At 53.2% G+C, this 70424-nt stretch overlaps 1 protein-coding gene across 2 annotated transcripts; it reads right to left on the reverse strand.

The window, feature by feature from the left end:
- Positions 1 to 8734: 8734 nt before the first annotated feature.
- Positions 8735 to 46931, reverse strand: RUNX3 (RUNX family transcription factor 3). Of its 2 annotated transcripts, XM_071576924.1 has the most exons (5): positions 46387 to 46931; positions 45178 to 45334; positions 40580 to 40684; positions 23163 to 23327; positions 8735 to 11807 (listed from the first exon to the last, which is right to left on the reverse strand). In XM_071576924.1, exons 1-5 carry the CDS (start codon positions 46645 to 46647, stop codon positions 11284 to 11286), a joined length of 1212 nt encoding a protein of 403 aa, XP_071433025.1. In that variant the 5' UTR covers positions 46648 to 46931; the 3' UTR covers positions 8735 to 11283. The 2 variants fall into 2 exon arrangements, with proteins under 2 accessions (XP_071433025.1, XP_071433026.1); XM_071576925.1 differs by lacking the exon at positions 23163 to 23327.
- Between the last annotated feature and the right edge of the window lie 23493 nt (positions 46932 to 70424).

Below are 70424 nucleotides of genomic sequence, written 5' to 3' on the forward strand. Positions count from 1 at the left end.
CCCTGATGCTCCTTTGGCTTTCCCACCCCCTCCAAGTCCTCCTCACCACAGTTAAAGGGGTGCCTGAGGAGGGCAGGAGGCACCCGAGGTCCCTTTGTTGAGCCGCAGAGCAACGGGGCTCTCTCTGGCCCTGATGCCCCAGTGCTTGATGGCCTTTCTGAGGTGGCAACTGGCATGGAGGGGCTGAAATTTCCTCCTGCTTGGTCCAGACCCAAAAGGCCTGGCTGAAATTTTTAATTTGTTAATTTTTTATTATTATTGCTTTTACTCTGTTTGCATTTATTTGGCTTTCCAGACAAGCTTTGGGCAGCGGGGCCACTGGCCTTTGGAGGAAATGCAGCAGGACACCCCATGCCTGGGTTTTCCTGCTGGACGTGGCTCTGGCCAGTCCAGACCCCCCAGTGCCTCACCTGGGGCTTCGGGCTCTGCTTCCTTCCAGCCACTCATTTTTCATCTCCAGAGCTGAACTTCTTAATACTTTTGTTGGCAAAAGCAAAAACAAAAAAAAAGGGGGAAAAAATTAATCCAGTAAAAACAGCTGATTCAGATCCTCCATATCTTGATGTGGCAGAAAGAAATTAGTTGCTGCACGTGGGCTGAGGGAGGTTGTTTGTCCAGGAGAACGGGGACAGGGAGCAGCTTCCTTCCCTTAATTCCTTTCTTTTTTAAATTTTATTTAAATGAAATCTCCCTGCTTGCTGCATTCAGCAGCCAGATGGTGCTGGGGAAACATGTTGGGACACTGTGCCAGTGGCTGCTGCTCCCCCAGAGCATCGTTTGCCCCAATTCCTCCCTCCTGCGCCCCCAGGAAGCCTTGGGTGGGCTGGGGGTCCTCAGCCCCTTCACTCTGAGGGCCCAGAGCAGCCAATACCAACAGTTCCAGTGGTTTTGGAAGAGCTTGGCAGCATCTGAGTGGTGGATGGAGAGGAAATTAGAGGATTATTTGTAATATATATTAATGCAATTCAATATAATATAATACAAATAATATATAATAGAATGCAATATACTATAACATAAAATAACAGGTTGCAGCCTCACTGTTCCACAGGGATGTTGACACCAGCAGAAGGGGAAGGTGGAGCCCAGGAAGGACCCCTGGCACTGGTGGAATCCTCCCTCTCCCTGGGCATGGGAGATGTTCAAGCCCAGCACCCCATAAACTGCCATTATTACCCTGTTTTTGTGTTTCAGAAACCAAGAGTAAAAACCCCTTTGCAGGTCTGTAGTGAGAGCCTTGCAGGGCTCCTGCAGCTGGTGCAGCTGAATGTGCCTGCCAGAGCCAGTCCATGGGCATGGACACCAAGTCACTGGTGAAGCTGGAGATCTCCAGTCCCTTCTGGTGGGCAGGGAGAGGCTGAGTTTGAGCCTGACTTACAGCCCTTTCCCTCAGGCCTGATTCCTGTTCCCCTCTAAGGCCATCCAAGCACCTCCCTGATGCCAGAGCAGAGGTTTGTTCCCTGTCTGGGGACACTGGTCCCTTCTGGAGCAGCCCTGAGCTCTCCACGGGCCCAGCCACCCTCTGAGGGGAGCAAAGAGTTAAACTTCATTCCATCCACCTGTATATTTTCCCAAGCCTTCCGATAGCAATCAAGAATGCAGGAAATGGTGTATTTAAGGGGTCTGAATTTGCCAAAACTGTGCCACAAGTCAAACTTAGAAAGCAAAGTTTATTTGTAAAGTTGCAGAAGGCTGAAGTATCTCCTGTGAAGGGGTAAAGCTCTTTAAACCTGTCCCAGGTTTTTTTTCAGCCTCTGCCTTTTAAAACGATTGGTCTCGGGAATAGGGAGAGGATTCATCAAGAGGGGCTTGGGTTTAATCTAATAAGTGTTTTTTTTCCCCCGTAGGCAAGTGCTGGAGCTCATCAAGGCACAGATCAACCCACTGGGTTATAGAGGAACCTTTGACAGCTGACTGGGCTAATTTCAGCTTGTTTGGAGCCACAGCAGGGACCCGACAGGGCTCAGCAATGCCCCAGCTGGGGCTCTGCAGCTCCAGGGGCTCAGCACCATCCGAATAGGTGTGTAACTCTGCTGGGTGGTGGGATGCAGGGGGGGATGCTGTGGGGGTCCTTGTGTGGCCTTGGACCATGGAATCGCTGATAAATCCAGGCTGGGAGTGCTGCAGGTGCTGCCTTGGCACCTGTGGTGGCACTCAGTCACCACAGAGTAGGTGGCCCTTTGCTGGGTGGTGACTAATGAGTTGTAATTGAGCTGAGGCTTTAACACCCAGCAGCAGGTGAGCTGGCACACGGGGAGGGAGCTGAGAGAGGGGTGAAACGGTGTGCCTGGTGCCAGGGGCACTGCTCAGCCAGCCAGACCAGTCCAACCAGCACCAGGGCTGGGCTGGCACCTCCTCCCCAGCCCGACACCCCCCTGAGGTGCATGGAAGGGGTTGGGTCTGGTTTTTCCCTGTGAGGAGAAGCACAAAGCCACCTGAAATGCCAGCCCAGGTGCAGGTTGCATGGGGAAGGAGAAGCTGACTGGAGGGTGACACTGGGGGGTGACAGGGCCTGGCCACAGCTGAAAAGGCAGAAAAAAGTCAGGAATAAAACCCTCTGCAGAGAACAGTGTGGATGGCTGAGCCCTGGGGACACCAGGCACAGTGGGGTGGGAATGGACCCTGGCTCCAGAGGGGGCAGGTGCAGCAGCTCCTTGGGCACTGATGGCACCAAGGGGAGTTGGGTGTGATGGGAAGGGGCATTTCCCCCCAGTTCTCTCCATCTGAGTCCTGCCCTTTAAAACTCACCCTCAGAAATGCAAAGGCCAGAAACCTTCTTTACACTCACTAAAATAATTAAATTAAATTAAATTAAATTAAAAGGCTGATGCCATGTAAAAGGGGATTTAGAAAAGCAGGAGCAGGGATGGAACACAGCAATAAAATCATCCCTTTGGCAAAGACAAAGATCTCCACGAAGCCAGTGATGACTTAGAGGGTTGGAAATGCTCCCTGATGAAGGTGCTCAGGGAGGTGTGTGGGTGCCTGGCTGTGCTGACTGACCTACCTGACTTCCTCTCCATGGAATAAAATAAATCACTAAATCTGCCCTTTAAGAAAATTCCTGCAGCATTTTCCACACATTTCTTTTCCCCCTATGTGGATTATCTCCTCTGCTTCCAAAGCCACAAGAAAATACCATCGTATTTTTCAACCCAAACCTCAAGGTAAGTGAAGGAAAGGGTTTGGATCTGCATCCAGCCCCCACTTCTGTCAGGGGTAAAACTCGAGCACAGTTCTCTGCTGATATAAGATAGAAAGGTGGAGAACACTTTTTACATGTTCTGAAAACATTCCATCATCTATAGGAATCAAAGCCCCATTGAAAGCGACAGAACCCCTCACATTCAAGGGTTTTAATGAGAACCAAATCTTTTTTCAGGCTCTGTGTTTTTTTTGCAGGAATTTCCAGGGGAATACAACTGGAGCAGAGGGTGGACATGGGGAACTTGGCTGGAGTTCCTCCTGCCCCAATAGGGCTTTGACTGTGGGGTTTTTAAATGGTTTAAAGAGAATATGGCCTCGTATTTTCTGGACTTGTTAAAGTGCTTTCTATTGCCCTGGATCAGCACAGAGTTATTTTTCATTGGAAAATGAATGATGGAGCAGGGGCAAGAGGGGAGATGGAGGTCTTGGGCACTTGCCAGGAGGGGAGGGGTCCCAAGGTCGGGCTGCCAGGCAGGAAAGCAAAGCCCAAATTCAGGGCTTAATCTTTAATGCTGTGGGGACGGGCAAACCGAGTGCCTTCTGTACCAGGGGAAACATCCCAGGTGATGAGAATGACCCTGGGAGCAGAAACCTCTGCACACCCTCCTTGGAAGGCAGCAGGGGTTACACCCTCCTAAAATATTCTGCATAAACCCCCAGTTTCCCTGGGTCAGCTGAAAGGCTGCTGTTAACACACCTTTTGGGTTTGCTTTTCTTTTTCCCAGTTGCTTTTAGTCTCCCTCCAATGGAAGGAAGTTCTCACCAGGGGTGAGGATGCTGCTGAGGAAGGTTGGCAGAGTCTCCAGTGCCCCCAGCCCAGTGCAAGGACCTTCCCTTGGGTCTCTCCCTCAGCAACCAGTGCCTGAAAGCTCCTGGAATCGCTCCATGTTCAGCAGGTCCCCCGTGGGGCACAGGGAGAGGGTGAGGTGCTGTTGCCCACCCAGGCAGGGACAGTGGTGGCTTGGTGGGTCCTGGACCACCCACGAGGGAGGGTTCAGGGAGCCCTCAAGGGTCCTGGTGGCAGCAGGAGCAGCCTGGGGACCCCCAGCTTTCACAGCAACATTTAATCCCCTCGTTAACATCCCCCATTAGAACAATTCATTCTTTCACTCCAGCTTAAACACCCAACTTTACAGCTCATTTCATTTATGACTGAGAAATGAAATTACTGTATCGATTTCATGGCAGACAGTGAAAAAAACTGGGTGTTCCTGGTCGTAATAAACCCACCGACTGCAAAGACAAACAGCAAACCCTGCCAAGGGCAGGGGGCTGCAACCACCCCAGGGACCCACTGGATCAGCACCCAGAGTGGCACCTCCGGGTTCTCTCTCTGGAGACAAACCCAGATCTGCTGTTGACACCTTCCTCTTCATTTAAAAAATTTCTCTGTATGTGTTTGCAGGCACTTGGGGGCTTTGCAAGTCGCTGGGATGGAAAGGAAATACCCTCCCTGGTAGCCCTGGTGTGAAATATCCCTCCTGGAGCAGGGCCAGAGCCCAGGAGGGGCTGAGGAAGGGGCTCCCGGCACCACTGCGAGGGCATCACCAGGGCTCTGAGCAGGGATGGAGAGCCCGCCCTGATCCCTGCCCGTCCCCGCGCTGGGCACCGCAGTGTGGGCAGAGCCAGGACTGGGGGGATCCAGCCCCGAGATTTCCTTGCCCCCAAACTTCCCTGCATGGTGGGGCTGTGGCAGCGCTGTGCCAGGGGCAGGGGGCAGGGCAGCACCCTGGCGCTCCCACCACTCTGCTGACCACTTTGCTGCCCTGATTCCATTCACGGAATGGTTTAGTTGCCCACCCAAGGCCCCAGGGTGTGTTCCCGGGCCGAGCCGGGCTGGAGGCGCTCGGTGCTGCCTGCCAGGAACCGGGAGCTCCTTACCCAGGAGAGCAGCACCTGTGCCATGCCCTGCCTGAGCCCGGGGGCTGGAGCGGTGCGGGGACACTCCCAAACCAGCCCCCTCCGTGCCAGAGCGGGGCAGCCCGGGGGGAGCAGCGGGTCCCTGCGGGGCTGGAGGTGCCCGAGTGGGGCTGGCAGGAGGGGCGGCTGTCCCGGGTGTCCCGGCTGTCCCCGGCTGTCCCTGGTGCCGCCAGCCCCGCGTGCCCGCCCCGCTGGCACTGCCCACGCACAGGTGTTTCTTTGCCCGCGGCGCTCACCTGGGGATGTGCCCGAGCGGCCCCGCACACACGGGGAGCACCCTCGGCTGCCCTGCCCGCCCCTCCCGCACTAATTAAAGCTCCTATCAGCCCATCTCATGCAATCCCAGGGTTAATGAGGCCTCGCCCTCCCGCCTGCCCTGCCCCGGCGCTTTGAAGTGGAGCTGCTCTCGCGGCCCGAGTCTGACAGCGCGGGGTGCGCAGGGACCCGACAGCCCGTCCTAACAGCGTTTTTAGCCTCTGTGGGTTAAGCCAAAAATAAAGACTCACATGAGCCTATTTTAATTTAAACTCTTCTGATCTCCTGGCCCAGCCCAACCCCTGTGCAAGAAAACACCTTCCCTGCATCCCAACCTGCTGCTGCTGGGACTGAACAGTTACAGGGACACTTGGTTTGCATGGAGTAAATAAAGTGCTGAATGTGATTGAACTGCAGAACAGCTCTCCAGGTGTTTCTTGGGGCAGTCAGCACTGTGAGAAGCAAAAGGTCTCCCTTTTGTGCATCTCTGAGAATTAAATGGAGAGAAAAAACCCCAAGAAAATCCTATATATAAAATATACATGCAAAAATATAAAAATATATATCTCCCCCAAGGCGTGAGGTCCCACTGAGTGAGTGGATGTGAATGACGTGCAACCAAACACTTTCCCAGACACCCTAATGAATTTTCCATGTTTTCCATCATTTAGCTTCTAAATAGGCAGTATTCACAAAAACACCCACCCCAACCCAACAAACCCCCCATCCTTTCCAGCAGGAGGCCCTGCAGAAGGATTAACCCTCCACAGATGCCCACGGAGATGGTGCCAAAGTGAGAATCTCACACTGGACCAGGAGATGGGTGTCCCTGTTTGTGGGTTCAGGGGGTTGTGGGAGTGCAGGATGGGTGCTCTCCACCCCTCTTGGCCATTTGGCCCCATTTCAGAGGAACAGGATTTCATTCCTATTTCAGAGGAACAGGATTGGGCCTTCCTGATGTTGATTGCTCGTTTGTGCAAGGTTCGTTAAGGGTTTGATGAGGACAAGGGATGGTGAGGCCAAGGCAAGAGCCAGAATCCTTCTATATTCTCTGTAGCCTCCAAACTTTTGCAAGTTAAAAGAGTATTTACTAAGGCAGTTTGGACACTCCAGAGTCATTAAAACAGAGGCTGGGGTTTAGTTTGCTGTGGAATGAGAATGTAGTAAGATTTTACTGAGACTTTTGTTAGCTCTGATCTCAAAGGAAATAGTCTTCATTTTTCCTAGGAGATTTTTTAGCCCAAACTCCAGGCATTTTAATATCTGAATGCTCAAAAAATAGTCTTCCAAGCTCCAGTGATTTTTTTCCCCTTTCAGTTTGCTGTTGCAAAAGAAAACCCAAACATTCCTGCTCTGAGTGCCCCAAGTTGTTGCTTCCAGCCCTGTGTTCAGCATTCCCCTGGAACAGTGGGGGCCCTGGGGTACCTGTGAGCTTTTGGGAGAGGCTGGTGCACCCCACTGCCCACACTGCCATGCTGGGGACCAGCTTTCACATTCAAATTCATTAAATTGGTGCAAAACTTGTGTATAAGCAAGACATGGTGGCAGCACATTGGATGCTGTGCATGGTAGGTGGGCCATATAAAAACATCACCCAAATAATAACGCCCATATGAAAATAATGCCCATATAAAAATAATACCTATATAAAAAATAACACCCATCTGGCCCTCAGGTGTTGGGTATATTTAACCCCATCACCTCCCTGGGCCCCCCAGCTGGATTTTAGCTGCTCCTGTGTCCCCTCTGTGCTGGTTTGGTCCAGCCCCTCCTGCTCCAGCCACATTCTCCCCCCTCTGGCATCACCCCATCCACATCAGCCCCAAACCCCCTTGTTTTGGGGCTGGCACCCCACTGACCCCCTGGATTCCATGGGTGGCCCAGGGTGTGTCAGTACACAAGGCCCTTGTTATTCCCACTCTTTTTCTTTTGCCTTTCCTTCTTCTCTCTTCCCATTGCAGCTTTAACTGAGGCTGCAAGAAAAGCCCAGCTCAATTTGGAACAGAAAGTTCCTGTAAATAACAGCTACACCTCGGGGTGTTTCCTCTCCCAGTAGCTGTGAAGAAAAGGCAGTTATGTCTTGGGTTTGCCTTGGAACAATTTCCGCTGGCCAGGGCTCTGGAGCCAGGGCTGAGCATTTATTGTGGTTTGCTTTGGGCTTTTCCTAATTCCCCCCCCCCCCCTTTTTTTCCCTCTTTCCACTCCAACACTGCTGTGGGCTGTGCTCACAGAGATGCTGCACAGAGGAGGCAGAGCAGTGGCTCCAGCACGTCCTCCCTGCTCTGGGCACGGCGCTGGCATCGCCCTGGCACTCCTGCCCGGGATCATGAATAACTCCAGTGCTGAGTGACTCGGCTCCTCTGGAGCCACAGCCTGCAGTGCCTTGGCATCACATCCCATTGGAGCCTGGGGTGTTTCACTGCTGCCTTTTCACTCATTTGGGTTCTGGAGGCGAGTGGTGAGTGCTAAAGGGTTTGGACTTGGCCCGCCTGGGAGTTTGGGTCCTGCTGAAGATTCGTGCTGGAGCTTCTGTGGCTCGGGAAGGGGCCCAGCGATGACAGGCCGAGGGCAGGGGGGGATGCTGGGCTGGGGTCAGGGATCACCTTGCCAGGTCTACCCCGTGCAGGGTTAGTGCTCCAGACCCACCTTGGAGAAGGATAAAGAGGTTTTCTCAGAGCTTGGGTCCCCCCACCCCACCCCACCCCAGCACATCCCTGCCTGCCTTCCTCTCTGGACACCCTTGTGGTGCCACCTTGGGCTAAACTGTGGCTGAAACCAGCCACGAGTACCCTCCAAACACCAGATCTGGGCACTGTGGGGTTTAAAGAGGTGCCAAAATTAGACCCTGGAGAAAGAGCAGTGTGAGGAACCTCCCTCTGCACCAGGGCACAGACCTGCTCCCCCCAGGAGAAGTGAGCAGGCAGAAGGCATCGGGCAGACTTGGAACCGTATGTTTATTATTCCACATGGAAAGTCATCAACATGATTACACAGAGACCTGGCTCTTTAATCACGTACATTGGATAAGAACATCAACACCATAGTGAAAAGCAGACCTGCCCCTGTGCCATGGCATGCCAAGTCCCACCCGCTCCCAGTGGAGCCCGACTGCTCCTGTGGAGCCAGAGACTCCTCCAGCCACAGCTCCTTCCAACGACTTCAACAGGAGCAGACCCTCCTCCTGCTGCCCCTCTGCCCCCACTCCCCAGTGACAAGTGCTACAGGTTAAAAAGTTGGGCTACATATTAAATATAGGGCATTACCTTCAAGTAGGGCTGGTAGTTTACACAAATAACCACATTTTTTGGCATCACTAGCTTTTTTTTTAATGTCCATCATAAGACACCATTAATAAAACCAACAACTTCAGCCTTCTTTATTACAAAGATCTTTGTTCCCATCTCCCTAGTCTGGTGTTATTTTACCCTGCACATACAAGTATTAGAAGCATTATTAAGAATCGTATCCTTCAACACAATTAAGAATTATATTATTATAACAAATAAGACCAAAAATTAGATTTTATAGTTAAATATTCTGTGAGCCAGACAAAGGGGTTTTCCTGTACAAGCGATTGTGCATTTTTTAAAAAAGCAAATTATAGTGCAAAGCAAAAAACATTGGCCTGTCTCGTGACCATTTGCATACAATAGAGGTGCATCTATTTACACCTTCACATGACAATATGTCATAAAACCAACATTGTTGCCATTCTTATTATTTTCTCTCTTTAAATTCATTACTAACAGTCTTAAATTAATCTAGTACTACAAATGCCTTGTTTCCTTTGTGCTTTCAATCAGTGGATGACAAGTGTAAATGCATCAAACACAGGCTGCCGTGGTCCAGTTCTGGAGCCGGCGGGTGCTGAGCGGTGCCCGCTGGCACCAAGGCAGGTGAAGGCTGCAGTTTTGCTGGGGTAAGGCTTATTATTATTATTATTGTTACTATTATTGTTATTTAAAGGAGTTGTTCTTGAACTCATGAGTGGTCATTGCAGCTTTCACACTGAGCCAGTACGTGCTGCCCCAGTCTCACCATGGTAGTGCAATTGCAACGCTCTGTGCCCTGACCGAGGGCTGAGAAGCTGCCAGCTGAGACCTGGGGGTGGGCAAAGTGCTGGGATGGTGTGACTGATGTGAGGCAGCTCTGGCATTGGAATTGCCTTCTGTTCATAGAAAAAAACAAGCCCCAAAAGCTCAGTTACTGGTGGCACTGGAGGCTGGGACTGTCCGTGTCCCGCTGCTGCAGGAGGCTCTGGAGGGCAGTGGGTACCAGAGTTACACACCCTCAGCCCTGCCAGGATGGGGAATCCTGAAACCAGCCCTAATTCCCATGCCAGCAGAAAGCCCAGCTGGCCTGCAGGAGGTGACAAACCCTTGCACTGTGCATCAGGGACAAACCACTGACCTGGCCTTGCCAGAGCCCATACGGCCTCTCAGGCTGCCTCTGACTCCCACCATGGCCCTCCTTGGTTGCACCCATGAGGGTGTCCATGAGCCCTGGCTCCTCTAAATGCCACCAGATGCAACCAGTTATTCATGGGCTGATGGTACCCTTAATGCCCCTTCTTCACCTTATTCATCTACAGCAAGATCCCCATGCTCTGGGTCACTTGAGGGGAAGGAAAGGAAAGGAAAGGGTGAGGGGATGTAAAAGACTAGATAAGATCCCTTCACAATATTCCCACCACCAAGAGCAGAAACTGCTCCTGCCTCCAAATCTCAGTTAGAGCTTTCAATATGTACTGACAAGAGTAAGTCAAAATAAAAAGTCATGTTAAACCCCTCTGGGTGAAAACATGGGAAAGAATCATAACAGAGCCATGATGCTTTGTCACCAGCTGCATGTGTTGCCACTCAGAGAGGATGAAAGCAGACCCAGAGAGCAGTGATAAGGCCATGCCAAAGGCTCCCAAGTCCCTTTTGCAGCTTAAGTGCTTGGAAGGGAATCTCATCCACCTTGGATTGTCCTGAATGCCACCTTGACTTCAGTCACCATCACTGAGATTTGCTAAGAGGAGCAAAGAACTGAGTGGTGAGGTCAGCACAAAAGAGCAAACAAACAAAACAAAACAAAACACCTTGCATTAAAAGTACACCTTGTATGTAAACATAGAGAAAAGGGGCTGGTCAGGCACAGGATCAGCCACGTTACTGTTTTAACAATGACGACAATGACAAAAAATGAACAAGCAACCTCTGTCATCAACAGCAAATAATAATAGTATTAATAACAATCCCATCACAGCTCTTGTTCACGTGGCTGGTGCCGGCTCAGCCCCGCTGTGCCCGATCCCCGCGGCTGTGCTGGAAACCCAATGGCTCTGGCATCAATTCTGGAGCTCTTTCGTGGTCAGGGACCCTGCACCAGTGGGGAGGAAAGGAAAAGAGACAATGGGATTTTTTTCTTTTCTTTCTCTTTTTTTTTTTTTCAGTTCAGTCTTCCTGCAGTGGCAGAAAGATGGTTTGGGCAACTCCCTGGTCTTTTCTCTTCTCTGAACCATTTTGCAGAGGAAGGGTGAGATTCTCCTCGCTCTTTGTGTGGGAAGAGGTGTGAGTGAGATGACTGAGAAGTGTTCTGCAAGAAACAAACATCTGATTCCACACATCCTTTGTTTTTCCCTATGTACAATGCACATACTTAAAACATACAAAAGGAACCACATCAAGTGACAAATTCAAGCCTCGTGGATGTTCATCTTGAAATGTAATGCAGGTCCTGGTCCATCTTCACTTGATGTTTGCCCATGTTTGCATGCAGAGGATCCTGGTTTGCTTTTGGTTTGGGAGACTTTGGTTTACCTTTTCCCAAGGCATCACTTTGCTCTGGTCACTACCCAAAGGAGCAACGTAACAGCTGCTGATTGAGTTAGAGCCATTGGTGCACAGTTGAGCTGTCCTAGTAGGGTCTCCAGACTGACTCATCCATCCTCCCAGTAGTCGTCATGGCAGTCGGGGAGTTGCTGTGGCTCCCGTCCGCATCCACGCCGTCGCTCTGGCTGCCCAGGGTGGGGTTCATCAGGTTGTTCCCTGCCGAGGCGCTGGTGCAGGACGAGAGCATGCGGGTGGGCGAGCGCTCCCCGCCCGCCACCATGGAGAACTGGTAGGAGCCCGAGGACGTGCCGTAGTACAGGTGGTAGGGAGAGGGGTTGGCCTGGAAGGGTCCGCTCTGGTTCTGCGTGGAGCCGGGGTAGGGGGGCGGCAGGTAGGTGTGGTGGAAGCGCGTGGTGGTGGGCATGCTGGTCATGCTGATGCCCCCGATGCCCGTGGCCGAGGGCGAGGCGGTGTAGGGGAAGGCGGCGGACATGGCGCCGGGGTAGTGCATCCGCGGGTCGGAGAACCGCGTCTCGGTGAGCGCCGGCAGTGCCGGGAAGGAGCGGTCGAACTGCCGCGGGTCGGAGAAGGGGCTCAGGTCCGACGTGCCTGGCGGGGGCAGGAAGAAAGGGGGTGGTTAGAGCACTGTCCTTGAGGCTCGTGGAGTTTGTCCTATAGCCCAGGCCATCCCCTTCCCAAGGAATTCAAGTCAGAAGGAAAAGCATCTCTTGGACCTCTCAGGGAAGAGAGCCGGGAAACTGAAATAAAAAAGTAAAGAAAATCCTACACTCATTTGTTTAAATTGTTCCCATTTCCTGTTCTAAAATTTGTTGTTTCCTATCCAAGAAGGGACACGACTAAGCTGACTTCTCTAGGGGTCTATTCATCTCCAGCAGATTAAAAAAACACAGCCCATAAACACAGCAAAAAGCTGTTTAGCCATTACATCAGCTGTGTAGTAAATAAATGGCTGCAGGCCCCAGACAGCCGGGCCCTGGGATCCTCCGTGGTGTACACACACACACGGCTGGGCAGGAAAGGCTGGAGCCCAGAGCAGCCTGCTAAGCCTTCTTGTGGGTGGCCTGTTCGTGCTGATACCATCAGGGCAGGGAGCTGATAAACACACAACTGCAAACTCCCAAGCTAGAGAGCCACAGTATCCCCATGGTTGAGTTCTCTGTGTATTTTTCTCCTTCCAAGAGGATAAAGAGAGTGAGAAATTCAGGCTTTCTTCTGCTGGGGGAAGGGAGAGTTGGAGCAGCCCAGTGGGGCTGTTACCCCCTTTTCTAAACACAAAAGGGATCACAGTCATCTTGGAACTGGAGAGGGACCTTTGCTCAGTGCCCTTAGATTGTGTCTTCCTACAGGAAGCCCAGCTTAGAGGTGGGAGTCCACACCAGATCCTTTGAGGACCTCAAGGTGTTCCTGTGATTCTCTCACCTATCCCAAGACTGGTGCCATTCCTTACAAAGGCCAGACACCTCTTTGTGCATCAAGACAGAGAGTAAAAAGATTTGCTCTCCAAGGAAGCAGCAAAGCCTCTGTACATGAGACCTCCACAGCCCAGGCCAAGTTCCAGCACTGGCTGTGCAGAGGACATGTCTAGAAACACTGTGACTGCACATTCCTCAGCCTTGTAACATCCCTTGTGAGATGTAATCTCCCTGAAGAGCAATTCTAGCCCAAAGCTCCTGCACTGAGCTCAAAGCCTTGCCCAGCTGGACGTGGCTCTCCATCCTTTCTGATTATTCCCAAGACCCCTATTCTTCCCTTGCTAAGGCCTTTCAGCTGTGCTGGTGCAATCTGGCCCCAGTGACTTTTTCTGGTCACATCAGCTGGATTTTGAATCACTCAGAGCAAGAGAATGTGAGGTGAGTACTCTAAACATGCTTGTTGGGTTTAGATATGCACATACATACAAACTCATATTCATAGGATTATCTGCTCTGCATGCACAGGGATGTGTGTTTTTAATATTTATTGCAATGAAGCATTTTAACTTCTCAGGCGTGGTGTTCCAGGCCCTGAAGCATTTCCCCAGGAGAAAGCACTTCAGTTAATCCCTTCCAGCCACCTGGTGACAAGGGCACGCTCTGGAGGAGCAGGTGAGGAGGGATCTGATCCCAGCCCTCTTCCTAATCCCAGGTGAGTCCCTCAGTCAGGGCCATGGAAGGAGCAGGGGCGGAGGTTCCTCCTTGCCCTGAGCTCTGCTGTGGGCACTGGGCAGTGCCTGCTTCCCACACGGGCTCCAGGAGGGGAGAGCACCTGCTCTGTGAGCGTGGCTGTGGCTTTGGGCAAGATAAGAGAGGAGCAGCCCGAAGCTGTCCCGAACCACCCTGCACACACCGGGGCTGGCAAAGCTGCATGTGGCAGCGGCTGCCAGGCCAGGCCATGGGGCTGTCCCTGTGCCACGCTGTGTGCGGTGGCAGCGGCTGCCAGGCCAGGCCATGGGGCTGTCCCTGTGCCACGCTGTGTGCGGTGGCAGCGGCTGCCAGGCCAGGCCATGGGGCTGTCCCTGTGCCACGCTGTGTGCGGTGGCAGCGGCTGCCAGGCCAGGCCATGGGGCTGTCCCTGTGCCACGCTGTGTGCGGTGGCAGCGGCTGCCAGGCCAGGCCATGGGGCTGTCCCTGTGCCACGCTGTGTGCGGTGGCAGCGCTCGGGCTGGCTGGGAACACACAGTGCTGTGAAAGCTGCTCACAACTGCCCAGGCCAACCTGATCTTACACCTCAGTGGGACGCTCTGCCCCATCCCAAGGCCACGCGGCTGCAACGGCGGCACCAAACACAGTCAGGCATTGGAGGTTTGGAGACAGATCTGCAAGAAGCTCGACCAGGCGGGGCCTTACGGCGGCGGTGCGGCCGCCAGGGGGGGCACCGACGGCACAGCCCCGGACAGGCCCCGCACAGCCCCCGCACCGCCCGCACCGGCGGGTCCCACCAGCGCCCCGCTCCTGCCCCACACAAACGCCCCTCCATCTCCGGCACGGCCCCGCCGATTCCCCCCCATCCGCCTCCTCCGCCTCACGGCTGCCCCTCCCATCCCGGCTGCCTCACCTCAGGCTGCCCCTCCATCCCATCACCTTCCCTTCCCTTCTGTTCCTCCACCTCAGCACCCTCAGCTCAGAGCTGGCCCAGCATCTCGGCTGCTCCACCTTAGGGTGGCTCTTCCAGCTCAGCCCTCGCCTCAGGGTCTCCCATCCTGACCCTCACCTCAGGGTTCCCTTCATTGTGTCCCATTCACCTCAGAGTTCCCCTCCACCCTGGCCCATTCACCTCATGGCTGCCCCTCCATCCTGGCTCCATTTCCTCAGGCTGTCCCTCCATCCCCTCAGACTGCCCCTTCCATCCCGGCTCCATCCTCTCACAGCTGCCCCTCTATCCCGGCTCCATCCCCTCAGGGCTGCCATGGACCCACACAGGTTCAGCCACACAGCCCTGTCCCCCTGCCCGGGCTGGGGCATCGTCCCCCCTGCCCTGTGCCCATGGACATCCCCCTGGAGCATCCTCAGCAAGGTCCAGATAAAACCCCGCCATGAACTCCCCATAACAACCCAGCTCAGCAGCAAACACCCCCTGGCACACCCAGCCAGAACCAAACAGCAACCTGGAGCAAGCAACACGCTGACCAAATGCTGGGGAGGAGGAGTGGGTGAAGCTGCACCCTCAGACCGACATTCCCTTAGGAATCACAGCTAAAAATAGGCTTTAAAACCCTAACTCACTGCCCCTTCTCTGGTGCATCTCACACACATCTGCTCCATAGAGCTGCCTCCAGGATTTCCTATGGTTTCCTCACTCACTCCCCATCCAGCCCCCATTTGCTTTTTTGGACCCTGGCAATCTGAGCTTGAGTATTTCAGTTGTCCAGTTGCCAATCAAAATATTTGAAGGAAATGTTTATTTTCTTCTCAAAATCACACCAGCTGCTGCACTAACTGAATAAGCCCATTTAGCTGTAAGAATTTAACCATTGTAAGAGTGAATTGAGTCCCCCAACTACTCCAAAATCTGACCCAATCTATCAGCGGAAATGTCAATGTTTTGGATGGGAGTTTGGGGAAGTGTGGAATGTGTATTAAATAAAAGCCATGTAAAGGTCAAAGCCCTGATTAGCAATGCCACTGTCTCCTCCTTAGGGCTGAGCTGCCCAGGGGACCTCGGGGGTCGGGACACACCCTGTGATTTAATTGTGCAGCTGCAATTTGCACCTTTGGAGGACCCCGAGATCCTCCTGCACGTGGAGCTGGGTAAGAAACAGGCTTTGAAAGCTGCTCAGCCACCTTCCAGATAGAACAACGGCACCCCAGTGACACAGCAACTTTCTCTCCACCTTGGACATAATATGGGTCCTTCCTTGGGTGGGGGTAAGGAGATAAATGTGAAGAGATGCCCCTGAGCCTGCGTGTGGTGGGGCCAAACCTCAGCTGGTTCATGGGGGTAAGGGCTGGTCATGAGTGTGGAGGTGGAGAGGCTGGTTCATGAGGCTGCCGACCACAAATGTTCCTCTGGGTGTGTTCAGCCGCCTCCCTCAAGGCCATACTGGGTTTGGGAGCTGCCTTGGATGGAGTGGAACTGGTCCCTGGGCCCTTGCTAGGTCAGGAGGGGTGTATCTCCTCTGGAGTTCCCTGGAAACCTTTGAGGAGATGAGGCCCTGCAAAAGGTCTTATGGATGGCTGTGCATCCTTCCCAGTGCAACAGTGGGTGCTTCCACCACCTCCTCACCCAGGAAAACATCTGTTCTGCCTGGAGAGAGGAAAGGGCAGCAGAAGCAGCATCAGGACCTCTTCAATGCTGCACTTGGGAAGGGCTGTGAGTGACACCTAAAGAACCAGCTCGCCCAGAGCATGTGTCAGAGCACAGCGCCGGGGCCCAGAGTACAGGAGGAGATTATCAGATCATCTGGGGCTGGGCAGCGACGTGTGGAACCTGAGCAGCTCCACGGCACCCAAGATATCACCCTCTGATCCCCATCTTAGAGATGTGGTGAAAAGGCAGTGGCTGAGGAATCCAGTCAGCAACAAACTTAACCTTGTGTGTATATTACACAATACACACACACATACTCATAGTGTGTGATACATACAGAGATTAAAGGAAATTCAAAGGGAACTCGACAGTGTGGCATTCTCCAAGGGGATAGAATAGAAAATATCTTCAGCATGGCCATATATCACCATTTGAATTCCACACAATTCCTTGCAAACTTGTCATGAAAAATCTACCCAGCAGAAAACTCCCTCCTTTCCTGTCTTAAGCCATGATGACTGATGACAGTGTAAACACTAATGATACTTCATGCTTCTGTATATAACAGGCATGCATGTGTGAGAGACAGAGCAGGGACAGACATTCTAGCTCTGTATACACCTTTGGCTGTCTTTTCTCTACTAATTTCTGTGATATTTGTACCTCTAAGATATCTTTTAGCATTTTTCTGACACCTCTTCTTCTGTGCTTCCTTCCCCTGATCACAATGGCTCCATCTGGGAGCATGGAGAGGTAGGTGGCCAAGGAAGGAGACAATCTGTACAGGAGTGTGTACGAGCTGCATTTGATGTGTGAAGCCTCAGCTCATCTGTGGAGAAGGCGCCGCTCTCCTCCCCACCCACGCAGGCAGGCACTCTCTCACGCCTCTGTCACGTATGCTAACAAGTTCACTTGTTCCAAGTCAGAGCCAACTAAGAATGAAAACGGCCCCTTCCTCCCACCCCACACAAAATAGAGCAAAATATATTTTGGGGGTGGAGGGGAGGTGTTGAAAAAAAAGGAGGGTGTGAACAGCATCCGTTGTTACACACCCATGGAGGAGCACTGTTCTGTACCTGACAGAGTCAGATCACAAACGGGGTGCAAGGACTTCCTTTGCAGAGCTTGAAAAAAGAAAAACCAAACCCAAACCAAAACACAACACATGCGTCCTTATCACAGCATCACCAGGCACCACCTCAAGGTTGCCAAGCACGTTTGTGGCTCAGTTTTCCATGTGCTGCCATGCAGACACACACGCAGCCCCCAAACCTACCCCAGGGATAGCACAGGGCTCTGCTCCTGTGTCCTCTCACAGCACTTTCAATCCCATGCCAGACATGTTGGGCGGCAGCCTCCTGGTCTCTGCAGGCAGGGCAGGGAAATTCCCAGGTATTCCCAGCTCAGTGAATCATGCACCGCATCTCAAGGCCCTCTGCAAACCCTTCCAGGTCCACTGGGATGCTCCCAGCTATTTGTTGGACTCATCCTGCCCTGCTGAGGAGGACTCTGCTTCTAACTTCGTCTGGCTTTACCCAGGGCCAGTCCAGCCCATCTCCTGTGCCAGCACTGTCCTCCATAGCTCACACCAGCTCCTCTCCCTCCCCGTGTTTACCCCCTCGATGTATTTACACAGAGCAATCAGCTCTGCTCCCAGCCTGCCTTTTGCTAGACTAAACAAGCCCAGCTCTTGCTGCTTCCTCTCCCGGCACAGCCTCTCTCTGCCTTCCCCCATCCCCGAGCCCTCTGCCCACATCCCCTGTCCTGCACCAGGCTCAGCTCCTGCCACTCCATCCCAAAAGCTCCTGAATGACCTAACGGTGCTACCTGGAGCAGCTGGGTGGGCTGGAGGGAACACTCCCCTGACTGCAGGCACTGCCTCTGGCCTGCTGCACTTTGCTCTTTACCTGTATTCAAAGGGGATTAAAAAAAATTAACAAACCCTGACTACATAAAAGGAAGCTGCTGGATTTACAACCCAGCCTGCAGCCAGACCACCTTGCTTGCCGAGCAGGTTTGGATCAGGCTGATCTGCCATGGGAACCCACTGCTGGGGAGGCTGAGGGTGGTGGGACTGGGGCTCCAGCCCCGTCTCTGCTGGGGCTGCACTGCAATGCCCCCGCAATGTGGGCACTGCCCTCCTGCAGCGGGACTGTGGCTGGGGCTCCCCTGCACTCTGGAGCCCCCAGCACACTGGAAATCCCGAGGAAAGGCAGGATGGCACCGCCTGGAGCCCGAGGCAAACTCAGCTGAGCTCCTGCGAGCTCATCTGCTGTTCTGCAGGACCTGCAGCCCCCAAGGCGGCTGGGAGAGGGCACAGCTGCTCTGGGCTCACTCGGGGAAGCTCCTGCCCAGCACTGCTCTGCGGTTCATCTTGGACAGTTACACACCAAACTCATCTCAGGGACATCGCAAACAGAAATCAGAGGAGCAGAAAAGCAGTTTAAAGATAGACACAGAAGCCTGAAGGCAGGCAGGAAACCCATCTTGAGCATATTCCTTCCTTTGAGGCTGAAGCTGAATCCCACAGTATGTTTTCTTCCCACTAATGCTTGCCCAGCTTCCTTTGGAAACAATTTAGCCTCTGCCCATGGTAGAATGTTTTTATCCATTAAGAAACGGATATTTTAAAGAAACCATAAGTCAATCTGGACAGGGATTAGGAAGCAGCAATTCAGTGTATTTGCTGGGCTCATAATTCAAGACTTAACCTCAGAGCAGCCACGTTGCATTTCGGAAACAATAGGGCACTCGCTGCCTGTGCCAAGAGGCTTCTTAAAAGTAACGTAATACTTTAAAAATGTATATTTAAAAGGAAAAAGAGAGAGAGATATTTTACTTTAAATGCATATGGCGAAACATTCTGCTGATGACTGGCCTGTGTTAAAAATGTTGCACTGGCCTTAAGTAATGGATTGGGAATGAAGCTGGTTAAAGCTGAGCATTTTGCAGATCAGGAGATCTGAAGCTCTTCACCAGCAAACACAATGTCTCCCAAAAACTATTCAGCAGAAACTAAGGCTAGAAGAGGCACGATGGAGCTTGCAAAAAGATCCACCTTTTACCGTTCTCTCGGAGAAGTTAAGGGAGTTTGATTTTGTTGGAGCAATATGTGTGCAGGAGGACGTTAAGTGCATTAATCAAAGCAGCTCGCTCTGGTACAGAGTAATCAAATTTTAAACCACTTTGCAGTTGTCCTCATGAATGCAAGGCCCCTACATGTTGCTGGACAATGCACACAATTGCTTTTGAGTGGTTGAAGATGTTTCCACCACAAAGTGAGAACACAGGCCTGGCTGCGTGGGCGGTCCTGCTCTGCTGCAATGGGAATAAAACCCTTCGGCACGAACTGCTCCGAAACCCGGGCAGGGGCGAAGCACGCGCGGAGAGTCGGGGGCTTCTCCCAGGAGGAGCTCCCTGCCATCCCACCTCCCCAGAGCAAGGGGCCCTGAGAGGCAGCTGAAGGTGGACACGAGCAAGCTTCTTTAACATCTTGCTTCACTTTTGAAAGCTACTTGATTTTTTGAGCTAGAAGGCAAAGCTCAGGAGAAAGCAGCACGCAAGGCTCTGGCTTTGCGTGCCCCGTAATGAGGAACCATTTCAGGTTGACCTAAGGACAGCCTGGTGTCTGGCCCAGGAGATAGCAGAGCTGGGATTTCCAAGCCTCAGATTTACCAGACCTCGCTGGAGAACCACTGGGGCAAATCCTCAACAGAGGCAAGCGGCTGTGCCCAGCTGGAGCCAGGGAAGCGGTGCTGGATGATGATGAGGGGCTGCCTATCTGATCTGCCCAGCTGCTGGGCCAGACTGCCATCACAGCTGCAGTGGGGTGAACCCAGAATCACCCTCCTTACCCATAAAAGCAGTGCAAGTGGGAATGAAATCCGGTGTGTGGAGGGTTGCAAATGTCAATCCTGTTTGGGGACGGGCATGGGAAGGGATGGATTCTCTGCTCATCTGAGTGGGGCAAGGCAAGGCTGAAGACACTGAGATATCCTGACACTGGGCACGGGGAACCAGCACGAGAGCAGGATGTGATCTGCTTGGCCACAGAGCTGCAAACACTCTCTCCTCCCATGTTTCCTGACATGTCCTTCAGAAACAATCAGTTTTCTCTTACCGGGAGGGTTTTGGCTTGAGACCGTTTAAACTCAGGAGGATCATTTTACATGGGGACTATTTATAACCTCCAGGGGCTGCTTCACTGAAAGCCTCTGCGAGTGGCTGAGGGCCAGACTGCTCCTACTCACATCAATGTCCTTGCCGGGATCTCCCCTGGCCACGGCCTTCACTTGTGAGGGAGAAAGGCTGGACCAGGCCAGAGCAAACACATCTCCAAAGAACCCCAATTCCTCCTAAAGGTTCCACTGTCTCCTGTGTGCCTTTCTGCCTCAGAACCCAAGCTCCTTACGCCCTGTTCAGGGATTTGAGGTCCCAGAATCCCCTCTCAGTGGCCAAGGCTGTTTCTGAGCATCTCAGCTCCCAGCCTGGTTTTGCCAGAGGCGGATTAGGAATCATTTGTGCAAACTGCTTGGTCAGCAGCCCTGGAAAGCCAAGCCCCTCCAGCACACGAGCAGAGGGCTGTTGGGCACCAGGGAGGGAAAACCTGCCTCTCTGGCCCCTTTCTAATCCCTGCACAGGCATGCTGAAAACATTAAAGCTGGGGAGCACCCACATAAAGGACAGCGGGGCCGGATGAACTGCAGCCTGCCCCGTCTGTCCCTCCAACCAGTATCTCGTTGTGCGTTTCACTAATCGGCTTCTCATGTGTGTTACCCAAGAACGTGCCAAGTCGTGAGAATTACAGGCCTGTTAACTCCTGTGTTATTCTTGGCACGGGCCAGGCTCCACTTGCTTGGGTAAAAATTATGATCTTTGTGAATAAGCTGTGTGTGTGAGAGAGAAAGAGGTTGTTTTTTTAAAAAATTATGATTATGATTGGTCATAGCCAGCATTGTGTCAAAAGGACAGGGCTGAGATTAAACTCGCTGAGCAGATCCTGCTCCCAGCTACGCTGGTAAGAACCACAGTCATTTTAAGACAGTTCCTCAGCTTGGGAGCAAGGGAGCCAAGAGCAGAGCGTGCACAAACCGCCTTCTGCAGCATTCCTGGTAGTTTGGATTCACTCCGCAGGAATGATTTTAGATGGCTAATTTTGTGTGTCTCCACTCCTGCTGTCACTTGACATTTGGGAGCTTGGCACGAATGGGAGCTTGTGGCCAATTTCATTTTTTTCCTCCTTGCATTTGTGTCATCACCTGATTCTTTGCTCCAAACGACGCTCTTTGGGTTTCTGGCACTACTTGGGGCTGTGCTAATTTAAAATACAAATATTTTTTTCTTCCCCCAAGAATCTCTTTCTTTATGATGCAGCCAACGGGACTAGCCTAGAAAACGGTTTCTCTCTCTCTTTTTCAAACAAAAATCAAGTGATAATCCTACACGAAATGCCTGCGCTCTTCTCATAAACTGTGCTAATATCAATGAATATTCCATGCATAGAGATTTGCATTTCAATGAGAAATAAATTAAATTTTCACTGTAATTTTGGGCTGGGAGGAGCAGGGAAGCTTTTACAATTCAGGTAATGTTTTCCAACATGTTTGTGCACCCGAGACACCCTCTTTGCCCATGACACTGAGGTTTTCAAACATCTACGTCACTCCTGAAAATGCAATGCAAAGGCTTTTGGAACTTTTTACATAAAACCTTCCAAGAAGGACCACCTCTCGTCAAATCTCAATATGCAAACAGCTTAAATGCTTAAATACTAGTCCTGAAATCCCTGTTAGTGTCTCTGCTGATTTCCAAAGAAAAACACCACCAAGGCTAAAGATGCAAGGCTAAAGAAAAGTGTGTCTGTGTCTGTGTGACTGTGTGTGTGTGTGTGTGTGTGTGTGTGTGTCTGTGTGTCTGTGTCTGTGTGTGTGTGTGTGTGTCTGTGTGCCTGTGTCTGTGTGACTGTGTGTGTGTCTGTGTGTGTGTGTGTGTCTGTGTGTCTGTGTGTGTGTCTGTGTGTGTGTCTGTGTGTCTGTGTTTGTGTGACTGTGTGTGTGTGTGTGTGTGTGTGTGTGTGTCTGTGTGTCTGTGTCTGTGTGTGTGTGTGTGTGTCTGTGTGCCTGTGTCTGTGTGACTGTGTGTGTGTCTGTGTGTGTGTGTGTGTCTGTGTGTCTGTGTGTGTGTCTGTGTGTGTGTCTGTGTGTCTGTGTTTGTGTGACTGTGTGTGTGTCTGTGTGTCTGTGTGTCTGTGTGTGTGTCTGTGTGTGTGTCTGTGTGTCTGTGTTTGTGTGACTGTGTGTGTGTCTGTGTGTCTGTGTTTGTGTGACTCTGTGTGTGTGTGTGTGTCTGTGTGTGTGTGTGTGTGTGCATGAGTGTGTGTGTGTCTGTGTGTCTGTGTGTGTCTGTGTCTGTGTCTGTGTGTGTGTCTGTGTGTCTGTGTTTGTGTGACTGTGTGTGTGTGTGTGCATGAGTGTGTGTGTGTCTCTGTGTGTGTCTGTGTGTCTGTGTTTGTGTGTGTGTCTGTGTGTCTGTGTGTCTGTGTGTCTGTCTGTGTGTCTGTGTCTGTGTGTGTGTGTGCATGAGTGTGTGTGTGTCTGTGTGTCTGTGTTTGTGTGTGTGTGTGTGTGTCTGTGTGTCTGTGTGTCTGTCCGTGTGTCTGTCCGTGTGTCTGTGTGTGTCTGTCTGTGTGTGTGTCTGTGTGTCTGTCCGTGTGTGCACGCGTGTGCCCGTGCAGCTGTGCATACGTGTGGGGAATTATGCCGGGGCGATGGAGCACCAGACTTGGCATAAACACAGGGCAACAAGATAAGAAACCATCTGGATTAGCATGTAAAGTATGAAACACCCTTTCTAGTTGATGCATAACCATGATGTGGGTGCCTTCATGTCAAAGAAGCTGCTGGGTTCAAAGTGTGTTGCTGTGATCTCCCTCACATTCCTCCTGAAGCTGCTCAGTTTTTCCTAAGAGCTCAGATCTAATGGGCCAAAGAGTGATTTCACGGGTGCAAAAAGGTTTTCAAGGCCAAGAAATCCAAGCAACCCCCTCCCTGACTTGTCCTTCCAGCAGGGCTCCTTACCCAGGGGACAGCTGGACTCCAGCCCTAAAATGCCATCCAGAGGGAAGCTGGTTCAGCCAGGGCAGTTCCACTCCCTGTCCGACTGTGCTGGGAGTGGGAGGATTTGGGGTACAGCACCAGGCTGGGGCACCCAGCCAGTTACCTTGTATTGGAGTTTGAGCCTGGGACCCAAAGTGGCTCGGGGTGCTGAGGGATCCACGGGGGTTGGGTGTTGTTGGGGTGACTCTCATGGACTGGCGCAGCCGTTCCAGCTCCCCGTAGCGGTCGGTGAAGGGTTTGGCTTGGTCTTCTAGCTTTTGTCTGTGCCCTGGAACATGATAAAAGAGTCTGATATCTGATCAGTCACCCTTTGGCTACAGCACCCTGGTTGCACACAGAGTCAGCACAGCCTCTGTCTGTGCGGTTTGCTGATATTCACAGGGGGTAAAGGGTGGCAGCCTTGGCAGAAATCGGCTACCGGGGGGTTGCACAGCCCCAGATCGTCCAGCAAGTCAACCTTTGGTCAAGGAGCCTGGACCAGGATGCCCTGTGCCATTTGCAGTGACCAGCCTGTACCAGCCCTCACTCTCTCTGTACACAGAGGGGAGACGTGCAAGGCAGGGGAAGCCCCATCTCCTGGCAAAGTGGTGAATGGGGTACCAGCAAAGGAAATATTAAATTCTAAGTATTTTCTGCAGCATTTGCTCACGGTGCATAGAATAAACTCTAATCTTACTGCAGCCCTTTCCCAACTCTGCCCACCCAAGAGGGTCAGAGCCAAGTGGAGCTGGAGAAGGCACAAGAGGAGGGATGGGAGCAGCCTTGGTACCACACCTTGGCCATCTCACTTTGTTTCTTTCTGTTCCTTTTCTTTCTACCCATAAAACAGGGAGTCTAATCACCCACCTCCCCCAGGCAGGGCAGCAACTAATGAGCGTTTGTAAAGCTCTCCCAGCTCCTTAGGTAGCAGCTGCTGGCACAGGGCAATAATTATTAAATTTATGCTAATTGTCCCGAGGCAAGAGGCACATGAAATGCACTTGATACATAACTTTCACATTTTACTATATTAATCATCGCCAAACAGCTTCACTCTCTCTGGGCCTGATTCCAGTCTCAGTTACACCCGCACAAAGCTGGAGGGGCTCCAGAGAAGCTGTAGCTGCCTCGGTTTTACATCAGTGCTCCATTCAGCCCTTGGATTCTCCCTGTTCTTTACCTGCTGCAGCCAGGTGGCCCTGCAGCACCTCCAGCTCTTTGCACCTGCCATGAGAGGACCTTCCCAAGGTGGCAATCGCCTTATCCCACCGTAATCCAAGCACAGAGCTCAGGGCACTGGAGGTGTGCAGGCACATCAGGGAGACAGGAGGGGAGTGGGAAGGAACCCTCTGCAGTGCTTCAGAGAGCTGGGCCTTATCAGATCCTACGGCCCAATATCCACCGAGTCAGGCTCAGTTCTTGGTGACTTTTAAGAAGTGACGCATTTGAAAGGCGATAAACGAAGCCACCTCTTCCTCCCTCCCTCCCTCCCCCTCACATCTGAGTGGCGTGAGAGCCTCGTGTCAGTTTAGAGCAAAGTCACAGAAAGTCCCCAGACTTCCCCCTCTTTAATAATGTCTTATATCTGCTGATCTCCAGAGGGGATCTCACACTCCTTGCCATGGCATCGCTCCATGGTTGTCCCAACAGCAAACCACCCCTAGCCACAGTTCCTGAAGGACTCTGACCCTCCTCTGGGAGCTCCACATCCAGGTGAGCCCCACCATCCAAACTCATGGAAAACAGGCTGATGCCAGAGTGCAAAACCTGATGAGGACAAACCCCAGCAGAGAGCAAAACCCAGCGGTATTTTGAAAATCCTTTTTCCCTGCTGTGTGAAGTAAACCAAGGAAACCTCAAAGCAACGCCATAAACAATCTCTTCTAATCTCTGTGTGTCCCCAGCCCTCAGGCACCTCTGTATTATCCGAGGCCTTCGGAGCCATGAGCAGCACCCATCCCATGGCATTTGGTGCTTTTCCCAGGGGAAAAGCTGGTGCAGGGAGGTGTCTTGTTCTGGTCTACATTTTATTATTTCAGTATATATTCAAGCACAGAAGAAATAAAATCTGGTTATGTTTCACCTTTAACCACTTGGGCAGACCAGAGCAGAGAAGCCAAAAGGACTTCAAAGACCAAGATCCCCAGAAATTTAATGAAAATTAAATTCCCTGCCTCTATCTCAGCACAAACCCTATCCTGCAGTGGCATCTGGCATGTGACGGAGAAAATCCTGAAAAATATATCAAGTGATCCCAATGCTGATAAAGTTTTTAAAGATTATTCAGCTGTACAGCTTAACTGAGGGCTTCATGTGGCTGTGTCATGCTGCACTGTGGTTGCTGTGGTCCTCTCACTGTCTGAACATGGACACAGCCCCGCGGGGGTTTTAAGCCTCAAGTAAACAGCAAGGACTTACACCCTCAAGAAGGGGCTGGTTTGTGGGGAGACAGCAATTATCAGCAAAAACCCCAAACCCTTTAAACTACCCTGATAAAAAGAAAGTGGAAAACTGGATTGAAATGTGAGTGGAGGCAAACAGAGGGGCTCATTTAGGAGTGCAAACCAGAGGATGCTGTGGTAGGATCAGGGCCCTTCCCAGCTCTCCTGGCCCCTCTCTGCTCCGTATCCCACCCTGTCTCCACGTGTGGGACCTGGCAGCACCAAACCACGTAGAAGAAGGCAGTGAATGAGTTAAAACCCACCAGCTTGGACTGCCAACCCTCTTTAGCTCGGGCTGTCTCCCCAGGACTTCCTGCCGCTTGTCACTTTAGGGCTGGGGACGTCAGACTTTGTCACGCAAGAGAGAATCGCTGTTAATGGGTTTCTTTCATCAGAACAACCTGAGCTTTTTAATTTCTGCAGCGGTTACTTCATTAAAAGCCCTTCCCCATCTGCCCACAGCTGTCACGGAGAGGAAACCAGTGCCATCAAGTGAACAATGGCTCATACCCCAGCGAGGAGGGAGGTGGTTTCTCGCTTAACCCAAGCACTGACTCAAAGCCTCCCGAAACCAGTGGGCGGATTTTCACTCAACTTCAAAAAGCTCCAGACCTCATCCCAAGAAATCCATCCGAGAAGTCTTTATCACCCCTACCTGTGAATTCTGGGACACAAAACCTGCCACTGGTGCTGGAGATTTTGCCCTGCACTTCCAGCTGGGCTAGCACTGGCTCACAGGTCAGTATTTATGGAAACAACAGAGCTTAGAACGATCAAATGATGGCAACTACTGACCTTGGGCACGTCTTGTCAACAGCACATGGTTTTTAACGCTGGATCGAGTTTCTGAATCAGTTAACTCTGATATTGAACATGACATGATGTAAACATTGACAGATCACTTCTGATCCTGATATAATAACAAGATCTGTATCAGCATATCAAACAAACGATCCCATTGAACACTTCCCAGCTGGAAGAACCGATGTGAATTTGACACTTTAGGCCAGTAATAAGAAGCATACTGGAAGTTTTGGGTGTTTCCTTGGAATGCAGACAGCGAAACAGTGTGTGCCACACTGCAGCTCAGATGCTCAAAGCTATGACTTAAAGACATGCTTTCTGCATTAAAATATTTCAAAGGCCAAACAGACCCCACTCTTCCTTCTAGGAGTGTGCAACCTGACGTGGCTTCCCAAGCTGGGACCTGTATGGGGTTTCCAGGCAGTGGAAGGGGCAGTTACACAGCGTTCACCAAAAGCAGCTTGTTTCCCCAGATCACTGAGATGCAGAATATAAAGTTGATCAAAGGCAGGAAAAGGGCTTCAGGAACCTGAGTGGTGCCAAAATCTGAGAGACAGATTTGATTTGAGAAAACACTCTCAGTGTGCCTTGGAGTCACAGTCCCCTGATTTGTCTGTGTTTAGTTGTGCAGCCATGAGAGACAAGGACCTGCACAGCCTTCTCTCATCCCCTGGTAGGTTCAGATTTGGGTGTCACGTTTGTCTCCATCCCCTGCCACAGCCCTTTGCTACCAAAGGACAGGAGAGCAGATGGTGGGAAGTGGCTTGGGCCTCCCCAGGAGTCTTGCTGTGAAATGCTGGCAGCAAGATGGAGCAGAGGAAATGCAGAGCTTTTCAGCTCTGGGAGATGTTCAGTAACACACATTTGCAGATCATTTCCTTAGCTCCAGTAAGGAAGAAGCAAGAACCAGGAGATGGCAACATGGGCTGGGACATCAGCTTGAGCCATCGGCAGCCACAGAGGCCTCCACTCATCCACCTTCCAAGGAAGGCTCCAAGCATCCCATCAGCAAGATCCCACCATCCTCCACCCAAGGCTCTGCTCAAACATTCACAGCCAAACTCCAGGGCTCAGCCAAGCAGGGGCTCTCCAGGAGCAGTCCCTGCACACAACCCTGTTGCTCAGTCTCTACACGTCCCTGAGAATGGACCACAAGAAAGCAATCAGCAGTGGATAAAGCTCCATCTCAATGTGCAAAACACCTTTCAAATCCCTCTCACAGCCCTCAAAATAGGTACTTCAGAGAGACACGCCACTCCTCTACAGAGGGTTGAATTTTTTCCCAGTCTGAGTCTCGACTAGACTATCAAGTCCCAGCATGTGCTCCAGAAAGAAGCCACATGTGAAAGGCCTGTGTTATGGGAACAGCAGGCCTGTCCCTCACAGCACACGCTGGGCTGGGCTCATCTCTGCACACCTGTTAACACGAGACATGAACATTGCTCAGGTTTTCCCTGCAATCCCACCTCCAGCTCTGGACTCACCACAGGAAACTCCCACCAAGGAGAATTTGGTGGAACTCCACAGCCAGTGAGAGAGGGAGGGCAGGACGGTGTGGAGGTGGGAACCAGGCTGCCCACAGTGCCAGGAGCTGGCAGGGACTCCAACGTGACGTCTCCACGGAGGATAACAGAGCTGTGCACCGAGCCCCGGTGAGCGGCCGCACCCGCCGAGTGCCAACACCACTTCGGCCACTTCCAAGAGCTGAAGCCCAGGAGTTCACAGGAGGCAGCAGGAGGGAAATGTTAGAAGGAACTGTCTCTTCTGGTGCCGAACAAAGTCAGGCACAGATAACTCATTATTCACATGTTTGAAGTTGGCCTGCTTACGCCATTTGGAAGGAGAATCAGTCATGGCCAGGCTTTGCTTTGGTTTCCTCTGGCTTTGGTGAGACACTGCAGCTACTGTCCTCCTGCAGCTTGGAGAGAAGGGGAGTGTCGCAACGCGCCGCGGCCGCTGGGCCAGCACAGGATCTGCACCCACTCCAACAATGAAAGGGAAATAATATTTAAGGGGGTGGGGGAGAGAATTAGGAAAATGAGAAAAAAAAGCTCCTAATTTACAAAGCTGTTTTAGCTGGTGGTGGTCTGAGATGAATTGGCTGCCTCTAAAAGGATGAAAATAAATATCCCTCTTTTTGAAGGAAATAGGCTGGCTCTGGGCCAGCTGGCAGGAAGCACAGAGATATGTTGCATTTACAGTAGGTTTTTAGTGTCTGAAGCTCCAGCAGTGGGAGAGATGCTCGTTCTAGGCAGGCTGGTATTGATTAGGGGCTTTGTGAGCCCCTGATCTCCTCTCACTCATGGGTTAGTCCCTTGACTTTGCCTCTCTCCCTGCCCACCCTGTGATGGGAGCCCTGGCAAGTGGGGCAGCAGCTGATAAATCCTAGTCTTTCATTACACTGGGAGACCCCAAAACTAAGTCCTCTGAAAGGCAAAAAATGCAAGGCATTAATTCAGATACTTAAGCAGAAATCCAGGGTAGCACTTTTAAAATTTCTTGGGATGTGGCCTGTGTTCAAATCCAACATCACACCCAAATTTTCACGCAACTTCAGCTCAAATGCCTGAAGGACACAGGCTCCCCATTCCCGGGGTTTCAGTGTGGAGACAGAGTCTTTCTGGATTTGCAAAGATATTTAAAGCACTTCACAGTGCAGGGAAAGCTGGAGGCATTCTCAGCAATGGGTAAAATTCATCAGGTTTAAGCATTTGTGCCTTGCTGAAAACCCCCACCAGTGTTTTCTTGCATTTTTCCATTCTTAAAGACCTCTGAAAATCTTCCTCTGAGACTGCAGAGTGAAGTAGGTGAGTTTTAAAAGTTGTGATTTACAGAGCTGAGAATTTCAGCTCGTGTGTCACAAACCAGCAGGCGGGTGCACATCTGTGGGAAACTTGGCAGCTTTCATAACACAGGGTGCAAAAACCACCAGCCCCAGTGGCTTCTCTGCAACTGCTCCCATTTCCAGGAAGGCAAAATTCATTTATGGGCTGTGATCTGGTTTTTATGGAATTAGGCAGAACCCCTGATTCAAAGATTTCCAAGCTGAGTGCTGGGGAGGAAGCAGACAGATCTCAAGGGCATCCAGCTGGTGTTGCCTCACCATGTCTGAGATCAGATTTTCAGGAGCCGTCGCTCCGTAGATCAGTGGAGAGATGCCAGTTGGAGTGAGTTAGTGCTGCTATCGCAGCTTGCACTGTGTGCTACCAGTATAGCTGGTTTTTCCCAGCTCACAACCTGTTCCATTAGGGCAAGCACATCAAATTCCTTTGGGTGACACTGGCTCAGGACACTGAGGGATGGGGAGGACCAGCTGCTGGGTTCAGACCTGTGCACGGAATGTGCCGCGGTTCAGCTGATGGGGACGAGCCTGACCCTGCGGGGCCCTGGGGCACTGACTGAGGAGCAGCGTTTTGGCAGCCACTCTGTGCCCTTGGAGCAGCACAGCCTGGATCAGACACCAGCTTTCCCAAGGTCTGAGGGTGCTGAGTGCTGCTTTCCCTGTTTGCCCCAGGACAGAGCTGGAGCTGAGTCCTGGCGTTTGAACACCAATATCCCCAATTCCAGGACTGAGCTCTGAGCTCCATCTCCAGAGACTCGCTGGCATGCTGGGGAATTACAGCTCCCAAATGGCTTTGGAAACACGCACAGCACAAAGCTGGGAGGAGGAACCCCAGAGCACCAGCCACCTGCACATCACCTTCATCCCCTGCACAGCACCCTCCTCCCCCCTGCACAGCACCCTCCTCCCCCCTGCACAGCACCCTCCTCCTCCCTGCACAGCACCCTCCTCCCCCCTGCACAGCACCCTCATCCCCCCTGCACAGCACCCTCATCCCCCCTGCACAGCACCCTCCTCCCCCCTGCACAGCACCCTCCTCCCCCCTGCACAGCACCCTCCTCCCCCCTGCACAGCACCCTCCTCCTCCCTGCACAGCACCCTCCTCTCCCCTGCACAGCACCCTCCTCCCCCCTGCACAGCACCCTCATCCCCCCTGCACAGCACCCTCATCCCCCCTGCACAGCACCCTCCTCCTCCCTGCACAGCACCCTCCTCCCTGCACAGCACCCTCCTCCCCCCTGCACAGCACCCTCATCCCCCCTGCACAGCACCCTCCTCCTCCCTGCAATGCTGCTCCCCCGAGGCCAAAGGAGCAGAGCTGAGCAGGGGCCAACCACGGGCCAGGGGCTGCTGCTCCCACCTCTGGTTTGGGATTGGGAGCCTCCCTGCAGGGAGGCACAGCAGCTCCTCGTCCCACTGCCATCACCCTCAGAGGCTGAGAAGGGCACTGGGGATGTCTGTGACTGCTGGGTCCCTCTTTGTCCTCCCCTCTCTCCCTACAGAGTCACTGGAAAGAGTAAGAGAAAATAATGCACCATCATGTCTAAGCACCTTCCGCTGCAGGATATGATTTATCTCTGGCTGGCTGCAGAACAGGTGACTGGGCTCCAGCAGCGGAAGAGAAGGGTCTTAGGAACTAAATTTCATCTCACTCTGAGTCAAATCCTCTTCCTCACTCTGCCACATCATTAAAGTGATTGGTTGCACTGATAAGCCCTTTCAGGAGGGAGGAACGAGATGTGTCCTGCCCTGACAGCTGATGTGATCTTGCGGTTTTGTTTGATAGTTCTGGTGCTTTAGCTGTTGCCTTCCCTGAAATGAAACTGGCCTTTTATCACTGACTATTTTTTCCCGCTCTCCTTTCCCATCTGTGACCCTTTGCTCTGTCCTGAGCTCCCAGTCCCGCCTGAGGGAAGAGGGGCCACATTGTCTTAATAACCCTGCAAAAAGCAGTCCCTGCTCCTGCAGGATGAATCCTCTCCTACAACCTCCTGCACAGCCCCTGCTGCCCCCCAGGAATTAGATCTGCTTCACAAACAGGGAAACTGAGAAGGGGCAAAATGCTGCTCCTTTGTGAAGGCTCAATGCTCACCAATGTCCTCGCTGCAACACCCAGAAATGTTCCTTTGAGCACCTCTGTGTCCTGCCACCTGCATCCCAGCCCAACCCACTCCCTCTGCACCAGAGGGAATTTCTTTTGCTGTTTATTTGAACAGCACCTGGCACAATCCAGCACAGAGCACCATCAACATCCCCCTGGAAGAAACCTTCAATGAGCCTTAATTCTCCAAATATCCCCATACACCAGACGATCCTTTTGCTCGATTTAATCTCTTAAAATACACTATCAGTGCCCACTTCTCTGATTCTGATTTATTTCCAAAGCCAGGATGGGTTTGGGTCTTCCACCCCAGCTGAGAATTGTGCCCTGGGGTTTACCCAAAGCTTTCAAAAGCAGGAGGTGTTGCAACCAATTCCAACAATGATTCCTTTGTAGAATGCAAGCAAAAATAATTTCCCTGTTCTGACTCCCAATATTGCTTCACTTAGAAAATACTGGTCATTTTTAAGTGAAATGATTTTGAAGTTATTACACACCAGGCAATTATAAAAGAGAGGTGGAATTTACTATATGTGGCAAATAAAATAATTAGAGGAGCGAATTTACTGGAGCCCATGTAATTTTAGTTGCTCTATTATTTCTTCTGAGGCAGGATTACAGCCTCGAGCTGTAGCACCAGAGCCCCTGGCAATGCAAACCCATTGCTTGGAGCACAGTGGGGAAACCTTTACCCCTGCCCTGCTCTCCCCAGGGAATGCTCCACATGGCCCTGGCACCTGGATGTCCCTTGGGACATCCCCAGGACCTGCTGAGGGCCAAGTGGGTCCCCCCACATTCCCCTCAGAACCCCTGCTTTTGTCCCTGAGGCATTTTTATCCACCCTCCAGGAGCTGAGCTCCAATTCCCCCACTGTGCCTTGGCAGGATTGGCCCCTGAAGGGGTTAACTGGATAGCAGGGCCTATAAGGAATTAGAGGAGGAGGCAGTTTAACATAATTGCCTTCCCTGCGTGTACCAACAGCCTCCCTGAGCTGCCTGGGCAGGAGAGCTGTGCCCTGGACGGGCTCAGCAGATACCAAAGGGTGCAGATTCCCCACGGGATCAAAACACATTAGAGATGGGAGTACAAACAGAGAGACTCCCCTGTGCAGCAAGTACCAATCTGCAAAGGCTCCTGCATGAACCTGGGAGCCCTGAGCCCCTGAGAATCTGCAGCATCTCCCCATCGCTCCCACCCCTGAGCCCCTGCAGTGCCCCCTCATTGCTCCCATCCCTGAGCCCCTGCAGTGCCTCCCCATCTCCTTTGCCTCCTGCCTGGCCACTCGCTGCAGAGGCCCCAGTTTATGGGGTGTTCCAGGGGTTTTAAGGGCTCTGGCAGACAAGGGGTGAGATCAGGCAGAGCCCTGTGCCCCAGTCGAGCTGCCTGGTGGGACGCCCAGTGATGGCACCGAGGCTGTGCCACCTCACCCCAGCCAGCACTTGTTTTTCATTTGTCATCATCAAAGAGCAAGTGGGATCAGGGAAGGGTGGGATGGAGCTGAACAGACCCTGTGCAGAAGGCACAGGGTGACTGCAGCTCTCAGACACCATCAATGCAAGTGCCTCATCCCAGGCACCAACAACTCCAACAGCAGCTGGAGGGACAGCAGAGCAAACACCAATAAATCTAAAATACTACACCACCTTGTATTCCCATTTAGGATCTTCCATGCCTGCCTTGCTTCAGGACATGTCAAAGAGCCTACACTCCATCCCAAGCCCTTCCACTCCTCCAGGGAAGGTCCCTGGCAGGGCCGGATCAGCACAGGGAGAAGCAGAGACTCCGGAGACCTGAACGGCTCCGTCTGGTAAAACCTGGGGCAGGGCTGGAAGGGGCCGGATGTCCCCAAGCAGCACCACCCCAAGGACCACCACGGGGAAGCACCACAGCAGGTCCCTGAGCAGCAGGAGCAATGCTGGAGCTCCTGGGTGGGTGTACAGAGCCCGTGGGGTTTCCCCAAATCTCTGTCTCAAACAGCCACAGGGTGTCCAGAGCAGAGTTAACAGCGAAGCGAGAAAGTGCCACTCAGGATTTCCTCCTCTTCCTCCTCCTCCTCCTCCTCCTCCTCCTCCTCCTCCTCCCCAGGGAAGAGGGCAGGTCTTGAGGAGTGGGAAATCGGTGTATTTTAAGCACCAAATATTAAATTAAAAGATATTATAGCAATTTTACATTGACAAATAACTGTCCAGGAACTGGTGAGGTCATTTATTTATTTAAATGAGTTTTGATTGATTTAATTGTACCTTCTCTCTTTTTTCTTTTTTTTTTTTATTTTTCTTTGCCATTTCCCTTTGGTGTTTTTTTTCCCTAATTCCCGGACAATCTGGGAACTGTCTGTGTATTTATTTCTAGCTAAGGACAAGCAGGGGAATAAAACAAAAGACCAGAATAATACCCAAAACTATCACCCCACGGGAGCACTTCAGCACCAGGTCTGCTTTTAATTACAGAAACATCTCCAGCTCCAATTTTACACAGCCCCACGAGGAGCCTTTTTGCCAAGATAAAGATCTGAAATTGTACAATACTGGCATGAGCAGCCCTGTCCTGAGTCTCCATTTGAGCTTCTGAGAAGCACAAGAGCCTCCAATAACTTACCCTGTCTTCTCCAAGGCCTTGCCACAGCCATGTCAAATCTCTGAGGGTGAAAGGTGCAGAAAACATGGGGTGTCTCTGCCTGGAGGCCCCCAAATTGCCCACAGGAATACAGGAACAGGGAAGCATTTTGTCCTTGCTCCTCTTTGGCTCCCACCCCATAACCCAACAGATTGTCCCATTTCCTCCTCCTCATCCTCAGCTATTTTAGCCACATCCCAATTTCCCTGAGTCCCAGGAATAGAAGAACTGCAGATTTTACTTCCCCCTCTCCAGATTCCTGGAGTGGCATTCCAGAATTCTCCCCAGTCCATCATCCCAAACCTCCCTGCAGCACTCCAGAGTCCTGCAGAGCTCTTCCAACTCTCTGTCTCCTCTCAAAATTGCTTCAAATCAGTAAAACCACAAGACAACCTTTTTCCCCCCTTTGAGGAGAAAGCTCAGTGTGGGTTTACACAAATCCCCCCAGAGCAGAGGCCCACGGGACAAAACATCCTGAAATGTGGCCACAACCCCCACTGACTGGGGAGCAGCTTTGCCATGGGGTTCCCAACCCTGCCAGAGTGTGATGGGAGAATTCCTGGATCAGCCACTTTTCTAAAAGGTAACAGGAATGTTTCTGTTTCATATTTTTCTCTTTTTTCCCCCCAAATGGTACAAATTAGAGAAGCCCTCAGTGTTACAAACAACTCCCAAAGAGTCAGAAATCCCTCCAGAAATTGCCACTGCTTTTAGGACACCACATCCCAAAACTTAGCATGGAAATAACCAACTCCGTGGAATATTAAACAGAGCATTTTGTAGTTTTGATGGCATTTAAGCCATTAAGGCATGAAAAGATGATGGTGCTAAAGGAATTGAGTTTGCCCAGGGCTGCTGTACCCCTGGAAAAACAAACAGGAGAGTGGAAAGCTGCACCACAGGGAAGGCCCCACCACCATCAGCCCCAAATCTGCCCCTGTGCCAGTGAGTGTGGAGGGGCTGACAGAGCAATTCGAGCTCAGGTCTGGGCAAAGCTGCTGTTCCTGCAAATAAACACCCTCACCAGGCTGGGGCTGCAGGGAGTGGGTCCAGCCTGGCACAAGCAGAGGTGGTGGTGGGGAGGTCGTGCCCTCAATGGGGGGACACACAGGCCACCTCCATGTGTGCAATCATCCCCAAACTGAAGCCATGAATGCTCCCAGCCAGCCCAGAGCAAACAGCAAACCTGCCTGCTCAGGCTCACACCACCTGCCCAAATGTGCAGGCCAAATTAGAGGCTGGAATTAAGGAACACCCTCTGATAGGGGGTGCCTGGAATTTCTAGTCCTTAGCACCACATTGGGGTCTCTGTAGAGCTAATCTGGATTAACAGGGTGCAATATTGCACCTCTTTTCCCTCCCCTGAGTAAAGCAGGGTCTCAGTTTTGCCATTCCTGGTAGGAAATCTCAGACTCATCTACAGCCATGAGGGACAGGGAAGCTGGGGGGTCACCTGTCTTGCCAGCACAGTCCTGTGCTTCCCTTTCCTTTCTAGCCTCAGACTGGAGCATCCACTAGGAATAAAAGGGAAAATTCACCTTCTAGTGGAAGGTGTCCCTGTCCACGACGTGGGGTAGGAAACACGTGATTTTTAAGGTCCCTTCCAACTCAAACCATTCTGTTAATTCTACAAAAAACCTCATGGTGCAAACTCCTCTGAACCCCAGGGATGGATTCAGATGCACCTTAAGTAAATAACTGAAGTGAGAAAGGGTTTTTCAGGGTGATTTGCAGCCACCCCACGACTCGGGGAGCTGGGGCCAGTGAGGTGCTGGGTGTGGGGTGAGAACAGAGATGGGGTGGTGAGATAGGGGGTGTGGGCAGCTGTGCCCGGGCTGGATGGGGCAGTTCAGGGCACTGTCTTTATCACCATGGCTTGGGGATGGAGAGAGGAGTCCCAGCAGGGTCTGTGTCATCCCATGAAGTGCTGACACAATCCCTTCTCCTGCTGGGCTCCCAGCTGGGCAGTGCCAACCCTGCTGGAAGAGAAGTCCCAGCACAGGGCTGGGGACACCCAGGGCCACGGGCACCCCTGTCCTGCTGCCACCCCAGCACACGGTGATGAGCAGAGGCAAAGCCCTCTCCAGGCTGAATTTCCAGAGCAGATTCTCCCCTTGCTACTCAATCTTTCTCCCATTTTTTTGCCTTCTTGACACACCTGAAGCCAGGAGTGCCCAGTGCATCTGGTGCTCAAGGAAAACCCCAGACATGGCCCTGTGCCCACTGACCTCCAGCACCCCGAGGACACAGATGCCACAGACACCTCACACAGGCAGGGGCAAGGGAGTTTCCACCCTCTGCAGATCCCAAACTCTTCATTTCTCAGCTCAGAGCGCCAGGCTGGGCTGGGGCTTAGGCTGACATCTCTCGTGGGAGGCAGCAGGGAGGGAAACCCTCACCCAGCTGAGTATGAAAGCAAAGAAAGCAGCAGTTCTTGGAAACGACTCATGGCTGTGGGAGGTGAGAAGCCCTTCCACACATTGGCTACGTGCCCTGAGAGGGGCCAGCAGGGGCCTGGGGACAGCCACAGCCTTCTGGGGCAAGAAGCCTTTGGGGAGGTAAAGGGACCCCAGGGGGTCAGGATGAGACCCAGCCAGAAAACCTTTGCACAGACAATGTGGTGGGAGAGGGGGCAGGAAATGCTCCTGCCATGAGCTCCCTCCTCCTGGTCCAAGCCAGAGGGTGCTGCAGGGTGGGGACACACTCCTGTCACTCACTGTGGTCACACCAAGCAGGGACGAGACTGAAAGCACCAAATCTCTGACACACACACCAAAAATGAACAGGGCAGGAGACACCAAGAGCCAGCACCTCCCCAGTGCTCTGTGGCTGAGCAGGCAACAAGGAGGGACACTGTGGACATCAGATCCTCTTGATCTCCCCTTCCTCCTCAACACACTGACCAGGACAGCAGGGATGGGGTGGATACCAGAAAGAAGGGGTTAAGGGCAAAGGAGATTCAGAAAGAGGGTTAAGGAAGACTGAATTGCAGCTTGAAAAAACAGTCAAAGAGAGGGAAAAAGCATTTAAAGGGGAAAAAACTGCACAAGAGTTCCCAGGAGATGGACAGAAAGGGGTTGGAATAGCTGGAAGGAGGAGAGGAAAAGTGACAGGAGAGGAAGTGAGAGTGGTGGCAAGTGAAGGAAAAGGGAAGGGAAGGGAGAGGGAAGGGAAAGGGAAGGCAGCCAGCAGGTGGGTGTGATGGGGGAGGCCCTGGAGATGCTCCCATTTACCCAGGAACAGACTAAACATCCCTGTATAGCTTCCAGCTATTAATTTCTCCATGTTCTGCCTGTTGTGGATTATTTTGCAAGCAGCTGTGGAAGTGAGAGGGCTTTGCACCAGGGCTGCAGCTCTCCAGAGCCAGGCTCTTGCTAAATACAGAGCTGCAAAGGGGGGAAAAAGAAGGAAATTCCACAGGAAGTTCAAATATTTTATTACTTCCTGTTTGTACAAAGTATGTCAACACTTGGCACCCGCTGTGCTATTTGTTTAGAGCTAAGGTGCCAACTTGACAGAATGTCCTTTTTCCCCTTCCAGATCTAACCCAGAAAGAGCCTGAGCCCAAGGAAAAGAGATCTTGGAGCGAGCAGGGCACTGTGGGAAGGCCTGAGGGGATACTCAGCCAAGGCCACCACTGTTATCAGCTCCACACCAGCTGTGGGTCCCTCAGAGGAGCATCTCCAGCTCCACGGTCCAGCTCTCCAGGTCCCTCCAGCCCCGCGTGCTCCCTGGCCCGTGTGGGGCTCTGCCTGTCCCCCACCTCCCTGCAATTTCTCACCCCTCTCAACCCCATTGCAAACTCTTTAGAAGTGTTTCTGGGCACAGCCCGAGTTCAAAGCCTCGCTCAGGGGCTGAGATGAAGCGATGGGACAGGGTGGAAGATGAATGGGATGCTCGGAGCTGGGGCGTGGAGCTCAGCCGTGTTTCTGGCCCAAAACCCCACGAGAACCTTTGCTGGAGGAATTCTGCTGCATCTGAGAAGATGATGCCCAGGGCTTTCCCAGGGTTCAAGACAAATGGCCAATTCTTTCCACATTAAGGGAGCTTTCTGCCTGCCCAGCAGCCCCACATCCAGGCTCCAGCCCCAGTCAGTGCTGACCCCACGTGCCAGGAGCCAACACACACCATGGCCCACTTGTCTGCAGCCAAGAAAGGGGAAAAACCCTGTATTTTTTTGCACACACACACACATAAAAATATATGTTCACACATATATATGTTAAAAGTGCATATATAATATATATGTGCATAAAAATTGCAATTTCTCAGGCCAGCTCTCTCCTCACAAACAAGGGAGAGCAGTACAAGCCATGGTGTTTGACAAAGCTGAGCATTACCAGGACTGTACCAGCTCCAAATGCCACCTGGAGAGCCAGGTGGGTGCTGGCACTCGGGGGTGCTGTGCCAGAGAGCCACCCAGTGGCAGAGGAACCAGGAAAACCACATCGGCTTTCCGGGAGTGAGCCCGGATCGTTTTACAGCTGGTGCTTCCACACCTTCTGCACGGGACTGCAGAGAGGGAAGGGCAAAGGATACTTTTTAAATAGATTTTAAAAAATTTTATGTTAATTAGAAAATGGAAACCAAAGTGTGGAAATTTTTTTTTTCATTCCAGTTCAAGACAATGAATTTTCATCAACCATGAATTTAAGCCCCACGGTCATACTGGGAGTCAAAATACGACATTTACTGCCAACAAATCTGTGATCATCTGAAACAAATTCCAAAAAACCCACAACTCAGGTCTAGATGTCTTCAATCAGCAATTTTCAGGCTGGGAGGGGAAGCAGGGATGGGGGAAGAGATCAGCCTTTGGGGTCCACACAAGACAAAGGTATAGGCAGGGAATAAACACCACACAGCTCTCCTTAAGGAGACAACACTTCCTGCACGTTTTGAGGTCCACAAATCACTAAAAACAAAATAAAAAGAAAGCAGAAAACTGCTGACCTTGCACCCAGGCTGGTGTTCCAGGGAAGACATCCCTTGGGCACACCAAGCCAAAGCCAGGAAAAGCCACTCCACTCTCTGCTTTTCCCTAATTCTGCCCAAAAGGGCCCGGCCCAAGCCGAAGGACGCAGGGTGAGCCCACGGCTCAAATCCCCCTCCCTGGCAATATCAGAACCTTGAAATTAAAGATGGGGAGTGATGGGGAGGGTGTTGAAAGGCAGGAGGAGCAGGTGTGATTCACAGGGCTTTGGCTGCTGGGGAAGTCAAACCAAACGCTAAGAGTAGTAACTATCTCGCCTTGTATTATTATTTATGTATTCCTGATGATTATTATTATTATTAGAAAGGTGATCTGATGCAGTTGATAAGGGGCTGAGCCAGGAGTCAGGAGAGCTGGTTTCTATTCCTGACCTGGAAGAGTTGTGAAATTCCCTGCCCAACCTTTACCTGCTTTCCCCTCCCAGCCCTGGGCACCCACCACGACCCACGGGTGCTTTATCACTGCAGACCCACACCAGGACCTGCCTTGTGTTTCCAGCTTAAAGAAAACCAACCAAAATGAAGTCTGGCTTCATAAGTGCAGCCAGCAGTTCAAGAGACGCCCGTAAAGCCTCTTGCACTCCAAACAAAAATAAAGGGGGAAGCAAATCCAACAAACTCTGATGCAAATCAAACCCCCTCACCGAGGTACAGCCTCCCCCTGGCCTGACATCAAGGGGCACTGATGGCCCAACGACAGCACCAACAGAAAATATTTTCTGAAGCATATTTAGAAGGATCAAAACGTTTCCCTTCAATGTGGGCTACGGCAGCTTCACACGCAAAGGGAACAAACTAGGCTTTATAGTCCCTGTGGTGGTGCTGAGGGAGCAGGAAGGCAAAGCCGGAGCTGGAAGCTGCAGATGGAGCCCACGGAACAACATCCCACCACACGAGGGGTCCCACAGAGCAAATAATCCTCATTGCAAGAGGAAACTCCTCCAGCCCACAGCTCCAGAGCATTTCCTCGCACTGCCCGGATCACTGGAAATGCCAAGGTGAGCTCACACCAGGCCGATGCTGAAAACCAGCTCCCAGAGCCTCCCTCACCCACGAGGCACCATCCTGCACCCAGGGGAGCCTCCTTGATCAAAACAGAGACACCTCTGTGGTTGCATCGTGGCTGGGCTGTTCCAGCAGCTCAGCCTGAGGCTCTGCCAGCCCGAGGCTCTGCCAGCCCAAAGCGAAACCACCACCAGCCAAAGGGGAAGGTGCTCTCCGACAGACAGGCAAATACCAGCTCAGCACGGAGGGAACCTGTGACCATTTGTAGTTTAAAACCCAACAATCAGCCAGTGAAGCCGAGCATGGCACCTCTGGCTTCATAACCCCCCAACACCACGCACAGTGCCAGGCTGGAGTCCTTTGTGTTTCTGCCATTGAAGCCCAAAGCATTCTCCCAACATCCCAATCTGGAGCTATAAAACTGTCCCTCCAAGATGGGATATGGAGCACAATGGGGAGCTATAAAACCATCCATCCAAGATGGGATACGGGGCATGGAGAGAGTAAGAGGCAGGGAGGGACACACACCACGCTTTGCTGTGCCAAGAAAGCCCAAGCAGCCAAGCCGTGCCTGCTGTTTGAGCTCACTCAGCCACACCAACACTCTCACCAACACCATGTGCTGCCAATGGTGCTGCCCCAGCTGGCTCTGTGTCCTGCACCCTTTGGCCACAGAGAGCTCAGCCCCTGCATCCCTTCCCTGTGCTCCTCAGTGCTGCCAAATAAAACACATCACTTACTTCGTGGCTCCCGGGGTCCGTCCACAGTCACTTTAATGGCTCGGTGATAGGTGGCCACTTGGGTGGGATTGGTGAACACAGTGATGGTCAGGGTAAAGCTTTTTCCTAAGGAGGATAGGAGGGAGAAAAAAAACAGCAGGAGAAATGAGGATATTCACATGGGTTCAGCTTTTTCAGGAGAGAAAGGCTCCTGTCGGAGCAAGCTCAGACACAAATATCCACATCCCCTGAACTCCAACACACACATCATTTAATTTTATGAGACATTATTGCCGAGGCACAAAGCTCAGCTGGCTCCTGCTGAGGTTCAGCTGCCTGCAGCAGGGACAGGCTTGAACCTGGGTCAGAGTGGGAGCCAGGACCTTCCTGGATGGAAAAGTCACTTGTCCCCACCTCCCCTGCCCTGTCCCCATACCGACCCCTCCACCCCCAGCAGCTTCCTGGTGCTTTCCTGCTCAGATGCTTCCCCTTTTTCTGGGGGAACCCAGTCCTGAAACACAGCACTGGAGGATCCCCTCCAGAAGGATGGATTTGAGTGCTGGTATCCCTGGGATGCTGATGTGGCACCAGCCTGCAATGGGTGCCAGTGTCTGCAAAGGAGCCCACGGCCTTGGCCCTGTGGATGCACCTCCACAGGGAGGTCTGGAGGGGACCTGGGCTGGGCCTCGGCCATAGGGGCACCTGTGGCCCAAAAATAGCAAACCAAAACATGAGACCTAATCTGGCCAGCTTTGGCCACCAGACAGGCAGCCCTGCTGGCTGTGGGGACTGTCCTCTGCCAGCAGGAACCTGCTGCTGGGAAGGAGTTTGAATGTCATCATGGGGGTTTTCAGAGACACTTTTGAAGCACTGAGCTTGTCACCTTTTATGAAAAAATAAAAGGAGTGAAGCAGTGAAAAGCTCTTGGGAGCCATATTTTTCAAGAAAACAAGTGCTCCTCTTGTCCCAGCAGAGCAAGTTTCCATCTGCAGTCCAAAAATGCCTTTAGCATCAGAGATGGTGTTCTCACACCTGCACTGTGGGCCCACCCCGACCCCAAACTCTTTCATCTCCCACAGTCTTGGCATCCTCATCCCAGCCCCTCTGTCCTCTCCTTGCCTGATGCTGCTGCTGTCACTCACCCACTCGATATTCAGCAATGGGGAGGCTGTGGGAGTGCAGAGTTCTCTACAGGAAGGGCCTCTGCTCTCCCACAACCTCCCCAAATTCAGGAATCCCCTGGGGAGAGGAGGGAGGCTGCACAAACCACTCTACCCAACGCCCCAGGAGCAACCTCTGTGGCAAAAGTATCACATATTTCAGAAATCTGAACTCCAGCACGATACAAGGTATAAACTCCATGTGCTGGGATTCTGCTCGCCCAGCCTTTATTCCACAAATAAATAGAGCCAGAAGCCACCTCCTGTCCCTTTCCCCCTAAAGGGATCGTGGGTTCTCAGATCCTGACCATCATCGATCTGCAGAGCTGAACCTGAGAATACCCCTCACAAAACAACACATTTATACAGCTAGAAAGAAAAAGGGAATAAACTGAAAAAATGAAATTGTCCCCCCCAGAGAACATCCTGCAATTATCCCAGGTGGGAGAGTTCCTCTTTGGGAGCACGGAACGGGGGCAAAGGCTGGTGTTAAAGCCGACAGTGAGCACCCACCCACCCCTCACCTCAGCTTTCAAACCAGGACTAAACAATGCACAACCTGCTGCTTGTTTTCTGCACCAAAAGGAGCACTTAGAGAAAGATACAATTTTAATCCCCAAGGGTACAGTTGTGCTGCCAACCTGCACGGGCGAGCCGAGCTGCCGCAGCCTGCGGAGCACACGGAGCCTCGCAGCGCCTGCACAGCCACGAAAAAACAGCCAACACCGAGGATTTGTTGGCAAAACATCCGCAGAACCAGAGTGCAGGATGAGGAGTACGAGGAGGAATTATTTAGGAAATTCTGCGGGAGGAGAGGAAGGGTTTGCAGGCAGAGTCTGGGCAAACGCAGCCGGTGAGACAGAGCAGAGCCCGGAGCTGAGCCCGCAGCTCCGTGCCCAGCCTCCCTGCCCACTACAGCTGCTCTAGTTTATTTCTTACTATTACGATTTTAGAACTTTTATTCTCCATGTGAAACAGCCTCCCTGCTTTTCAGTTCCTCGCTGCAGACACAGACACGGCTCCGGGGAGGACGGAGCACGAGCCGGTTTTGCATCACTCACCAGCTCTCAAAAATCCTCCCATGAATCGAAAATGACAATTATTACTTAGCATCATTTTTACTCATTTCCCGCCTTCTCAGGAAGCTGGGCCCCAGCTGTGTGCACCGGGGCTGGCCCCAGCTCCTGGGTGGGTTTGGGAGCAGCCCCGGCTCCGTGGGCTGCTCGGGGGATATTCCAGCTGGGGAGCCAGGAGGGGATGGATGCACAGGGAGGCGGCTCCACGCTGGCCTCGGCTTTCATTTCATACAGCGTGCTCTGAGCAGGAAAGGTTTGGGTTACTTTTTTCAGAGCAAAGCATAAAAACTGGTCTTTCTCCCAGCTTTGTCATGGAGATGGGAATTTATTTTTTCGGGGGCTTTGGACCGGCTCTTCCCAGCTCACAGTGCCGGGGTGTAATCCCAGACATGGTAATACTAAAAATACCCAATTCTGAACCACTTCCAGTCATGTTTTCAAAACGAGAGCCTGGCTGCTGCTGGTTTTCCAGGCTCCCGCAGCTCAGGACTCTGGAAGGTGCACCTTTACGGGGGCACAGGTCCTCCCTTCGGATTTACACAAATCTCTGTACACACAGCTCTGCCCCGGCAAAATATTGTGCGGTGAATCCACATTTCTGCCACAGTAAATGAAACCAGCACCGGGCTGTCAGAGATTGAGCCAACCGAGGAAGGCAAGTGTAACACCCAGTGTAACAATTCAATAGAAGCGACTTTTCACACTAAATTGGTTTGCAAGAGCTGGAAAGCACGGCCGGACCCAGGGAGCCAAATCCACGCTCCACGCTGCGAACAAACCCCGCCGTGCCGCCCTCACTCCAGCCCCAGGGAGCCCTGATGGGGCTGTTTCCCTGTCAATGTTACAAAGCCTCATCCCACAAGAATATGTAAAAAAAAAAATTAAAATAATAAGCACCTGAGTTACACCCGTTAGAGGCAGCGGAGGTGTTTTCGCTGCTGTAATGAGCGTTTGTCAGGACTCTGCCCGAGGAAGGAGATTATTCACCCAAGGGCTCTCTGAGACTAAACTACTGTTAATTCAGAGCTTGGGAGTGCAGAGGAAGCAAGTTAATAATGAATTCAAGAGTCAGGCTGAGATTGGGTTGCATTCAGTTTGGAAATTTGTGCAAGGATGAAAAAAAAGCCCAACCAGAAAGAAAAGAGCCTAAGAGAATAATTGATTACAGAAATGAAAGCTTAATTCATAAAAGAAAAACATTTTCCATCCATCAACCTGCAACCAGTTAAGTGGAGAGTTTTAAAGAAACTGCAACATGGAGAAGGAGCCAACAGGAAAAAGGAAATGTATGAAAGAATGTAAACTATTCAAGTTTCATAAAGAGGAACAAGTAAACAGCTATTACATGCAAATAATTCCTAACATCACTGCTTTTAATTAATGCAAAGAAGTCAAAATATATCTGACACTATGTGTATACATTTGAAACCTTTGAGAAAATGCTGCCATGTGGCCATTAAAAAATAGTGTTCTTATTTTGGTTTAAATGAAGAATTAAGTGCTTCGATCTGCGGCATTTACCGGTGATGAAATGCTGAAATTCTATTTATACCCTTACAATTCAGGTACAAGGAGGGATGCACAGAGGAAGGGCAGGCAGCGCTCTGGGTTTAATATTTTCAGGAGATTTATTTCCCTCTGCTGCGATGGTACAGCCTGATTTGTTTTGTAGCACCCAGAAAGATAAATTTCTGTCTCGCTTTTCCACGCAACAAGCGTCGAGAAAATGAGTAAAATCCCCGCAAAGCACCCGCAGCTCTGCCCTGTGCCCGGGGAGCAAAGCCTGCCGTGCCCCACCCGCTGCCAGCCCGTCAGGCCGAGCTCTGCAGTATTTTTAAGCGCTTGATTTCACTATTTGAAGATGAGCTGCCAGGTGGGCTTTGCCCCCGAGCGCGTTTCCCTGCGGAGGGGACGCACCGAGCACACGCAGCTGCCTCTGCATCCTGCTGAGGAGAGACGTGGGGAGGGTTTGGGCTCGGGCTGCCTCACTTTTATAGAGATAGCTATTTATTCATATTTAGATATGTGTTTTAATTTTGTTCCTCCTTGCGCCGCCCATGCCCGACACCTCGACACAGGAGCAGCCCCGGGAGGAGCGAGGCAGAGCTGCCGGCGGGGCTGGGGCTGCCCCGCATCCTTCCCGCATCCCTCCCATCGCTCGGGAACCCAGCGCGGCTGGCGGGATTCTCCTGCCCAACCGCGGCAACGAACCCCACGGTAAAATAAAACAGAATACCAAATAAAATGAAATAATAAAATAAACTAACACTATGAAAATAATAAAATTGAATAACAAAAAAGCAACTTTTGTTTTCTTCCCTTTTTTTTGTTCCCCTCTAAAAAGCCACATAAAAAGGCCAACCATTTCCCGGGCAGTACCTACCCCTGCCGCTTCTCCCAACAAATCGGAGGTCGTTAAATCTCGCTACTTGGTTTTTCATCACGGCCGAGGCGTTGCGCAGCTCCGCCGAGTAATTCTCGTCGTTCCCCGCCATCACCGTGACCACGGTCCCATCGGGCACATCTCCGAGGGCCACGACCTAGGGCAGGGCCAGAGGATTTTAGGCTAAAATTAACCTACATCGAAGCCAACCTGCCCTGCGCTTCCCCCCCTACATCCCCACAAAAAAAGCCAAAGCAAAACCAAAAGCAATCCGAGCCCCCGAGAAAGGCTGAAAAATCGGAGGGGAAAGGAGAAAATGAGCAAAACCGGGTTAAAAGCAGAAAGAGGTTCCGCGGGGAAGGGGCACAGGGTGGGTCAGGCCACCCTCGGCCCCGCCGCAGGGGTTTGTGGTTTTATTTTGTTTGATTCGGGATAAATATAACGCGCCGCGGAGCGCGGGGCGGGCGCGCCCGAGGCCCCGGAGCTCCGAGCCCGGCCGGGGAAGCGCCGGGGCCGGTGGGGCTGGGGGAGACCCCGCCGGGGAAGCGCCGGGGCCGGTGGGGCTGGGGGAGACCCCGCCGGGGAAGCGCCGGGGCCGGTGGGGCTGGGGGAGACCCCGCCGGGGAAGCGCCGGGGCCGGTGGGGCTGGGGGAGACCCCGCCGGGAAGCAGCGCCCGCAGCTCCCGGAGCCAGGACGGGCCGGGGAACCCGGCTCAGACCCCCTGACCCCGCCGGCCCTCCCGGGACCCCGCTGCCGTCCTGCCCGGCTCCCCTCGCCTCTCCCCGGTTGGATTTCGGTTCCCCCCGGCCAGCCCCGGTCCCCGCGGGCGCAGCGGGGATGCCCGGCCAGGGGGTGCCCGCTGGGTCGCCCCATCCCGCGGGGAGCCCGGGCAGCGCAACCCGGGGCCGGGGCTTCAGCTCTTCACTTGGCTTTTTCGCAGATTAGATCTCCCTTCCCTGCCTCGCTCTCCCTCTCCCACGAAAGTAATTAACCTCCATCTCATTAAACTTCAAAGTTGCCCGAGAGCTCCTAACTGTACGGAATATCTAAGATGCTGTGACCGCGGGGCAATGCGGAGACTTGATTAAAAATAATAAACTGGGCTATTTGATTAAAAATAATAACGCGGGCTCCCTCGGTGGTGATGTCAGGAGCGATTCGAAGTGAAAGGGGTCGAGGGAAAGGGGCCGTCGGGGCTCCCGACTTACCTTGAAGGCGACGGGCAGCGTCTTGTTGCACCTCCAGTGGGACGGCAGCACCGAGCACAAGAAGTTGGGGCTGTCGGTGCGCACCAGTTCTCCGGCGTGGTCGGCCAGTACATCCAGGACGGAGCGGACCTCGGGCCGAGCCCGGGCGCCCGGCGTGGGGGCCCCCAGCGCCCCGCTGTTCTCGCCCATCTTACCGCAGGGGAAGGCCGTGGAGGGGGGTGTGAAGCGCCTGCTGGTGCTCGGATCTACGGGAATACGCATCACAACGGCGGGCGTCAGGGAGCCGCCGCGGCCGGGGGGGACGAGGGGGAGCCCGGCGGGGCCCGGCGCCCACCGCTCGGCTGCGGCGGGGCTCGGCGGCGGAAGGCGGCGTGGACAGCGGCGGCCGAGCCCCGCGCTGCCTCGCTCCGTCCCGGCACTCCGCCGTCCTCGGCGGGGCGGCGCGGGGAAAGCGCTGCGGGCTCTCGCCTCCCTCCCGGCGCCGGGGCTCGTCCCCGCTGGGTTCGCTGCGGTCCCGCCGGAGCCCCCGCACCGCCACGGCCCGAACCCGCTGCCGGTGCCGCCGCGCGCCCGGTACCGTATTTACTGCCGGCCCCGGGGGGGCGGGACGAGCCCTGACGGACGGCGCGTCCCGCCAATGGGGCAGCGGCGGGAGCTCCGAGCCCCGCCCACCGCCGCGATCGGGGCGTGGCCACCAAGGGAAAGAGGCGTGGCCTGTGCAGAAAGGGGCGTGACAGGCACTAAAAGAGGCGTGGCCGGGGAAGGCCGCGCCCCCGGGGCTGCCCCGCACGTCGGGGCCGCGGTGGGTCCGGCGGTGGGTCCGGCGGTGGGTGCGGTGGGGCCGGTTTGGGGCCGGTTCGGGGCCGCGGCCGTGCGGAGCGGCCGGACATCCAGCACGTCCCCCGCCGCCGAACGCTCCCAGCGCCACCGCCCGTGCCCCCCGCGGGGGTCCACCGTGGCGGGACGGGAGGGAGTGGCGGCCGACGGGGACCACCGGGCGCGTCCCCGACGGGGGGCGGTTTGTCCCGCGGCCTGCGCTGGAAACGGCGCCTTCCCCACCTCCGCCCGTTGCCCTGCCCAAAACTGAGCCGCCTCCATCGCCGGCGGTCCCGCGGCAGCTGCCCCGAGGCTGCGGTGCGGGCAGGGCCGGCGGCTCCGACCGGAATCGTTGTCGAGAGAATTCGTGGCGAAGCCACCGGTTCCGCGGGAACACAACGGAGGCGGCGGCTCGCTGCGCTCCGCGGCTGCCCGAACCGCCGGGGCAGGGGTGCAGGTTCCTCTGCCCGTCCTGCCTGGCCGTTTCCCCGGGTTGAGCTCAGTGTGATGGTGTTTGCGGACCGGAACGTTCCCCGCTCTGTGCTGCACGGTGCAAACCGCAGATTTCCTTAAAACAAACAAAAGTAAATCCCAACACCTAAAACCACCCTGTTTTTCCTGAACTCCCTCCACGAAGTAATGAACCATTTTCGCTCGCAATCTGCGGTGCTTGGAGGGGAGTGAGCCCGCGCCAGTCTCGGCAAGACCCAGAAAAAACCCGCGTTTGTCCAAAAGAATATGAAGAAGAATGTATATATATATATATATACACACACACACACATATATATATGGTTTTGTTTGATTGGGGTTTTTTAATCATGAGGAGCGGCGGTTCCAGCGTCGCCGCCCCGTTGTACCGGGACACCCTCGCGATCCGCGCCGGGCGAACGGGGACCGTCGAGCCGCCGCTGGGGACGGCGCCGAGCTCAGCCAGCCCCGGGGGGCGGCGGGGCCCGGGGGGGCGGCCGCCAGCACCGCGTGTCGGGCCGCCCCCCGCCGTTACCGGCGCTCCAATTCTGCCCTTTTTAGGTGAAAGCGCCCGCCGGTTTAATTCTATTTTTCGTCGCCCGTTCAGCAGCGCGGGGTGACCCGCAGAAACCGCGGCGCGGGGGGAAGAGCTACGGGCGGGGCCGGGGTTTGGCGGGGGTCGGGCACCCATGCTGGTGCCCCCCAGTCACGAAGGGATGCGCGGGGGGCACAGGGCGCATGCGGGGCAGCGCTGCAGTGCGGCGGCGGGACCGCGGGTTGGCGCCGGGGCTCCGCCGGGGCGGCCCCGCGACGGGGCGGGACGGGACGGGATGGAACGGGATGAAACGGGATGTTGAGCCCTCCGGGATGCGGACCCCTCCGGGATGCGGACCCCTCCGGGATGCTGACACCTGCGTACCTGTGCCTCCTGCCCCTTCCCGCTGCTGACCCGACCCCGCAGTTCCCCCACCTCTGCCCCCGCCGCGCCCCGCGCAGCCCGGAGGGTGTCACCTGTCACCCCCCAGTGCCGGGACCTCCAGCCCTGGGGCTGCAAAGGGCGGTGTGACCGCACGGGCAGGTAGAGCCCTGCAAGAGCCATGGGGTGATTTGAGGTCCCTGCAGGACCGGACCGGGTCCCAGCAGGACAGAGCTGCCTCCCTGCAGCGGGATGCTTGTCATTCCCTGCCTTCGCTGATGTGTCCAGTGGCTGTATTACAGCCCTGCCACCCACAAATTTCCCTAATCCTTTTTTATACTGGGAGCAACTTGTTGGAACGGGCACTGAATACATCACCTTGATTCCTCAAAGCACCATCCAGATGCCTCCCAAAGTACTCTGAGTCACTCAGCACTGCAGCCACAGGTATGCTGGGTACCACGTCCTGCTCCCTCCCCAAAATCCACTTTCTCCACCACCCTCTGGCCTCCCACCCTGACTCATTCTCAGCTTCGTGGTGATGGGATGCAGCCTCACCCTCGTAACTCCCAGCACAGCCCTGCACAGAGGTACAAAGCCAGTTGCTGACTTGCAGCAATATGAGACCCAAACCACAGCACAGTGACAGACCAGGCTCCCCACAACCCCAAACGGCCTGGAGACTTCTGGAGATACAGAGCCCTGCAAAGCAACCTGATGGCTACTTCTGCAAAAGGCATTCAGGTGAGCAAAGCCATCCCAGAGCTAAAGAGACTCACAGCACTGTGCCCAAATAGGAATGAGTTTTCATTTGAATTATCCTTTCCCAGCACAGCAGGATTCAGAATCTCAAACAGCAAAACTCCTGCTGCTCTGGTCCTCCACAAACCAGGAGATGCTGACATGTGAGGATTATTCCTCTGCCACCCTCCCTGCACTCCCGAGGAGGTTAATAGAGTATCAGACCCAGGATTTGTATGGGCCTCTTTACAAATACTTAAAAGCTACTGTTCACATGGCAAGGAGGTCAGCGGCTCTTTAAATCATTACTCACTGGGATTACTTCCCTTACAGGCTCCTCTGTAGTTTTTAATTCATTTGAGCTGCTCTTTAGCAGCAGAACCACTCGTTTCAACAGCAGAGCAGCGAGCACAGAGGCTTATAGGAAGCTTTCTATTAAAAATTCATCGCAAACTCTCAGGAGCTCAGCACTCAGTAGGGCCATGCGGGTGTCTGGATCTATTTTGTAGTTCAGGGAAGGGGATCTGAGAGCAGCATGCAGGGAGGGAGTGTGCTATTCATTCATAAATCAAACAACAGATGCTGGGGCCAATGGGGTGTATGATGGTGACAATTCTTAACCCCTGAGTGTTGGTGCTAAAACAGGCTCCCTTGGGGTGATTATGGGTGCTGGAGGCAGAGGTTCCTGCAGGAGGAAGCTGTGGAGCTCAGAGGAAGAAATTAGGGGAAACTGGGGGGAGAAAAGGCAGTGGCTGTCCCAGACATGAATCTGGGGAAGCCTTTGCTGGGACAGGGACCAGCTGCCAGACTGGCCTGATGACGTCTCCAGCCAGGCTGCACAGGGCTCTGCTGGAGGCTGCTGTGCCCTGGGGTTGGGTGATACCTGCAGGGGGGGGGGGGGGGGCTGCACAGCACCCACTTCCAAGGGCACAGCCATAGCTTGAGATGGGATCCTGAGCTGGGACATCCATTAACCCCCCAGGAGCTGCAGTTACCCACCTTACTATCTGTGTGTGCAGCCCTGGCACGTGGCACCCAGGGTCCTTTCCTGGAGCAGCAAGAGGAGGAGGAGGAGGAGAAGGAGGAAGGCTTTAGCAAGAGTTTCAGATCCTGGCACGACGTGCCATCAGCAGGGAAAATCAGTTTGAGATTCCCACCTGGTTGCCTGGGGGCAAGTTTCATTCACCATCGTTTGACTGACTAGAAAAGGCTGTGGCTGTAACTGTTGACACTCCTTACAGCTTGGGGACTTGCCTGTCCTCCCAGTTCTCCACATTTTATATATACCAGTATGTTTTATTACCAGCCCTCATTTCAAACAGCATCCCCAGGGAGACGCTCCACACCTGAGCACCCCCACACCTGTATCCTTGGCCACTCAGAGTGATGAGAGCCAAGCACACCCACTGTGGAGAATCAGGAGTGATGCCAGCGCCACTGGGGGATTTATCATCTCCCAGGGGATCCAGGAGCCCCCCAGCCCCCAGCACCAGCCTTTGAGGGCAATCTGTGCTCTGGGTGTAGCACAAATAACTGGAGTGTGTGCAGCACCAACGGGATGGGACGGGGTTTCCAAAAGCTGCGAAGTGACTCGGGAGCACGAGTGTGACTGACGTGAATCCTGCGGTTCTGAAGTCACGAAAGTGCCGTTCTTCATTGTGTGGGACTGCGACTCTCCTCTCCCCACAACAGCCCCACAATGAGGAGCATGTTCAGGGCTCACATCCTCTGCGCTATTGATAGCACGGCCGCGCTTTTGGGAGCGTGGGTCCCATCTGCCACTTCCACTCCTTTTTAAAAGATCCTAATGACTGTCGGATCCTTTTAGTTCTTAATTAATTTCAGAGTTCAACTGCAAATAGGAAACAAGGCAGCTTTTGCCCTTACGCATATGAATATTACTGTTCCATTTAATGTGGTTACGGGTGGAATGCTGTTATTCATTCCTGCCTGCAATAAAAGCCACATGTTTTTAAAACTTTGCACTTGAAAAAACTTTTAGGAAAGAAATCAAGTATGTTTTGTATGCATGGCATGAGATAAAAACTAGTCATAAATATTCAAAGAACAGTTAGAGCTTTATGCTTGATTTAAACAAGTGAACAGAGAAGTCCGACGGTTGGAGTAAGTGGAGAAGGCAAGCCCAGTGCTCCTTTAAGAATGTGCTTATGCAGAGAAAAAGAACTATTCATGTAAAGGTTATGGAGCACCTAAGGACATCCCATCTCCTCCAAAAATGCCCAAAGGTGGATAGCACAACTGGAAACACTGGGCTTTGTTCAGAGCTGCTCGAGTTTATGGGAGTTTCTCTCTGGGGTTTCAGAGGAGCTTTAGGGAGGTGTGATGGCGCCTACCAGACCCTACGGGGAATGAGGACTCTTCTTCCTGGAGACATCTCCAATGTGTCCATTCCCTATGATGGAGGACAGATGGGTGAAGTCATGGTGAGTATTTCCTAGGGCTCCTGGGACCCCTGGATAGACTTTCCCTAGAGCCCCACACAGGAAGGGATGGAGTGCTGGGATCTGGGTGGTGCCTGTGCCACGGTTGTGCCACCAGAGCCCGAGGTGGTGCCGAACCTTCAAAACGCAAAATGCAACAGGCGGAGAAATAAAAAAAATTCCAAAGGAAAAAAAAGAGGAAATGTCTGGATGGTGAGAAGAGGAACCGAAAGGCACATGGCGACGAGAAAAGCACAACAGATGCAGAAAAACACGGTGTGATTTCTAATTGCAAGGGAGGCACTCGGAGTCCTGTCACGGAACAGAACTCCTGGGCAGAGCTCCAAGGTGCAGGGAAATCCTCCTGCATGTGCTGAGCAAAGCACTATTGCAACAGGAAAATGCTGCAGAAAGTTGTTTCTTGTCTTGAAAAATCCTCAGGCATTGGCAAAACTGGACCCATCACTTGTCACCATCCCAGAGGGATGGGAAATCCAGTCTCCTGTGCTCATGCATTGGCTGAACGTGCAGGGGTGTTTTCCAAGAAGCATTTTCAGCCTGGCCCAAAATATTGGGGTGATGGTGGGGTGTCAAGCACATGCTCAGTGCTCCTGGGCTGCCCCAAGGTTTGTGGGGCAGCAGGAGCATGTGGGAACCTTGGGAAGGGTCTTGCATCCACACACTGAAAGCATGGCCAGGGCAAGTGCTTGAGCCCCAGTGGGGAGGAACGAGGCTCTGCTACTGCACAGTCCCACTGAGGAAGTCAAAGTGTGAAGAGAGAAAGTGACCTTTGGGAAATGCAATCCCACAGGCTCACCCCCATCCTTGCCAAGGGCAGCTCTTGGCAAACCTCAGCCAAAGGTTTCCTTGCTCCAGGGCTGCAATGTCTGTAGCTCTGGGATGTGGGGCAGAGGCGGGAGCTCAGCCCCAGGAGGCAGGAGGGGACTGGCAGCTGCTGCTGCAGGCGCTGCCGTCAGACAGGGAACTCCAGTTTCCCTTTTGGTTCGGGTCTGACAGAGGTCACATCTCAGCAAAAGCAGCTTCACAGGCAAGTGCAAACACATCATTTCAGTTTAACTTCTCTGTGGGACATCAGCCTTGCAAAGGGAACTCAGTCTTGTCATCCTGAGGGCACTCACTGAACCAAGAGCCCCAGACACCCCTTTGACCAGGCAGCCCACAGATGTGCAGTGCCCTTGAGCATCATTTGCATCCTGCTTTGAAGAGGATAATGGGGTCGTGCTGTCTCACACTGCAGACCACAGGCCAGTGGAGATGATACTTTGCTGAATTTTCAAAGCCGAAGGTACTTTTCTGGATCCTGGCTCTGAACTCAGACAACTCAAATGTGATGTTATTTAGGGACTGCTGTTAAGTCACTGCTTGCTCCTCGTCCACCTCCAACACCTTGGAAAGGGAACAGTGCCAGCTCTCCTCCATCAAACCCCAGCCCCGTGCTCACCAGCGTGAGCTCATTTGGGTTTTTGCAGAAGTTCCTTATCAAGTTCCTACGCAGGCAGGAGTTGCCCGTCTGCCGGGTCAGCTGTGACACCAGAGCAGCTCCTCACCCAGCCCAGACACAGCCCGGGAAGCTGCAGTGGCTCAGCAGAAGGTTGGGGCTGGAAACCAGAGAAATGGAGAACTTGCCCAGACAAACTGATAGTGGTTTTCAGTCTCACAGGAGCAGCCAGTTCTGTGGGGAGAGAGGGGATCTGACCTGCGAAGTGCAACCTCAGCATGTCCCTGAGTTGGAGCCACCCCGTGCCTGCCTGGTCCTCCAGAACTGGTGGATTTGAAGACTGTTTGTGTATTTTCTCCTCCAACTGAGCACAGGCCCTTGCTGGCAGGAAGGATGGGCTCTGGAAAGGCATTGGCAGGGCAGGAAAGGTCATAGAATCATGGAATGGTTTGGGTTAGAAGAGACCTTAACATTCACCTAGTCCATCCCCCTGCCATGGGCAGGGACACCTTCCACTAGGCCAGGTTGCTCCAGGCCCTGTCCAACCCAGCCTTGAATCCTGGATTCAATCCACAGCTCTGCCTCAGCCTTCCTTAAGGGCACTGGATGTGCCACATAGTGTTGGTTCCTCCATCTCTCACCCCTTGGCAAGCCCCTGGTGCCCTGATCTTGTGGGAGGGGATGAGGGTGTTTCACCTGCTCTGCCATGGGGAGGGATGGGTAGACACCCACCCATGGGAACAGGGCTGAGACCCCAGTGGGTGTCCCCCCGGCCCACTCAGGGAGGAGGAGCCAGGACTGAGGCAGCTCCTCCCAGCCTGGCAATTTTGCTGAATTTTATGGAAATAAATGGTAGGCTCACTCATTCAGCAAGATTTTCCAAACTGACCCTGGGCTAATAAAAGGTGTTTAATTACAGGGTTCAAGGTAATTGGGCACAAAAGTGTCCAGTAAAACACAGTGTGTTGCAAGGGAGCAGTAGAACAAGGGCTAAATTTTGGAACAGCAGATCTGATTTAGTCTGTAGCTTCTCTGGTCACCACTTTCTCTCCCTTAATGAGGGAAAACAGCACAGCCTTTCCTAAATCCCCCCTAAGTAGTTTCCCCTTGACTTGAAGTCACTGAAATAACCATGCTCTGTCCTTAAATTATCTCCATGCACATGCTTCCAGTTTAAAGGGAAATGGTGCAGCCCATGTCTGGCATTTAATCCCCACCAGGCTGTGAGGAAACAGCCCCTCGGGTTCTTCCATGCACCCATCCATGCATGGACCCCCTCCCAGCTGCAGCATCTCCTGCCACGTGCTGAGCGTGGGGCGCAGGGAGCAACAATCCTTTAAATGTTTCATAAGCAATACAAAAAGAAATGGAAATAGGCGATTTTCAGGGGAGTTCTTAGTATTTGTAACTGTTTGTACCTTCCTCCGTGGCTTTTTGGGTTCTCATGGGGAGGGAAGCTGAGCTACACTGGGATGTTCCTGGGGCAGCCCTGCCAGCGGCTGCACGGGGGGCGTGTGCTGGTTGGGAAATGTGCTGCTCCTGGGAATATCCCACGTGCTGGCTCCAGACATCACAAACCAACTGCTCCAGCACTGGCTGAGCTTTTCCTCCAGCAAAACTCCCTCCAGCTGCAGCAGGGTCACTATTTAACCAATACCCAGACAGACACACAGGCCCTGAGCTGGGGGCTCCACCCTGGGATGCAGGTGCTGCACCTGGAGCCACAGAAAACCCCCTCAAAGCCTCAGCATTAACACAGTGAGTGTCACTTGAGGACCAGCTCACCCTGTCAGTGACGTGCTCTCCATCAGTGTTTCAACACCCTTTGTCTGTCTGTCTGTCCCTGTGCCAGGCTGAGCCCTGGTCAGGATCCAGGAGGCTCAGAGGGTGTAAGAAGCCAGGGCAGACTTGGGGCCAGGGTTGTCTGTAACATCATTCCTACCCTTTTGCTTGGATCTGGTTTTTTAGAAGTTATTTTAACAAAACCCATGTTGGCTCATGACGTCCCATCCCAGTACAGCTGCCATAAACACACACACAGTGACTGGGGCAAAAAAAGCAGCTCTGGAGCCCTAAATCCCATCCTTATCAGGAGAAAAGACCTTTAGGAGGTGTCTCCTCCCTGCTGGGGCACAAATCTGTCATGGGATGTGAAACCCTCAAGGCGTGTGAGTTCCTCATGGGATGCTCCTTGCTGGGATTCTGGGAGTCTCCAGGGTGGCAGGAGCTCCTTCCCAGAGTCACAGGAAACACTGCACCTCCCCGAGTGGAAATACAAACCCTGGTGCCTTTTATCCCTCCATTCAGAATTCAGCAATCCCAGACATCTTTACACGATCTCCTGCACAACAGAGATTGTTGGAATAAAAGCCCATTTTTCAGTATTTTCCTTCCCAATTGAGGCACTTTTTTCTTTTTCTTCTTTCTTTCTTTTTTTTTTTTTAAATCTCTTCCTTCTCCTCCTATTTTGGTTGTTTTGATACTTTATTTTACAATAGCCTGAGTAATACATTCCTCATGTTCCAAATGCACTCGCGGCTTCCAGTGGGAATGGAAAATCATTGTTTCTTTTTTATTTTGCCCTTTTCTTTTTCTTTTTGATATATTTATGTTGTGGAAAATACCCCCAGATTGCAGACACGTCTGCTATCCCACTTCCTTGAAAATAATAATAATAATAATAATAACAAATACTAGAGTGTTTTAGCGAGATGAGCTGAGGAGGAGGAGGGGGATAAAGCTGTGGTTGAAGGCTGTGCCACCCCACAGAAGGCTGTGCCACCCCACAGAAGGCTATGTCACCCCACAGGAGGCTGTGCCACCCCACAGGAGGCTGTGCCACCCCACAGGAGGCTGTGCCACCTCACAGGAGGCTGTGCCACCCCACAGAAGGCTGTGCCACCTCACAGGAGGCTGTGTCACCCCACAGGAGGCTGTGCCACCTCACAGGAGGCTGTGCCACCCCACAGGAGGCTGTGCCACCCCACAGAAGGCTATGTCACCCCACAGGAGGCTGTGCCACCCCACAGGAGGCTGTGTCACCTCACAGGAGGCTGTGCCACCCCACAGAAGGCTGTGCCACCTCACAGGAGGCTGTGCCACCCCACAGGAGGCTGTGCCACCCCACAGGAGGCTGTTGTTGTGAGTTTTGGAGGTGCTTTAGGCTGGTTCCTGACCCATCCTGCTCTCTCGGAAGTGCCCAGGCAGGATGTTGGTGCCCCTGTGGGAGGTCAGTGCCTCCATCCCTCATTCCTTTGCCCCTGCTCTGCTGGGGGTGCCAGGAGGGACCTGCACAGGGAGATGCTCCTGGAAGAGCCTCACCTGTCCGTGCTCTCAGCTGGCACTGGGGTGGGGATGCTTCCCTGGGCTGAGGTCACTCACAGAATCACAGAATGGTTTGGGCTGAAAGGGATCCAAAAGGTCATCTCATTCCCAATTCCTGCCCTGGGCAGGGACACCTCCCACCAGCCCAGGCTGCTCCAAGCCCTGTCCAACCTGGCCTGGGACAGTCCCAGGGCTGGGGCAGCCACAGCTGCTCTGGGCAGCTGTGCCAGGGCCTGCCCACCCTCAGCTCACCCTGCTCTGAGTTTGTGCTGAGCCCTGAGCCCTCTCACCACCCCCCCAGTTCCACTGCAGACCTCCTGGCAGGTTTTCCCATGTCCTCCCCTCTGTTGCTCAGCCTTGCTCAGGGGGTGTTTAGCAGCATGGCCTGTGGCTGGGGCTCATCACTTCAGATGGGAAGTCACATTTTTGCTCCTAATGCTGACCATGTGTGGATCTGAGCCCACAAACTACAGCTCATTGTTTGCCTCCCAAACCGTCTGTGGCCACAACAGTGGACCACAACCACTGCCGACATATCAGAGGAGATCAGCTCTGAGAAATCATCATGCATTGAAGTGCTTAGCACTGCCTCTCTACCCCATTAGATCATAACAAGGTGATGAGAGACAACCAATTTATACTTGTTCCCACACACAGAAATACATTTAAAGGAAAAAAAATAATAAAAAAGACATGCCACCAGTCAGCAGGGTTCCCTTGGAAAGGCAAAGCCACTGACAGTCGATCAGGAGCCCGAGAGCTCGGAGTACACAGCCTTGCCCAGGAGGGGAGGGTGGGTGGAGGCAAACCAGACCCCGTGGCCATGTGGTCCTGTGTGCCAGGGGGACTGTGTGTGTACCCCACAGCCCCCACCCCAGGGAGCTGGGCCAGAGGGAGGGTTTGTGCAGGGGGAGGAGGGTGAGGAGCCCTGGGTGCTGGGTGGGGGCTGTGGCTGCAGGGGAGCTGCTGGGGGTGCAAACACCCATGGAGGGTGCAATGCCCATCCCTCCTGCCTGCAGGCTCTGCCTTGCTTCCTCCACTGGGAGGCACAGGTATCCATCCAGGGGCAGGCAGGCATGGACACAGGATCCCACACTGGTTCAAGCTGGAAGGGACCTTAAAGCTCCTGTCAATTCTAATCTCTGCCATGGGCAGGGACACTTTCCACCAGCCCAGGCTGCTCCAAGCCCCACCCAGCCTGGCCTTGGACACTTCCAGGGCTGGGGCAGCCACAGCTGCTCTGGGCACCTGTGCCAGGGCCTGCCCACCCTCACAGGGAGGAATTCTTTCCTAATATCCACTCAAATCCTGGCCTCTCCCAGTTTAAAGCCAGTCTCCCTTGTTCTATCTATGTGCTCGTGTCTCCCACCACAGACCCCTGGTGCAATGTATTGTTGCTGTGCTAGTGGGAAGCTTAGTTACCCATATAGAGAAAGATAAAATAAAATCACTTTGGAGGTTAGAGAATGAAACACAACACTTATCTTTGGGAAAACAGAACAGCAAAGTTCAGTGACATCGTCACATGTGCACATGTGGGTCCAGCAGTGCCTGCTCAGCTTCCCCCAGAGGCTCTGCCCAGGGCACAGGGTGGCAGCAGGAGGGAAAAACTGCTCCAAGTACTGTCAGGGTTACAGTTTTCTGTGGTCAGGAAGAAACACAGAAATCCATTAAAAGGCAGTTTGCTGAGCGGGAATCCTGTGGTGGCCACTTACAGGAAGAGGCGGGAGGGACCCTCTGCGTGGGGTGAGCTGGGGCCACCACTCCCCTCCAGGAGGTGAGCAAAGCTGCTGGTGATCCGGGGTGCAGCAGGAGAGGCAGCATGCCAGGCATGGCTGGAGTGCCAGGGTGGCTTTCTGGGATGTGCCAGCCCCGGGCTGTGCCAGCCCCAGTGTGCAGTGATGGTGTGAGGTGACAATCCCCAGTGCCACCATTGCAAAACTGCCCAATCTGTGCTCATGGCAAGTGGGGGAACACACAGACACAGTGACTTTCCAGAGAAGAGCCACCTGGGAAAGATGAAGGTGTCAGGGCAGCTGCTCACAGACACCAACATGATGGAGAAAAAGGGAAAAAAAGGTGATGCAGCACCGGTTCATTTTCACTGGGGACTGTGGATGGACAGTGACAGTTTAGGAGCTGCTCCCATGTGGTTTAGATTTATGGAAAACAAGAAAAATGTGAAACATTGGCAACCTGAGCTAGAAATTGTTGGACAAGGCCAGCATGGACACCCCAAGCAGAGGAGCCGGCTGTGCCACCAGCCCAAGGCAAAATAACTCCCCACATACCTCCCAGGGTCAGGGAGCATCCAGCACCTCGCTCCTCTCCTGGTGGATCCACAGACCATCCCACCCATGGGTGTCCCTGCAGGTTTCCACTGAAGTCACAGCAATGGCTGTTGAGAATCAGCCCCTTTGCTGAGGCCTCCCAGTCCCGACAGCCATCGGCGACGAAGAACTGACTCATGGATGTGACATTTGTGGTTTGGTGACTTAGAGCCAACCAACTGCCACTGGGACAGCATCTCTGCAGCTCCCAGGAGAGCATGGCTGTCCTTGGACAGAAGCCATGGGGTGCTCAGATGAAGCAGAATAAGACAAGGCACCATCCCTAAAAATGGGGTTATGTCCCCAAAATCATTGACTGGAGTCAAATTTATTTCTGTCTTCAGCAAAAATTTTACTCAGATGTGAATCCAGTGTGTGCAACCAGGGACTGGTGCTGCTCTCCCACCCCTTGACCCACCCCGTTGAAAAGCTGAAAAATCCCTTTTTTATATTAAAAAATTCACTTTTCCAGACTAACTAGGGAATACCTCTGGGATTTTTCATTTCGTTCCTTAAATATTTGCACAAACAAACACTCATTTTCATGGATGTGCCCAGGAAGGCAAAGTAAAACTATGAATGCAGTTGTGTCCCCCAAAGCCATGAGGAATTTAAATGAACATCCCTGAATGTTTTGCAGTACTCACCCAAATCCAGCCGGGCAGAAGAAGACACACTGAGCTCCTTAAAGAAAACAAGGATTTCTTGTCCTAATACTAAACAAATGTTTCCCAATTTGGCTATATTCCATTCTTGGTGCAATCATTTAATTCTCCCCATTTAATAAAAAACTATGTCTGAAACAAAGATGTTTATTGCTTTTATGAGTTCCTATTTGTATGGAAATTGCACACAAGACGTGATATTTCTGTTACTCCCTCACTCTTTATTTTTAAACAAGCAAGTTAAACCCTGACATTTCTTCATCTGGCTTGTGGAGGGAGAAGTATAGATTAAAAAGAACCATGCAAATGTTTTTTATAAACTTCTCTTCTTTCCTTGCCATGAGACTGCCTTTAATTAGCTGCACTGAGTACAAAGGACACATTTGTAATGCCACCATCTCCAAGCAGAGGGCAGGAATATGACCATGGCTGTTCTGCCTGTTTGCCCCGTGCTCTGGTGGGGGGAATTCAGGCTGGGGTGGGGAAAGCCAGGCTGGATTTACTCCCATCTCATTTCCATCTCAGCCACATCCCTGTTCCCCGTCCCTCAGAGTGTTCAAGGCCAGGTTGGATGGGGCTTGGAGCAACCTGGTCTAGGTGGAAGGTGTCCCTGCCCATGGCAGGGGTTTGGAATTAGATGGTCTTTAAGGTCCCTTTCAACCCAAACCATTCCATGATTCGATGATCTCATTGCATCCCATCTCCTGCTGTTTCCTCTCCAACACCTTCTGCTCAGAGGAAAACTCAAGGGAAGGGTCATGATGCTGGTTGACACTACTGAGCCACCTCAAAAGGACACATAACCTTTGGTATTCTCAAAAAGAGGCCAAAGTATGGTCTGCATTGACCAACTTCTGGATGATCTGCTGCACTTTGCTCTTTGGGGGGTTTATTACCACCCCAGTCTGCTGGAGTTCAGTGTGACATTCCAAGCTGCCACTCAGGCCCTGGGTCCTCATGAACATGATCAGCTCAAGCCTTTGCTCCTGAGCTGCATCAGGAAGGGAAAAGGCAGAGGTTTGGAGAACTCTTCCCAATGATTTGGCAAGTGCCCAGCTCCTCCCCAGAGAGGTTTCACTGTGGTCAGGCAGCTCAGCCCACTCGGTTCCCCCTGAGCCACTCGGCTGCAGAGCAATTCCACAAGAGAACGTGGTTGTGAAACGAAGGCAGGTTCAGTCTTGGGGATGTGAGATCCTGCTGGGAGCTGGGGCCGAGGAAAGGAGGAATGTGGGGAGAAGTGACCTGCTCTGACAGGCAGTTTGCCCATCCCGAGGCAGCCCTGAGGGATGAGAGCGAGAGTGGCATGTCCTGGGGTGTGCAGAGACCCCAGGAAGAGCAGGCTGGACAGATTCATTACCCCATGGAGCTTTAACTCAGCAAAAATACACAGTTGTGTGTTTTCATATTTGGAGTATTATATACAAATAAATATATAAAATAGTAGGCTTGAGGGCAGCCCTGATGTTCCCCAGCTCCTCTTCCCTTCCAAACCAGTTTTCCCCAGCATGTGACATCCACCAGCATCCAACAAACAGCCTGGTCAAACACATCAAATCCATCCCATCACAGCTCAGCCCCAGCCCTTTCCAATGGTACAATTGCCTGGGAAAAGGGAAAGATTAAAGTGGAGCAAAACCTGGACAAACACGGCGACAACGCAGAGCCGGCGGAGCCCCTGGCAGGCAGCGCCAAGGAGAGAGGAGCCAGCAAAGCTGCATCACAGCCACTGCTGGTTTGGTGCCTGACAGTAAAAATAAATAAAATAAATCCAAACCCCGATGGTGTTTCCTGCTGGTGAGGAACCAAAGAGCCCGTCTGTACTCACCACGCAGGAGAGCGGAGGAGTAGGTGGGGAAGGAGTCGAAGATGCTGTTGGATCCCATCCTCCTTGTCCTGTATCCCAGCGCCCTTGGAAGAGGAAGAGGAGGGTTGGCAGAGGCAGTGGTGAGGAGGAGGAAGAGGAAACCCTGGTGGTGGCACAGGTGGCCTCCGGCTGGCTGGTGGTTCTGTGGTCAGTGCGGCAGAGCCGCCGGCGCGGCATCCGCCGGGTGGGAGCGCGGGGTCACCTGATCCGTGGCGTCAACGGGCCCATGACACTGCTGTGGCTTTGGGGCGCTGGGCTTTGGGGCTCTTGTTCCTATATATGACCTTTTTTGACTAACAGTTTTATGGTTTGTAGTTGGTGGCTCATGGGAGGCTCCCTTGGACTCATGGCTGAGTGACAGACGGGAGTAGAAGACACAATCCTCTTTAATTAATTATATTGTTGCCTTAAAGTGAACGAAGAAGAGAGCCCGTTGATCTGTAATTGGGTGATTGAAGTAATAACCCATTTACATGCCGTGGTTTTCTCCTTTTAACTGCCTTTTCTCCCACAGTCACCACTTGTCTGGCTCCTAATTGTGAGCTGTCCATGGCTTTCTGCCTCCCAGCCGGGCGGGAGGGCTCTGAGCAGAGACGGCTTCCATATGTGTGGGTGGGTGGGTGGTTCCTACAAGGGCTTTTTGGGAATTAGGACTAAGCAAAAATATGAAGCACGTGCGGCAGAATAAACAACTCTGGCTGTGGAGAGGGGAGTGGGGATGGGGCAGAGGGGAGCGGGGATGGGGCAGAGGGGAGCGGGGAAGGGACAGAGGGGAGCGGGGATGGGGCAGAGGGGAGCGGGCAAGGGGCTGAGGGGAGCGGGCAAGGGGCAGAGGGGAGCGGGCAAGGGGCAGAGGGGAGCGGGGATGGGGCAGAGGGGAGCGGGGATGGGGCAGAGGGGAGCGGGGAAGGGGCAGAGGGGAGGAGAGGAGCAGAAGGCACAGGCAAATCTGACCTCCTGTTCCACCCAAATGACAGAAGATAATTTTCTATATTTTTTTAAAGTAGTAAAGCCATTCTGTGATAAAGTAATAAAGCCAGGACATAGAAAATTTCCAGGAGCACCTAAAAATGCTCTTTGTGCTGACACCCAATGGGTGCTCACACAGGAACAGGAGCTGCCATCAGACACTGCCTTGCCTGGGCCTGGTGGGTTTTCTCGTAGAAAATTGCTGTTATCACTCTAAGAGATGAATTTTCCCTAAATAGGAAGAAATGTAGAATTGAAACACGATATTTGTCCTTTTCTTTTTTTCTCCTTGTAAGAAAGAGAAAAAAACAGACACAAACTAAGCTTGAGCAACTCAAATCTGCAGGTAAATAGGACCCAAGGCAAAAGACACTGGACTTTGGGGTACACAAATATGATTACAAGGTATTTAGAGAGTTGGGGCTCATAACTGTCATTCTTCATCGAGTTTTGCATTTGATGGGTGTTGGTGCTTGGATACATCATGATGTTATTGGCCAAGACATTACAGATTCCTGTAATGGGCAGCAAAATCCTTTCTACCACAGCAATGGCATCACTCCCCTCCTGCTCCATCCTGGGTGAAACGTGCTCCTCTGTCCCCATCGTGGTCCCAAAGGGAGGGGGTGGCTCAGCCCACAGGCTCCCTGCTGGCCACCTGCCTGCCTCAGCATCACACACCTCCTGGGCAATATTCAGGTTTTTCAGGCTAGTTTTGGATTTCATGGCTCCTTCCCTGCAGAAAAAAGAGTGGGAGTTTTAGACCTTACCTGATTTAGGTCCCATGGGGTTTGATGAGGAGAAAAGTCAGGATGGAGATGAGAAGGAAGAGGAAGGGAAGGTGCTTTTAAGATGCTTTCAAGGTATGTTCTCACTCCTCCCATTGTTAGGTCTGTGTGGGAGTTCTGATTCAGCTGCGCTGATTCACACACTGGCCAAACATCCTTCACTAGCATTGGCTGGAGAAGCTTTGGGTAGGGCTTTTCTTCTCCATCAGTCTCCCACCACCCCTTTTTTTGGCTGTACCACCCTATGGACACAGTCCTGAACCCCTTTGGTACAGCCAGGGCTTCTGGTCCTGGTCATCATCCTCATGTGAGCCACAAAATCAACCTTAATCATAAGATTGCTCCTTCTGTCCATTCATACAGTGGGTTTTTCCTCATGGAGGCCTTTGAAATGCTCCCAGTCACTCCTGCAGTCAGGTATAAGGGGTGTTAGAGGGCTCCAGCCTGCTGGGCATCCCATACTTTATCTGGGCACACGGGTGTGTATGTACGTACATGGCACTGTCAGGTCCTAATTACACAGAATTAATTGCAACTAGGGGGGAGTCATGGACATCCCCGACATTCTCAAGATCCACAATTCCTGCCCAAAGCCCCAGGAGGGTCTGCAGCACTCTCAGCCCCAGAGCCCCCTCATAGCCTGGCAGTGCAGCCGAGCTGAGCGGGGCAGGATCTCCCGTCCTTGGGAGGCCACACCAGCACGTCCCTGCCCCACCAGCAGCCCCAGCGCCCAGCACGCAGCTCTGCCCGAAGCCATGGGAAAGGAGGCATGTGATCTGCTCCACAAACACAGTCATGACCCAGGAACAACTCCTGGCTGTGTCCAAGCCTCAGCCCAGCCCTCCCTGGCCGGCGCCAGGCGCTCTGGGAACGCCCGTGCCCGGCGCCCTGTGCCCGGCCGTGCGGGCAGCGGCACAATGCTGGCGTTGTCACCCCCTGCAGCAAAGGCCTTCCCATCCTGGGGCAGGGACTGGCCATGGGAGCGCTCCCATCACGGCTGCCTTGCCTTCCCCATGCTCTCCAGGCTGGGAGCTGTGGGTGCCCCTCTGGTACCCAGGGCTGGTGCTGAGCTGGTGGTGCTGCTGGAGCTGAGGAGCAATGGGAGCTGGTGCAACTGAGTGGGCATTCTGGTGGATTTGCCATCCAGTGCCTGCAGGAATGGCTGGGGAGCTACTGGCAGAGGGCTCTGTAGTGGGTCCAGGGGAATTGTCCACAGGGGTAACCACTGCCCTGGGACAAGGGGGAAAAATAGATATAAATGGAAATATAGTATAGGAGGGGACAAAGCATTTGAGGTAACTTCATGATGTCTTTGGGCACAGACTCAGAACTTGCTTGGACATCTCCAGAGCCTGGAGGGGCTTTGGGAACAGAGGTGTTGGCAGAGCAAGGGGATGGGCTGGCCATGCTTGTTCCTGCTCCCCCGAGGAGGGGGTGTGATGCCAGCAGACCTTGGGGTGATGAGCAGCTCCTTGCAGCAGTTTGCAGCACCCATTCAAGTGCCCTGCAGGCCTCTGGAAGGTGCTGGGATGTGTGATGGGGCGAGGGCCATGTCACAGCCAGGCAGGGACATTTCATCCGGGAGCACTGGAAGGGAGAACCCCCGTGGGCTGTGGCTGCACCACTGCCGGGTCACGCCACAGTCACATGCTGGCTGAGTGTGGTCACACCAGTGCCCTTTGCCTGAACCCAGGACCACAGGCAGGAGCAGGGAGGGCTGGCAGTGACCTGGGATATGACCCCACTGTTCCCCTGTCCTGACTGCCACCAGCATAAAGTAGGTTTTCTGCATTTCCAAGCGGGATGAGCACAACAGCAGTGGGGCCAGCAGGTCCCCACAGCGCCAAAGCCACTTCACTTCCAGCCCCACAGATGGAGAGAAAGTCTAAAAATCCCCCAAACCTCAATTCATCCACAGAGCATGAGGAAATTTGCTTCCCTTTTGGGTTCAAATACATCTGTCCGTTCTGAAATACTCCAAGGATCGTTCAGCAATCACTCACCCCTTTCAGCTGCTTCACTTGCAAATGGAGAGGAAAAACCAAACAACAATTTATGGCAAAGAAAGTGAATTTTTGTGTCTGGTCTGTGGTCTCAGAGCGTGTGTTCCCCCAGAGTTTCCCACAGAAGCCAAGGAAGCCGAGACCAGGGCGAGTGGTGCCATTCCAAGGGGCACCTGCCAAGCACGGGGAGAAAGGGCTGGGAGCAGGCAGGGAGGGGGCTCAGCCAGGGCACACTTGGGGCAAGGGTGATTTCAGGAGGGCCAGATGATCCCAACCTTCCCCCAGAAAGGACCTGCTGCTGCTGGCAGAGGCGCTGGGTTTGCTGGGCTGGGGAGCAGCACCCGAGAGCAGCAGAGGCTGCAACTCCTTATCAGGGAGCTTTTGAAGTGGTTACAAACTTGAAGGGTATCCCCACAGTCTGTGGGCAGAGGAGGATTTGGAGGCATTTTCCACCTTGAAGAAATAAAAAAAGAAAAAAATCAAAACCAAAGAAAAAAGAGCAAATCAAGGTTTGGAGACACCACCACCCACGGGGCAGCTCTGAGATGCCAACACCAGCCTCCAACACAGCAACTGGCTCTGCCAGGTGTAGGAAAGGACCCTGATCCCACCTGGGCAGAGGTAAGAGCTACTCTAATGCCAATAATAATTTATTGCCAGCTGATCAGTGATTCTCTTCAGCCATCCCTAATGCAAGTTTTATATTTTATTTCAGAGACAAAAATCTTTATTAGTATTGCTCTCAAGCTACTTCTTTCCTCCAGAGGGAAGAGATCCAAACCAGAAGAACTAATGGCTTAAAGATCAGGGATGAATTTTAAAGGATTCAATGTGTGATGTTCTGTTCCCATTCCCACAACGCCCCTTTTGCTAAACTGAGTAACATTGCCTCCTTTCCTTCCTTTTCCCCCCTTTTTTGTCCTTTGTTTCCCCCCTCACAGGCAGCTGTTTCTCTTGTTCACATCTGCAGCAAATCTGCACTCAATCCCTCCTGACACTGCAGAAGAGAAATGGAAGGGCTGATCCCAGGTCCTGGGATGTGCAGGAAGGGAGGGGAGGGCTGTGAGCAGAGCAGGAGCTGCAGTGGGTGCAGCCACTGGTGGGTGCTGGATCATTGGGAATTGGGTCAGCTCGTTCCAGCCCAAGGGATCTGCCCAGAGCCAGGAGCATCCCTGTCAGGGAGAAGCCAGGATGCAGCAATATCAGGAGCAGAGGCCTGTGCACAGCAGGATGGAGGAATTTTGCCACTGCCTGGCAAATTCTGCACATTTTCACTCTCAGTAAAGGTGCATAAATTACTTCATGGCCCAAATGTGATTATTATTATTATTATTACTATTGTGAGGACTCCTGGGCAGGGGGGGTCTCCTGGGCAGGGGGGGACTCATGTGCAGGGGGGTCTCCTGTGCAGGGGGGGACTCCTGGGCAGGGGGGTCTCCTGGGCAGGGGGGGACTCCTGTACAGGGGGGTCTCCTGGGCAGGGAGGGGTCTCCTGGGCAGGGGGGGGACTCCTGGGCAGGGGGGGACTCCTGGGCAGGGGGTCTCCTGGGCAGGCGGGCACGTCCACGCCTGTCACTGTTTCCTCCCCAGCGGCGCTTTCACAGAAACCCCCCAGCGCCGGTGCCCCCCCCCCCCCCGAACTTTGGGCTTCTCAGAAGCGCCTGTTTGCCCTCCCCTCCCCACAACTCGCTTACTGGAAGGGTGCGCAGAGGCCCCTGGCACGCTCCTTCCTTTCTCACCACTTTTTTTTTCTTTCTTTTTTTTCTTATAACTTTATGAGCCGAGGCTCAGCAGCGTCAGGAGAGCGCGGGGCGGAAGCGGCGCCGCGGGGCGCTTGTCACGAAGGCGGTGGCGAGTGACATCAGGCAGGACTTGGCTGCGAAGGGCAAGGGCTTGGCTGCCAGCCTGGGCAGGAAACCTCCGGGCATCACCCGCGGGCCCTTCAGGGCACCCCCGAGGGTTTCAGGGTGAAGCAGCGGTGGGAAAAATTCCTCCCCGGGGTGCTTTTTGGCGTGGCGGAGGAAAGGGGAAGGGTGCGGAGAGGAAGAGGAGGATGGGGAAGCGCTGCTCGAGCACCGGCGCGGTCCGGCCGCGGCCGCGGCGCTATTTAAAGAGCAGACCGTGGGAAACTTCTGCAGACTGTGCGGTTTCTCTGAACGGAGCGACTCGTGTCTTTGCTGGTGAGTCACAGTCAGAGCAAGAGAGAAGAGAGGAAAATAAAGAAAGAAAAAAAAAAAAAAAAGCCCAACCCCGGCCCCCAGAAGTGCAATTAGTGCAATTAGCGCCGCTGCTTCCCCAGACCCGCAGCACAATTATCTCCCGCGCAGCAGATCAAGGTCAGATCTGCTAAGAGGATAAAGCTCCAAAAAAGTTGGTGTTGCTTTTTTATTTCTCTTCAAACGGAAAAACTCTCCCCTGTCCCAAAAAGCCAAAGAAAGAAACCCCAAACCTCTTACCTGAAATTGTGTCACATGGGAGGAGCAGGAGGGATGCTCAGGACACCTGTGACCCCACAGAGGTGACTCCTCCAGGCCACTGAGTGTCTCGGGGACCTCAGGCAGATGCAGAGGTCAAACATCCCATCCCCAAGGAGGGACCCCAGAGGTCCCAGTCACCAGGGAGGGGCTGGGTCACCTCTCTGAAGGTGTCCCTGGACCCCACGAGGAGCTGAGCAGGGCCAGGCAGGGCAGAGGAGCATCTGGGATTTCTAATGGCCTTTTTCCTTCAGGAGTGAAACACTTTCCTGCAGAGGGATTCAGCTCCTGGCTCGGCAAGAAGGGAAACTGAGGCACAACCCACTCAGGATGTGCTTCCCAGCTCATCCTGGGCCAGCTCAGGCTAATGGAAGGGCATTTTTCTTGGTGAAAATACACATTCTGGTTCTCTCAAGGCCATCATGTGTGAGATGTGAGATCCTTCAAGCTCTGGAGCTCAGGAGCAGGATCAGTCAGTGGCTTTGACCAGTGAGGAGCCACAGCAGGAGCTGGGATGTGGCTTTTCCTGGGGACAACATCAGCACAAAGACACCCACAGGGTCATGGGGGTTCCAGCAGGTGCTGCTGATACACGTGGAGGGTACAGGAGGTGCTGGTGGGGTTCACACCTCACCATAAAGCATTGCCAAGTCTCTTACTGAAACAAAACTGCTCCAAGACTGAAGTGTTGAATTCTTGTAATTCTCTTTGAATCAGTTTGGAACAGCCTCAGCAGGTAACTCAACCAGGGCAGGGGAAAAACCTAAAAATAAATCCTAAGGCCACATTTCATTCTTATTCAGAAGGAGCCAGGACAGCTGAGGGCACGTGTGGGGTTGTGCTGCTGGTGGGGACCAGCAATGGGTGACCCCAGCACGGTCAGGGCCTGGGCAGCAAACAGGTGTTGGCTTTTCCCCAGCTCCTCGGGGTGCAAGAACCCACTCAATATACAGTTTCTCCCAGTTCCTGAGCAATTTTGAGAACTGCAAGAGAAAACACCAAGGATCCAAACCTAAAAAGCAGATCAGAAAGGGAGAAAAAAGTTAGAGCAAGGTTTGGCTTTGGCTTGGCAGGAAACGCTTCGTTTCAGGCACCAATTTTTCTAAGGTTTCAGTGTAGACAGTAACAACTTTTTGTGTTGAAGCTACTTCCCCCCAGCTGTCCAGCCAGGCTAAAGGGAAATCCAAACCCTCACCACAGGCCCGTGGGGCTGGACCTGTACATCTCACTTGCTGTGGGCAGCAGAGCCACACTGGGGTGCCACTGGGTGCTCTGGGGGGCACTGGGGAAGGGGCAGAGTGAGGAGTGGGTGCTGTGGGAGAACAGGGATGGTGGCTCTGGTTCTGCCCTGCTTGGAAGGATTCGAAACCTGGTGGCCACAGGCACTGCTGAACTTCGCAGGAACCCTGTGGTGACAGCCAGGGCTGAGAGTCACCTTATCTGTGGCCCAGATAAGTGATGTGAAACCAGCCCTGCACAGGGGCTGCCAGGACCTGGCTCACCCCACAGGACAACCCTCAGCTGCAGACACAGTCTCTGCAGGAGCAAAGTGCTGCAGGAAGCCCCATCCCTCATCTGGGGGGAGCCAGACCAGTGTGGACATGGCTTTGCTCCATTTTTGCCCCCAAAACCACTGGGGGTTTGCTCTGGGAACCTCAGATCGGGGTGAAGGGGATGGGGAAGCACTCCCAGAACAGGGCCAGGCTGCACCAGAACCCCAGGGCTCAGCACCCCCTCTCCCCCAAGCGCCCCCTGCTCTGTCACCACCACCCCAGTGACCAGGAGGAAGTGGAGAAGGGCATTTTCCCCCAGGCTGGCCCAGGCAGAGCTGCTGCCTGAATTCGCTGAAGACACAACACGCAGCAGCTTCTGGTGCTGGCGGGGCCACAGCCCCGAGGAGAAGTCTGAGCCACACTGGGGAAGTCTCTGGTGACCCTGGGATGGTTTGCAGCCCCCAGCATGCTCGGGGAGGCTGGTGGTGGGCAAGGACATGTGGCTTTCAGTGACTCCCCCACCTGCAGCTCTCTGGAGCTTGAAGAAAAACCAGTGTTGCAAACCCCACTGGGGATTTTTCTTTCTAGTGAGGATTTCTGCTGAACTACTGTCTTTTAGTGCTTCACTTCTCTCTTCTCCTGCACATGGTGGGGGGCAGTGGCTGCAGGGAGGGGGATGCCAGCCCACTGCTCTGCCCTCACTGCCCATGGAGACAGTGCTGGACCACCGTGGATCTTGGGGTGGCCTTTCCCAACTATTGCAGAGCCCCAGGACTGCAGGTCCAGCATGTTGGACTGGCCTAGAGAAAAAGAGCAAGGAACACTTCCCAAATCAACACTGGGTTTGCAGGAAAAAGCAAAAAGAAAAACAAACCAACCAAACAAAAAACAAACCAGCCAAAAAAATAGCCAAAAAAAAAGCATAGAATAACAGTTTTGATGGTTTCCAAAACCAAGAGGCTCATCAAGTCTGGACTCTCTGCTCCTCCCATGGTACCCACAAGTGTCCCAGTGCTGCATCCCACCCCTGGAGATCAGGGGCAATCAGGGTAGGGCACCTGGGGCTGCCCCTGCTGCCACCCCCCCTCATCCCTCCCCCAGCCACATCATGAGAGCAAGGACAAAACTGCAGCTTTCTTAGCCCAAAGCACCACAGATCCCAGCCAGGGCCAGTCCCCATCTCTCCTGGGACTGATCCCTGGGCCCCCTCTCCTCTCCCAGAATGGGTCCCTGGGCCCCCTCTCCTCTCCCAGATGGGTCCCTGGGCCCCCTCTCCTCTCCCAGA

The sequence above is a fragment of the Pithys albifrons genome, chromosome 24, assembly GCF_047495875.1.
Source record: "Pithys albifrons albifrons isolate INPA30051 chromosome 24, PitAlb_v1, whole genome shotgun sequence".
Classification (NCBI taxonomy): Eukaryota; Metazoa; Chordata; class Aves; order Passeriformes; family Thamnophilidae; genus Pithys; species Pithys albifrons.

What these genes read in the sequence shown, in the direction of transcription:
- RUNX3 (XM_071576924.1), bottom strand. Translation starts at nt 46,647, where the DNA reads ATGCGTATTCCCGTAGATCCGAGCACCAGCAGGCGCTTCACACCCCCC. An exon ending in TGTTGGGAGAAGCGGCAGGG is followed by an intron (nt 40,685 to 45,177) that starts GTAGGTACTGCC and finishes TATCCTCCTTAG; the next exon opens with GAAAAAGCTTTACCCTGACC. An exon ending in GGCTCAAACTCCAATACAAG is followed by an intron (nt 11,808 to 23,162) that starts GTAACTGGCTGG and finishes TGCCCCCGCCAG; the next exon opens with GCACGTCGGACCTGAGCCCC.